Source organism: Pseudorasbora parva, chromosome 10 (assembly GCF_024679245.1).
Source record: "Pseudorasbora parva isolate DD20220531a chromosome 10, ASM2467924v1, whole genome shotgun sequence".
NCBI lineage: Eukaryota > Metazoa > Chordata > Actinopteri > Cypriniformes > Gobionidae > Pseudorasbora > Pseudorasbora parva.
Window position 1 is genome coordinate 48778750 of NC_090181.1, and position 72089 is coordinate 48850838.

Below are 72089 nucleotides of genomic sequence, written 5' to 3' on the forward strand. Positions count from 1 at the left end.
ACAGAGGGGGAGTGTCATTGATCCATCAGATAAGGATGCATTTCCTTGCCACAGGTAGTAGTTTATCTAACAGTTTGTAACCTATTGCATCCAATGCCAGTGTCGGTGCCTGTCTTTTGGATGGGAGCCAGGATCCATGGGAAGACCAGGATCCTTTTTCAATTTTATCTGAAGAATTGTGCCAATTTCGCAAGCAATGAAACACCAGATTCTAGAGATGTACTCACACCTCCAAAAACAGAGAAAGTATGTCCCCAACTCTGTATGGCACTTCATGCACAGGGCAGATATGTTATAAAGTAAGGAAAATCCACAAACCGAGAGCCAGACAGAAAGGCAAAGAACCCCCCAGAACTAATTCACACGGATCTGGCCGGCCCCATGCCAACACAGAGCAAAGAAGGACACAGATCACAAATAACCATTTCAAATTTGGAGAAACCTTTTAAAATATAAATGACACCACCTCAGCAGTTGAGTCAATTTAATTTATTTAAAAGTTTACCAAAATCAGTACACAAGATATAAAAGAGCCTTCTTTAAAAAAGGGGGGAGAGGGGAACAATAGGACAAAAGCATTACAACCTTTAAAAATAACATTAATTTCAGAAGTCTGATGTCCTTATACCTACAGGTGGTCCAACAGTTACAATATAATAATATAATATCACTTAAAAAAATTGCTCAACACAAAATATTCAAACTAGGATTATAGTACTGTTAAATGCTGTATATTTCTTTTAGTTTTCTAAAATCTAAGTATCAAAAGAAAGTGTGTGAGATTTTTCCCAGTGAGTTTATCTCCAGCCCTAATTAAACACACCTGAAGCATCTGATCACGGTCATCACGATCAGTGAAAGAAATACACATGCTAAACCGTTTACCAATCAGTGGCCAATTTCAAACTACAATAGATGTTTTTCAACAGACTTGCGAAACTCAGGAAGGCCAATCTCTAAACCCAACCCCCAGGGTATTAGAGCAAATCAGGGGAAGCGATTAAAATGCCTATTGTGGTTTGAAAACGCCCCACTGATTGGGAAACACCCACTAGTGTTGTGCAGAGACACACACCTGCATGATCTTGTGCTCATCAACTACACATCACTGTTAGTTCAACATCACTGTCTCCACTCGTGTGCTGTTGACTTTCATCAAAGTATCAATGCTGATCCAACATACTCTAAACATTGAAAGGTCAATCTCAACCAAAATGATGATTTGGATCAAAACTCAACATTGTATCAATGTAACTATGCTGTCTGGGTTCAACAAAAACAGCCCAGCTTTATCTAGTATACTATCCTAACACCGAACAAGTCCAAAAGCACAGATTGGTGAAGTTCACAACAAAGACAATCAGTGGAAGAGAAACACTAACAGTTCAAACACACAAAGGATATGAAAACATGAATCCAAAGATCTTCAGCAGTGAAATTGATGCTGATGAAAATATGGAGGATGAACCAGGTCATGGTTTTCAGAGCGGTGTTCCAGAGACTTTGCCTGAACAGGCTGATCCCAATCAGTCAGGTAAAGCTACAGAAACCGTGATCAAAGAGAACCCCCCAAGAACCAGGAAGACGCCAGCTCACCTACAGGATTTTGAAAACTGAGGACACAGAAGACGAAATGCAGACATGCATAGGTTTTTGCTCCAGAGCAGTATGTGATATACCTCAAACTTACCAGGACGCCATAACATCAACAAAATCCAAGCAATAGAAGGATGCCATGGACAAAGAGATGCGATCGTTGGAGGAGAACAAGACATTCACACTCACCAAATATCCGCCCGGAAAACAACCAGTAGGAGGAAGATGGGTTTACGCACTCAAAAGAGACATTGACGGATCTGAAAAATACAAGGCAAGATTTGTGGCAAAAGGGGTACAGTCAGAAACAAGGACTGACTATGATCAAACATTCTCACCCACTGCTGACATGACAAGTGTGAGAATAGTTATGCAGAAAGCGGCACAAGAAAATCTCATCTTGCATTAGATGGGCGTTGAGACAGCTTGCTAGCATGCACAAATAGATCACAAAATCTACATATGCAACAACTGGAAAGTTATGAGCAAAAATCTGAAAGAGGTGCAAATGTAAGATAAAGAAATCTCTCTATAGTCTTAAGCAATCTGGTAGAAACTGGAATGCTGTGTTACATGTATGTTTGACAGAGAATGGTTTTACACAAAACCAGGTTGATAACTGTGTGTATACAAAAGAACAGCCAGATGAGAAAGTAATCCTGATAGTAAGGGTTGATGATTTAATCATAGCTGCTAACAGTGAAAGTGTTCAGGAAAGTGTAAAAGAATGCTCACAGAAAGGTTAAAAATGAAAGACATGGGAAGGTTGAAACATTTCCTGGGGATAGATTTTGAACAAACAGAGGGTCTGGTCAATATGTCAAAGGAAAGATGTGTGAGAAAAATACAAGATCGTTTCGACATGCAGAACTGTAAATCTAGAGAGACTCTATGTGGACCAAAGCTAGATTATACAGAAAATGCTGGAAAAATGAAAGAGCCAAAGAAGTTCAGGGAGGCAGTGGGAAGTTTAATCTACTTGTCCACTTGCAGGAGACCAGATTTATGTTTTGTCGTCAGTAAACTATCTCAATATTTTGTGAATCAACAGAACAGCACTGGAACACAGCAAAACGTGTTCAGGTACCTTAAAGGGATCCCCTGGTGTTGAGACTTGTATGGCTTAATATAACATAAATGATGTCTCTTACTGAATTATGTAGTAGAAAACCCATGAAAGATCTACGTTATTTTAAAAATCGATTTTATATTTGGACCATGGGCGGCGCCATTTTGTTTGCGTTCTAGGTTGATGACGTAGAGTGGTTGAACTCCTCAATCAGCTGGCGTTACCCGTTGCTATTTTTACCACAACGCAACTCGAAAATTGTTTCAGAGTTAAACAAAACCAATGAATTCCTTTGTAATTGTACTTAAAACACACTCAAACATACATGTGCACACAAACTCACCTACACAAGTCACAAACAGATCGGCAGGCGCGCACACACACACCTAGGTCAGCGACAGACTGCTCTGTCTCAATCGCATGCATCATCACCAAAACATCCTGCCTCTCTTCCTCACGTTACTTTATCCCATCGTCCTACCTAGATATTTCCCTCTGCTGGTCACATAGGCATTACAGTTAATCTACTGCATATCAACAGTCTAGATATCAACACAGGGAATAGATTGAGGGTTATGTATGCGCGCACGCAGTGCGTGCGTGTGTGTGTGTGTGTGTGTTCGCGCCGATCTGTTGGGGTGTGTGTGTGTGTGTGTGTGTGTGTGTGTGTGTGTGTGTTCGCGCCGATCTGTTGGGGTGTGTGTGAGTCTGTGTGAGAGAGAGAGTTTGTGTGCACATGTATGTTTGAGTCCGTGAAGTCGGACAGCTGTGTGTAAATCGGCTGTACACTCGTTATTGCGGTGGAACGTGAGACTGAATGACTGCACTCGAACATGTCCACTATGGTGTCGGACAACACTACAAATGGCCGTCCCTTCAAATAATGCCCTATTTAAGGGTATAGGGTCGATTTCAGATTCAGCCCCTGTCGTGGAGACTGAGCAGCCCAACATCTCGATTGAAACAGAGCCTGTCGTGTGCGCGTCCGCCGATCTGTTTGTGACTTGTGTAGGTGAGTTTGTGTGCACATGTATGTTTGAGTGTGTTTTAAGTATAATTACAAAGGAATTCATTGGTTTTGTTTAACTCTGAAACAATTTTCGAGTTGCGTTGTGGTAAAAATAGCTACGGGTAGCGCCAGCTGATTGAGGAGTTCAACCAATCTACGTCATCAACCTAGAACGCAAACAAAATGGCGCCGCCCATGGTCCAAATATAAAATCGATTTTTAAAATAACGTAGATCTTTCATGGGTTTTCTACTACATAATTCAGTAAGAGACATCATTTATGTTACATTAAGCCATACAAGTCTCAACACCAGGGGATCCCTTTAAAGGTACAGCAGAACAGCAATTGTACTTCAGAAGGAATGGCTGACTGGGCATCGGATACAAAAGACAGACGTAGTACCTCAGGATACTGTGTTCATTTAAGTAATGGAATCTTTTTGATCTCATGGAAAACCAGAAAACAACCTACAGTGGCATTGTTTAGCTGCGAAGCACAATACATGTCCTTAGCATCTGCCATGCAGGAATGTATCTACTTAGAGCAGTTGCTTAAGGGTATGGACTCTATATACGCAGGGTTATGGACTATATGTGTATGTATATACATATACGAAAAACAAAGGTGTAATAAAGACAACCAAGGTACCATTGCGCTGGCCAGAAACCCAATCTGTAGGCAAAGGTGCAAGCACATTGATATCAAATACCATTTCATAAGAGAAATTGTAAATGATGGCAAAGTTACCTTGGAATATTGTCCTACAGAGACAATGATAGCTGACATAATGACAGAGCCACTCACCAAGCAGAAGATAAAGAGGTTTACTCAAGACATGTTTGGAACATAAACAGTGTAAAGAATGTGTGTATACACTAAACTTATGTAAAAACTTATTTGTTGTTTTTGATAATACAAAAGGGCTTAGAGCGAGTAGGGGAAAGTATTGTGCCCTTATACATTACATTACGGTATACTAAATTACCTAGAGTTTTTATTTTGAGGTATACGGTTTTGTACATGATGACGTTGTGATTATGTGATGTTCTAAGCTGAAGAAATGTGAACTGATGTTGTTCAAGTGAGAGCTAAAATAAAAGCTGCTAAAGGGATAAACAAGCACTGAGCAACGTTTCTTTTGTTTTCCCACACGCGAGTGAAAGTAAATGGCATACTCGGGTGCTCAACACTTAAGAAGGGAAGATGTGTTCAGAGTTTAGCCGACCGGATACGGCGAATGTTTAATCTGTCAGCTCCGCTTCACCTTCGTTGCTCTGGTTGGTGTAGCGCTATCCTATCGCGTGCAGAGGGAGTTTGACAGACAGCCGTTTATCCGCCCCTCTGATTGAGCCGTCAATGGGGAGTTTCCAGACCAAACATCTTGATGTGGGTCTGGCTTGTCAGGCTAACACTGAATCTAAACAGACCACTTTTGTGATTATTGGCCAAACCTTTCAGAAGTTATGTAAAAATGTAAATTTTTCATATCTCCTGAGCACTAGGTGGCACTGTGGCAAAACTGGCACACTCAGGCCATGGCTGTCATAACACACACTGCATTTGGTCAGAATATCCTGCACTAAAGCATTAGCCTCACGGTCATGTCGACGTGCTCTTTGCCAAAACCGTTTGCGTGTTATTGAAGATCGTTTTGACCATCGGCTTGATTTCCATGGCGTTTTGTCGGCATGGTCAGGATAAAAACATCACACGGATCAATCCAATCATCTTGAGCTCAGGAATCATACGCCCACAATACGTTACCAGTGTCATCAACGGGCCTATCTCCGTTTGAGTATAGTGTAGGATATCAGCCACCTATTTCTCCCGGTCTGGAATCCGAGGTCGCGGTCCCCTCTGCTCACGCCTTTGTCCAGAGGTGTCACCGCACTTGGGCTAGATCCCGTGAGACTGTACTCCAGGTGAGGGAGCGCACCAAGGCTAAAGCCGATCGCCACCGGTCCACGTCTCCCGTTTACATCAGTGGTCAAAAAGTGTGGCTTTCTACCAAGAACATTCCGCTTCGCTCCGTTTCTAATAAACTTGCCCCCAAATTTATTGGCCTGTTTACTGTCACCAAGATCACTGATGCAGGCAGTCTGCATGAACCTACCTCCAGAGTACAGGAGGATTCATCCAGTCTTTCATGTATCCAAAGTTAAACCTGTGTTTCATTCACTTATAATCCGCCAGTCCCGGTTCCTCCCCCGCCGCGACTCATAGATGGGGAACCCACTTATTCGGTCAATCGCATTCTAGGCGGAGGGGACACGGGTTCCAGAACTTGGTGGACTGGGAAGGTTACGGTCCGGAGGAGAGAAGTTGGGTTCCTGCTAGAGACATCCTAGATCACTCCCTTATCGATGATTACAGTCGACAGGTAAGGGAGCCGGGGAACACCAGGAGGCATTCCTAGGAGGAGCGGTACTGTCACGGTTTATAGATGCACTGTTTCCTGCTTGTCTCGTGTCTGTTCTACATTAATATTCATGACTCTTTCAAATAAGACAAAAACAGAGCATTACATCCTAGGGACAATTTATAGGGTTGTAAATGGACCTGTGAAAGTGTATCTGGACAATGTTTGCCCTTAGATAAACCACACACCCTCTATGTAGATATCAGAGAAACATGATTTTCAAAAACGGATTCAAAACTGATTTGGAAAAAAACTTACACACAAAATAACTTATTTTCAATATAAAAAGTCATAGTGCATGATTATATAGCATTATGGCTTTACAATCAAAACATGCTCAATAGTGTGATAAGAGGTACAAAAATATCCAGTCCACAATCATTTATATTGAAAATAAGTAATTTTGTGTGCATGTTGTGTTTTTTTCCAAATCAGTTTTGAAAATCATTTAAGAACTTGACAATTAAAGAGTATTTTGTTTTATTATTATTATTATGGTACTGGATTGGGCTGAAAAGCCTCATAAGTTAATAATCGTATTCATTCCTAAACTATGGTGCATTTCCATACTCAGTAATAAATAATAGACTATATAATCTGGGCAAACCCGGTGGGATGTCAAAGCTGAGACCAAGCCTACGCCCTCGAGAGAGCCGTTTAACACATGCTGTTCCAGCTCATTCTAGGGCACCGCTCATCCACCTCAGTCCTCAGCAAAACTAATACATTTTTAAAACATTTCATAAATTATGTCACTGATTTGAAAATAAAAAGTGCTATTTTCATTATAAAATGTGACTGTGGACTGGATTTATTTTGACCTTTTATCACAGTGTTGGACAAGTCAAAGATCAGAAACAGCGTTGGCTTCGATGCGTGGTCAGTTTTTGTCTCCCTCATTACTCCTCGTGGCTGTGTCTGCCCCATTGACTTCCATTATAAACACATTTTTTGAAAGCAAAGCCCCGACACCATATACTCCTGCATTCTTGATCGTTTCCTGTTGGGAAGAGGTCAATCATTTTATTTTTTACTGTTGATAACCAGGTGGCACCATTAACCCTTTAGATAAGACTTAGCAAAAAAGCTTGCCCACAGTGTACTGTTGAGTTTTTGAACATTTTCAAAGCATTTTCCCAAAATATGTGTCAAAATAGTATAAATATGTGTCCTTTGCTGAAACACGAAGAAAGGTATGGCCAAATGATGACTCAAACATCCCCCATAATGGATGAACACATCCCCAACAGCACACAAGGGTTGAATGGCCTCACAGGGCAGCAAAGCATTCTGGGAATTGTAGTCTTTCATCCCCATGAGACAAAAATACATTTTCTGTCTTTTCTCAGTCTAGAAGGCACCAAATTCAACAATAATTTCACATTTCTACTACATTGATGACCCAGTTTAAACACAGATTCATCTTCCCAGCGCTGAAGTACCGCTTTAATAATGACGGATTTCTGAAGGATCACGATCACTGAAGACTGGAGGAACCATCCTGAACATTCAGCTCTGAGCACACAAATACACAATCAAATACAAATGTGTTTTGATGAGCACGTGCTGTATCCCCGCCCCCGTTGTCAGGGAGACGCGGTGCGCGCTGACGTCACACGCAGCTCACGGTCAGTCAGTCGGTGTGTTTTCTCCGGTGTGTTTTCCCGGTGTTTCTGCGGTAAGATGGAGGTGACGGTGGCGATGGACCCGCTGTTCCTGGCCTGGAGCTGCTGCCGGCGGCGGAAGCTGCAGAGATGCGCCGATATCTGCTCCAGGCTTCTGTCGGAGAGCCCGTTTGACCAGGTCAGTGCAGCTAGCAGCTAGCTCAGAGGATTAGCCCTCATAAGCTCATTACACACGGACAGGACCTCTATTAACAGAGATGGCAAAAGTACTCAAGTAGAAGTACAGATACTTGTGTTAAAAATAGCAATGATTTAACTTCTTTACTTAATTAAAAGTAACAAAGTACCAGGCTTAGAAATTTACTTTAAGTGTAAAAGTAGCCTTGCGAATGACAAACATTTTTTTATGTAAAGCTAACTTTACCTGGACCACACAAAGTGTTGCAAGTGTGCAAACTGAGGAACTTAAGTGGATATGGAAAAAAATATGCCATTGACTACATTTTAAAGGGATGTCAGACTATATTAGGCCTAAAACTTTAAACATGGAGTGCTAATAATAATAAGTCAGGCTCACAATTTTTACAATTGAGTGCAATAAAAGTTAGAAAAAAATACAATTTCAATGTTCATTGTATTCAATTCTTTATTGATATGCAAATAGTCAATAGACATCCAGCAATAGAGAAATGGCAAGTGATGCATGCCCTCATGTCTGTGGATGTGCACGGTCAGGATTTGTCCTGAATCCCTGTAGGAACTAACTGGGAAGACCTTTAAGTGTCTCTGGGACAGAAACTATGACAGCTATTACTGTTTTGCTTTCAACTTGCAAAATCTTTATGGGTCCTACAGAACGATCTTCCTGTCAGCAGTTACAGTTTGACTATAATATATATATATATTTATTAATGGCGGCAGTATAGGTATATTATGTATTAGATATTGCTACAAAAAAAAAGAAGAAGTAAGAATTATGCTCATAGTAGCACCGAAGAAATAAGAAACACGATATATTGACCCGCCATAGAGGTTTTAGATCAGTGTTTCCCAGCCTGTTTTCAGTCATGGCACCCTTTGATTTTTATTTATTTCGTGCCCCCCGTCGCATACGCTACGCTAGCGGTGTAACGGTACAGATCGCTCACGGGTCGGTGCTTATCACGGCTTTAGGTTCACGGTTTCAGTACGGTTCGGTTTGCTATGTTCAGGGACAAAAGGACTACTGTCAAATAAAAATAAAGAAAATAAGAACAGATAACTTAACTACAAGCAGCAGCACAAATAAATAGTATAGAGCAAAGATACTAATAAAATAAACAGTGCTTTCCAGGTGTTTCAGGTGTTTCAGGTGTTTCAGGTGTTTCAGGTGGGTCTAACATTAGACTGACAGGTGACGGCACAGCTACGGCTTCTTCTGATTCAGACAGTTTTATTTCGCTCGCATTAAAAGCATCAAAGCTTCCCACAAATGCACACTGCAAATTATCATTCCGTTACATGCAACACAATACACACAAGGATTTGTAAGCTCACCATTACACAAACATATCCTGTGTAGGGGTGTCCATGGTTAACCGATTGACCGATTAACCGTTAAAAATGGCGTAACCGAGTGAAACATTTTGCTCGGTTAAGTGGCGTCAATGACGTGCCTTTAATTTAGTTGTAATATATTTGTGCACCCCTAGAGACCGCCAGAGCGCTCCCAGACATTTGTAGTATCCACAAGAAGAAGTCATGACCAGCTTTCTAAGCGGGCAATGAAAGCGTGGGAGCACTTTAAAAATGAGAGTGACGGGGCAAAATGCAAGTATTGCAATGCAGTGCTTACCGCATTCTTCAGGCTATAAGTCGCTCCGGAGTATGAGTCGCATCAGTCAAAATATGCGTCATGAAGAGGAAAATAACATACGCCGCACTGGACTATAAGTCTCATTAGGGCAGAAGCAGAGCGGGAGCCGCACGCGCTGGGCATAACGGAGCAGAAGGAAGAAAGTTTGAAGTGAGAAACTTGTGAATGACTAGAGAAAAGCAGACGTTACTTTAACTGTGATGAAGAAAACAAAAAAAGCTGATCGCGGACTGAAAGCAAGATGGCCAGAGCTGAAGGGACGAGTCCACAGATGCTTGAACTCTCTGCCGGGAGAGGCTCCGCCGCGCGAGTCGAACGCTGTGGGAATCGATCTCGGCTGCATATTTTACTGCATGCCCTAATCATGACGGCGCCCTCGCGGCCACTCGCATCGCTCGTGAACTGGAGCGCATCTCATCCTAATTTAACGAAACTCAGCGTACGCCTCGCAGACATGAAATAGATCTTAGGAAACTTGAAATGTCTTTTAACAATTTAAAACGAAAAGAAATAGGCTACTCTCTGATTGTGTAATCCATGATGTGCATTTCTCTCTATAGGCGCGTCCACTACGGAGATGGCGGTCGTCAAATTAATAAGCTAATAATAACCCTGACGCACACTATGGTTAACCGAGTATTAACCGCTAAGGGCCTCGGTTAACGGTTAATGAAAAACTTGAAAACGTGCAGCCCTAATCCTGTGACTATAATTCAAAGCACAATTTAATGCACAGCCATTCGCAATTTGTTCTCTGCTTTGAAAATATATGTGAACACACTGTTGTATAACTTTGATAACTTCTGAGGCTTGATTTGTGGAGTTAAATGTTCCGTTTGGTGGATTAAATAGCCGTGCAGAGCGGTTAAACTCAGTGCGAATGAATCGTCTGTGTGTCGGAGACTCGGGATCTATTGAGGAGAACACAGGCCATGCAAACGCTCATACAAAGCAGAAAAAACACTCGCTTCTGATCCCTAATGCATCTCTCACTTACTGTATGTGATCTCACTGTTAGAAGCGCCGCTGCGTCAGTCAGAGGAAAATGCCTATCAACGCGTGCCGCCACAAATAATTAACCGCGTGCTGTCATGAATTAAGCCACACGTGTTCTTATAGGATAAAGACACGCAGTCTCGTGAATAATTATGAGGCAGTGATGAGTCATCGCCGCACTATAGTACGAGAAAACATCACAACCTATGACGCTGACATGAAGATGAACCAGGAAGTTGAAAATAGAGCAAAAAGTCTTAAAATTAACAAGTTGTCTGCCACATTTAAAACTAGGGCTGCACGATTTGGTGAAAATATATAATTGCGATTATTCTAGGTCAAATTGCGAAAAAAGTGTGTGTATATAACATTTTGTGTTTATATATTAATGTGACTAATAATAATAATTATTATGATTATTATTACTGCTAAAAATATTTTTAAAAATAAGAAATATTACAATAACACTTTCATAATTACAAATAAAAAAAGAGTATGTCATAACAATATAATAATAATACTAATTATTATTATTATTTTTGTATGTTTTTCTGTTTTTTCAGAAAAAAAAAACTGCTGGGTTACCTATTAATATGCAGACAGCCTATGACTAAAAACATTAGAAAGGTCTAAGCCTAAGGAGTAATTGTAAGAAAATTAAATTAAATAAAAGATATATATATGTGTGTGTGTGTGTGTGTGTGTGTGTGTGTGTGTGTGTGTGTGTGTGTGTGTGTGTGTGTGTGTGTGTGTGTGTGTGTGTGTGTGTGTGTGTGTTGTTTATGTGATATCAATTTCTTTTTGATATCTGTCTTTGATATGAAATATGAACCTCTTGTGCATCCACTGTGGGAAAAAAAAAACTCCTGTACATTAAAGAAAAACATGTTTATTAAGTTTTAAAATGTATTAAGTATTATTTTCTTATTATTGATTACCCAAAAGTTTTTAATTCATACTGAAACCCAGAGGGCGCCCTCGAGCGGAAAACGCCACATTTGCCTCAGAGGAGTAATTGACGTTAGTTTTCAGGAAATCCCTGATGTGGAGCTGACGCTGTAAACAGAAGATAGAGACGCTTTGATTAAACATGACGGCAATAAACACGACTGCAGCAAAATATGGAGTATCTGAGTTCTTCAAGCCGTCAAGGGTATTTTCATAATAATAAAGTGTATAATAATGCAGTGCTGATTGACATAGACTGCTATAAAATAACGCCTCGTCTGCCTCACTCTGATGAGAAGCCACATCAGCTCACACACACTCGACTGACGAGATGAAGTGAGGTAAACATGTTATTAAACGTTGTCTTTAGTTGAACAGGTTTATGAACGCTTCACTAGTTTGTGAAGATGTTTGACTCATGTTCTTTTTCAAACGCACGTTATAATCGACTCAAGCTCGCAGTCTTTCAGACGGAGCAGCGTTGATCACAGAGCTGCTTACACACTGGGCATTTATTTATTTAATTTAAATTGCAGCCTTTGAGCTTTCATAATCGCACACAAAGCAAATCACGATTGCGGTTCGATGTCGATTAATCGTGCAGCCCTATTTAAAACGATGCATTGAACAAAGTTTATAAAGAGAGACCGTTTTGCCCGTTTTTCTTTTATTATCGCTTTTGTTGTAGTGTATCACTGAGGAGCCAGCACGCGCATCCATCGACAGAAGCATACATAAAGCATTATTTTCAAGTCACAACCCATATTAAAGAGGCGTTATCAGATGTGAGATGAACTGCGGTGCACCTTTTATACGGCACCCCGTTTGGGAAACACTGTTGTCGATTAAGCAAGACGCAAACAAACGCAGCAGGGCTCGATATAGTCAAGTGTGAAACCAGCACAGACCATCGCTGCTGGGCCATCAAGCCTCAATGATTTCCTGAGAATGAATGCCACCGAATCTGTTGAGTTGTAGTGTTAGACTACGTCAAGCGCAACGTATATTCCCATCCAATTAGATTGAATTCAGTATTGATGATGCAAAACATAATAACGTTAACTCCACTGAAATTATTTGAAAATAAAGTAACGAGACAATTTTGTAAAATGTTGAATCGTGATTTGTGTTTAAATGTAAGGAGTAAAAGTAAAAAGTAGACACAAAAATAAATAGTAAAGTAAAAATATCAGAAAATCTACTTAAGTACAGTAACAGTATTTGTACTTCGTTACTTCCCATCTCTGTTTATTAAACGTGTTAGAATGTGTTTCATTGGTCATGTGCTGCTTTACATCAGTGTTTGATAAACAACTGAGCTGTTCACACTCTTCCGTTACTGTTGGCCAAGGAGTCTGGTGCTGGATCAGTGTCTGAGGTAATGTCTCACCCTTTATTAACTTCAGTGTCCCCTACTATACTCCCAGTGTCCCCTACTATACTCCCAGTGTCCCCTATTATACTCCCAGTGTCCCCTATTATACTCTCAGTGTCCCCTATTATACTCCCAGTGTCCCCTACTATACTCCCAGTGTCCCCTACTATACTCCCAGTGTCCCCTACTATACTCCCAGTGTCCCCTATTATACTCCCAGTGTCCCCTATTATACTCCCAGTGTCCCCTATTATACTCTCAGTGTCCCCTATTATACTCTCAGTGTCCCCTATTATACTCCCAGTGTCCCCTATTATACTCCCAGTGTCCCCTATTATACTCCCAGTGTCCCCTATTATACTCCCAGTGTCCCCTACTATACTCCCAGTGTCCCCTATTATACTCCCAGTGTCCCCTATTATACTCTCAGTGTCCCCTATTATACTCCCAGTGTCCCCTATTATACTCCCAGTGTCCCCTACTATACTCCCAGTGTCCCCTATTATACTCCCAGTGTCCCCTACTATACTCTCAGTGTCCCCTATTATACTCTCAGTGTCCCCTATTATACTCTGTGTCCCCTATTATACTCTGTGTCCCCTACTATACTCCCTATTATACTCTGTGTCCCCTATTATACTCTCAGTGCCCCCCATTATACTCTCAGTATTATACTCTCAGTGTCCCCTACTATACTCTCAGTGTCCCCTACTATACTCTGTGTCCCCTACTATACTCTGTGTCCCCTACTATACTCTGTGTCCCCTACTATACTCTCAGTGTCCCCTATTATACTCTCAGTATTATACTCTGTGTCCCCTACTATACTCTCAGTGTCCCCTATTATACTCTCAGTATTATACTCTGTGTCCCCTACTATACTCTCAATGTCCCCTATTATAATCTCAGTGTCCCCTACTATACTCTCAGTGTCCCCTACTATACTCTCAGTGTCCCCTATTATACTCTCAGTGTCCCCTACTATACTCTCAGTGTCCCCTACTATACTCTGTGTCCCCTTTTATACTCCCAGTGTCCCCTATTATACTCTCAGTGTCCCCTATTATACTATCAGTGTCCCCTACTATACTCCCAGTGTCCCCTACTATACTCCCAGTGTCCCCTATTATACTCTCAGTGTCCCCTATTATACTCTCAGTGTCCCCTATTATACTCTCAGTGTCCTCTATTATACTCTCAGTGTCCCCTATTATACTCTCAGTGTCCCCTATTATACTCTCAGTGTCCCCTACTATACTCCCAGTGTCCCCTATTATACTCTCAGTGTCCCCTATTATACTCTCAGTGTCCCCTACTATACTCTGTGTCCCCTAATATACTCTCTGTGTCCCCTATTATACTCTCAGTGCCCCCTATTATACTCTCAGTATTATACTCTCAGTGTCCCCTACTATACTCTCAGTGTCCCCTACTATACTCTCAGTGTCCCCTATTATACTCTCAGTGTCCCCTATTATACTCTCAGTGTCCCCTATTATACTCTTAGTGTCCCCTATTATACTCTCAGTGTCCCCTATTATACTCTCAGTGTCCCCTATTATACTCTCAGTGTCCCCTACTATACTCTGTGTCCCCTATTATACTCTCTGTGTCCCCTATTATACTCTCAGTGTCCCCTATTATACTCTCAGTGTCCCCTATTATACTATCAGTGTCCCCTTTTATACTATCAGTGTCCCCTATTATACTCTCAGTGTCCCCTACTATACTCTCAGTGTCCCCTACTATACTCTCAGTGTCCCCTACTATACTCTGTGTCCCCTACTATACTCTGTGTCCCCTACTATACTCTCAGTGTCCCCTACTATACTCTCAGTGTCCCCTATTATACTCTGTGTCCCCTACTATGCTCTCAGTGTCCCCTACTATGCTCTCAGTGTCCCCTACTATACTCTCAGTGTCCCCTATTATACTCTCTGTGTCCCCTATTATACTCTGTGTCCCCTATTATACTCTCAGTGTCCCCTATTATACTCTCAGTGCCCCCTATTATACTCTCAGTATTATACTCTCAGTGTCCCCTACTATACTCTGTGTCCCCTATTATACTCTCAGTGTCCCCTATTATACTCTCAGTGTCCCCTATTATACTCTCAGTGTCCCCTACTATACTCTCAGTGTCCCCTATTATACTCTGTGCCCCCTATTATACTCTGTGTCCCCTACTATACTCTCAGTGTCCCCTACTATACTCTCAGTGTCTCCTACTATACTCTCAGTGTCCCCTACTATACTCTCAGTGTCCCCTACTATACTCTCAGTGTCCCCTACTATACTCTCAGTGTCCCCTATTATACTCTCAGTGTCCCCTATTATACTCTCAGTGTCCCCTACTATGCTCTCAGTGTCCCCTACTATGCTCTCAGTGTCCCCTACTATACTCTCTGTGTCCCATATTATACTCTCAGGTCCATTATTCCCTATTATCCGTCCAGTATTCCCTATCATTGGTCCATTATTCCCTATCATTTGTTCAGTATTTCCGATTTGTCATCCATTATACTGGATTTTTTTTCCAGTATTCCCTATTGTACTCCTCCTGCTTTCAGAGAGTGTGTGTAGCTTTGACACACATAAAGATCTGACTGAGACATGCTGATGCTGATGAGGGTTTTGATGCTGATGCTGATGAGGGTTTTGATGCTGATGCTCACACCTCTCCTGATGATGATGAGGGTTGTGATGCTGATGCTGATGCTCACGCCCCTCCTGATGCTGATGAGGGTTGTGATGCTGATGCTCACACCTCTCCTGATGCTGATGAGGGTTGTGATGCTGATGCTGATGCTCACACCTCTCCTGATGCTGATGAGGGTTGTGATGCTGATGCTGATGCTCACACCTCTCCTGATGCTGATGAGAGTTGTGATGCTGATGCTCAAGCCTCTCCTGATGCTGATGAGGGTTCTGATGCTGATGCTCACACCTCTCCTGATGCTGATGAGGGTTGTGATGCTGATGCTGATGCTCACACCTCTCCTGATGCTGATGAGGGTTGTGATGCTGATGCTCACGCCTCTCCTGATGCTGATGAAGGTTGTGATGCTGATGCTGATGCTCACACCTCTCCTGATGCTGATGAGGGTTGTGATGCTGATGCTCACGCCTCTCCTGATGCTGATGAGGGTTCTGATGCTGATGCTCACACCTCTCCTGATGCTGATGAGGGTTGTGATGCTGATGCTGATGCTCACACCTCTCCTGATGCTGATGAGGGTTGTGATGCTGATGCTCACGCCTCTCCTGATGCTGATGAAGGTTGTGATGCTGATGCTGATGCTCACACCTCTCCTGATGCTGATGAGGGTTGTGATGCTGATGCTCACGCCTCTCCTGATGCTGATGAAGGTTGTGATGCTGATGCTCAAGCCTCTCCTGATGCTGATGAGGGTTGTGATGCTGATGCTCACGCCTCTCCTGATGCTGATGAGGGTTCTGATGCTGATGCTCACACCTCTCCTGATGCTGATGAGGGTTGTGATGCTGATGCTGATGCTCACACCTCTCCTGATGCTGATGAGGGTTGTGATGCTGATGCTCACGCCTCTCCTGATGCTGATGAAGGTTGTGATGCTGATGCTGATGCTCACACCTCTCCTGATGCTGATGAGGGTTGTGATGCTGATGCTGATGCTCACGCCTCTCCTGATGCTGATGAGTGTTGTGATGCTGATGCTGATGCTCACACCTCTCCTGATGCTGATGAGGGTTGTGATGCTGATGCTGATGCTCACACCTCTCCTGATGCTGATGAGGGTTGTGATGCTGATGCTCAAGCCTCCTGATGCTGATGAGGGTTGTGATGCTGATGCTCACACCTCTCCTGATGCTGATGAGGGTTGTGATGCTGTTGCTCACACCTCTCCTGTTGCTGATGAGAGTTGTGATGCTGATGCTCACGCCTCTCCTGATGCTGATGAGGGTTGTGATGCTGATGCTGATGCTCACACCTCCTGATGCTGATGAGGGTTGTGATGCTGATGCTGATGCTCACACCTCTCCTGATGCTGATGAGGGTTGTGATGCTGATGCTCAAGCCTCTCCTGATGCTGATGAGGGTTGTGATGCTGATGCTCACACCTCTCCTGATGCTGATGAGGGTTGTGATGCTGATGCTCACACCTCTCCTGATGCTGATGAGGGTTGTGATGCTGATGCTCACACCTCTCCTGATGCTGATGAGAGTTTTGATGCTGATGCTCAAGCCTCTCCTGATGCTGATGAGGGTTGTGATGCTGATGCTCAAGCCTCTCCTGATGCTGATGAGGGTTGTGATGCTGATGCTCACGCCTCTCCTGATGCAGATGAGGGTTGTGATGCTGATGCTCACGCCTCTCCTGATGCTGATGAGGGTTGTAATGCTGATGCTGATGCTCACACCTCTCCTGATGATGATGAGGGTTGTGATGATGATGCTCACGCCTCTCCTGATGCTGATGAGGGTTGTGATGCTGTTGCTCAAGCCTCTTCTGATGCTGATGAGAGTTGTGATGGTGATGCTCAAGCCTCTCCTGATGCTGATGAGGGTTGTGATGCTGATGCTCAAGCCTCTCCTGATGCTGATGCTGATGAGGGTATTGGTGTTTCAGGCGGCCTGGAGCCTGAAGACCCGGGCTCTGACGGAGATGGTGTTCATCGATGAGGTGGAGGTGGATCAGGAGGGCATCGCTGAGATGATGCTGGACGAGAGCTCCATCGCACAGGTGGCACGTGAGTCTGATCAATCACATCCACACACGGTCATGTGTATAGTTCAGCTTTACAGGATTTGCCCTGTAACTCTTTCCCCGGCAATGGTTTTTAAGATTTGGCAGCTGCCCTTCTCACTGTTTAGATATAATTAAGCTCCCAGAATCTGTCAGGAAGCTTCAGTCCATCTCCTATCCTGAAGTCTGTTTTGCAGAGATGGACTAAACATGAACTCCCAAAACTCCCAGTGGTCATGCATTAGCTGCAGTGTCTAGTATTGCATTAGTTTTGTGTCCTTCTCATGGACATTTAATCATTTTAAAATTCATTTTAATCGAGTTAAATCTCTTTTTTGGCTCATTTTATCTGTAAAGCAACAAACTGGTCTGTCCACACCAGACGAGATGCCACAAATCAAACAAAAACCACAGCCAATCAGAACAGTAAGTTGGCGGAGCTCTCGGCACCAAAGATTCACTGGAATATGAGCGCTTAATGATATTCAAAGTCACATGACCTGCTTCTAACATTAAATAAAGCACGTAAACACCACCCGAGATCATCTTTGCCATGTTTGTGTTGTTGTTCCAGCCGAGACGTCACAGAAACCGTTTCTGAAGTGGAATCATCGCGTGTTGCCCCTGCGACTGGTTAGGAAAAAACGCTCATTCCCATGGAAAACATGCTTTAATCATGGTCACGTGTAGTTAGGACACGGTGTCAGACAGACCTGCTCCATCATTCTGGGAAAGCCCTTGTGTCTGTAAGCCCCTGATGCCCATATTTATCTCTTCTTGTTTTGGTTTTGTCAGGTCCGGGGACATCACTGAGACTCCTGGGAACGAGCCAGGGCGGAGCACCCACTCCAGCTGTCAGGTGCCTACATCTGACCTCTGACCTCCGCTGTTTTAACCCTTACATGCATTTCATCAGTGTTTCACCAAACATTCTTACATATTCGGGTCTTTAGCGACCCGGATCTATATTTAACATGCATGGATCTGTACCTGTCAAGATAAAACTGCTAATATTAGAGTAACAATTACAGAAGAATAAAATAAAGCACATTTCGTAACCTTCTGGAGCTTGTAAGGGTTCAGTTTGAGCAGATGTTTTACTATCTATCACTATTTCACACATATTCTCCAAACTCATTATCAACGTCTTCAAAATCCACATTTTGATCACTGACAGCCTCCTCACCAGATCCATCATAAAGTGACAGTGACACTAATATCTGAATGTGTTAAGTGTTTGCTCTCTGCTGTTAATCGCTGAGCCATTTCAAGTTTTGCAGATTATAATTAATAGATTAGATAATATAGTTTAGTTTTCTGTCTGAGGTAACTATGAGTGAAATGTCACTTCATCATTGCGTATAAGACATCGCCACCATGTGGAATTAAGATGGATTGCGCTTATTTCGTCATTATAGATTCATTTATTATTGCGTAGAAAAAAAAAAAAAACGTACACTCTTATACACCCTGGGTCGTTAGCGACCCTATACAATTTTTACAAAAAAACTAGTGGAATAACAGGAATTAAATTATAATTTAATAATTTTTTCTTATTATATTGTTTAAAATGGATTGATTGAGGAATACTAAGAAGGTTGATGTCTAACTTTAAAAAATGAATGAGGAGAAGGGTAGTGGAAGATGTTCTTGATTAGAGTTAGGTTAGACCCGAGGTATGCATTTAAGGGTTAAAGCTGCACCATTGTTTTGGTTCTGGCTCTAGATGAGCCTGATGGTGTGTGTGTGTGTGTGTGTGTGTGTGTGTGTGTGTGTGTGTGTGTGTGTCTATCCACACCGATCATCTTATCAGTGCTGATGTCACTGATGACATCAGCTCCCTCCCTCCAATCAGTGGCTAATGAAAGAAAGGCTGATATCTGAATGGCCTGGCCTTCTGAGTGACATGTTAATAATTTCCTCTGGACGAGCCATGGTCAGTGTTGCTCATTCATTGGGTCTAAAGCTTGACCTTCAACCTGTTAATGAAACACCTTTGGAAAGAAAGATTTATCGCTCATTATTTTTTAAAATTTAGCTAATTTCACAAACAAAAAGTTAGGTTAAGTAGCTTTAAACTGAGCGGTCACAGAACACATCGACTGCCGTTCAGCTCCATCCAGAGCACAATACATCACCCATGCTATAAACTAGCAAAACGTTCACTTGCGTTATTATTTCATATCTTTTAATATTACATGAGTATTTGTTACGGGTGGGACGCTAGGGTTTTTACCACGGCTCTGTGGTCAGGGGGTTCATTTTGATTCGCTGTACATTTTAATGCTTTAGAAACGCCATACATCAGCATAAAATACACAGCCTGATCATCTATCCTTTACAGTAGGTAAGTTATTCTCCAGGTCATGTAAGGAATGAGGCAGTTTGATTTTATGAATGCACACATTCATGAAACATTCGTAAATATATGAGCAAATATATGAGTAATTTACACGTAAAATGGACCTTTACGGAAACCCTGCTGCAGATTCACAAACACTTCGTATACCACGGATTCGTTAGTTAAACGTGTGTATATTAATGACTTCCAAACATCCGTAAATAAGAAGTGCATGCGCACTCATTCTTAATTTGCATAATATCCGCCCATTAGTTACAAATGCAAATGACATGGCCAGGAGCGCTGTGGACTCTTCTGGAATTGTTTCTCAGGTTTGAATCCAGTATTTTGCGTAAATGCTTAATATAGTAAGATTCCGGTGCCTGAGAACGCATCTGGTGATATAGACTAGTGTCTGTGAATATTAAACAGCAAAAACACTATTTAAATATGAATTCTGCGTGTCTCTGTGAATGAATGGCGGTTTAATTTACCTCACACACACTGATTTGCGCATGACGGTTGTGAATGTAAGAATGAACGTTATCTCCAGAGCCTGAGTCACATACATGCTGACTTCATGAGCATTTTACCGTTTAATTTGAGAAAAACTACCGTCATAAACACACAGAAACACAAAGGTCACGGCAACCTGTCACAATAAAAGTCTGGTTTAACTGGACACATATATTGCTGTTGTACTCGTCTCAATGTAATAATAATTCTAACACTAATGTAATAATAATAAATTATCAACATTTCATCTTTTAAGTAATAAATAAAAAAAATTCTTCCACGTTTTAATTTTAACAGTATTAGCTCAGTTATAAAGCGCAGCACTTTGTTTGACAAAGAGTTAAATTAAACTGAAAGATACATTAAATTAATGTTTTATGTCTTCATTTGATTACCAGAAGATACACAACAGAATTTGTAGGAAATCTTTTTTATAGAAATTAAATTTTAAAAAAAAATGGTTGTTTTTATATATTCAATTAATTAAGTAACTAGTAGCTTACAATTTACTGGTTAATATTACAGTGAACAAACATCACAGTCAGTGGCAGACAGAGACCTAGGCAGCTCTGGCATAATGTCAATAACACTTCTATAAATGACTTACAGTTTCTGCACAGTTATCGATGTAAACAGCCCCTAAAGTACCGAAAAAAGGGTACCGCTGGGTACTGGTACTGATTAAAAATGAACCCTACCTGTGATCAAACTTATTTACACATTCTAGTGTTTGCGAGCAGAGATATTCACACTGTTTCACAAAACTCACCATGTGCTTGGACAATATTAACATATGCACTGCAAAAAAATATTTTCTTACTTAGCATTTTTGTCTTGTTTCTAGTCCAAATTCTTAAAACAAGAAGTATTTACTAGACAAACAAAAGTAATTGTCTTGTTTTGAAAAACAAAACAGAAGAAAAACTCAAAATTAAGAGAGTTTTTACTTAAAATAAGCAAAATAATCTGCCAATGGGGTAAGCAAAATAATCTTAAAACAACATTGTTTACTCGTCTAGTAAATGTTTTTGAATGTAATTTTTTTTTAGATATTTAGACTAGAAACAAGACAAAGATACTAAGTAAGAACTGCATTTTTTGCAGTGTGAGCGCGTTATGTTCCCTTATTTTCTGTAATTGGTGTTAAATGTACCAGCAGAAGCCCTGTGTGTATCTCAGATGTGTATCTTATTATTATCCCTGTGTACACCGATTGAACTGCAGGATTTGTCCCGGTATTGATTGCTTCATTAAATGTGTGGCAGACACAATGCGGCTCGAATGGATGAAGTTTAGATGAAGAGATGCGAGGGCTGAGGAACACACACCTCACTGCGGAGATATTGAATGTTTAGCTGTATAGGGATGGCTCAATACCACAATTTTGGCTTCGGTACGGTACCACTATCTAATACCCAAGGACCAATATTAAATTGATACCACACGGTCTGATATTAGCGCGAGTATCGCCTGAGAATGAGTTCAATTATGCATGTTTTGAGTTTATAAAGTGAGAAATTACCACAAATGTTTAATAGTAAATTAATCAACAAAGATTATCACATCAAACGTCATTTGAACGTCACTTTCTTTTGAGAAATATTTTCAGCAAATCTCTCTCAATGAGCAAATAGCTTCTGGCTTAACACACTTAACATACTTAGTACATACTTTACTTAGGAAACTTAGTACATATTAAGTTTCCTTGAACAATCAAATGCATAAAATGATGAACAAATGTCCGTCTTTAGTGAGTATTCACATAAACACAGTCAGTTATGTCTAACGCAATGTCTAACGCTATGGTATACCGCGCATCCCTAATGCTGTGTGTGTGATCCGGTGTTTTCCCTGATCCCCACTCAGGCCGATGGCTCAGTCGGGCCGTCCCATCACAGGGTTTGTGAGACCCAGCACTCTCTCTGGAAGGCCGGAGACGATGGAGCAGGCGATCCGCACGCCCCGCACCGCCAGCACCGCCCGGCCCGTCACCAGCGCCTCTGGGAGATTCGTGCGGCTGGGGACGGTATGCTTTAGCCTTAAAGGGATTGTTCCCCCAAAAATAACAAATGTGATGTTTATCTGCTGATCCAACATGTAGGTGTGTTTGTTTCTTCAGTAGAACACAAATGAAGATTTTTAACTCAACCGTTGCTGTGTGTGGGTCATATAATGCACGCTTCAGCCTTAGTGGACCGTCACACTCAGCAGTTTCCTCATCCTGTCCTTCTGTCGCAGGCCTCCATGCTGACCAATCCGGATGGACCCTTCATTAACCTCTCTAGGCTAAACCTGGCAAAGTACGCCAAGAGACCCAACATGTCCAAGGTAATTTAACTGGAAAATCATGTGGAAGAAGTACCACATAATCTGTGACCGTATTATGACTAGCAGTAAAGAGATAGCACACCTATTAATTCCTCCTGTGGTTGGCTTGGGTCTTGAGTGAGGAAATGACATTGGTGTCAATGAAGGCCTTTCTGAGCCATCGGATTTCAACACTAATATCTTCATCTGTGTGTGAAGATGAGCGGAGGTCTGACGGCTGGCCAACCACAGGAGGAATTAATCACACAATTTACACTACTGGCTGAACTAACCCTTTGAGTCTTTGTCCTGACTCGCTGAAATCATAATATAAACATAATGTTGTTTATTCTCTCTCTCTCTTAAACACAAGACCTTGTTTGAGTACATCTTTCATCATGAGAATGACGTGAAAAATGTAAGTATGTGTGGTAAGATTTTATGTCGATGGCTGTTCGGTGTGTGTGAGGCACTGATGTGTGTGTGCCCCCACAGGCGCTGGAACTGGCAGCGTTGGCCACTGAGCATGCTCACTTCAGAGACTGGTGGTGGAAAGTGCAGCTGGGGAAGTGCTATTACAGGTCAGAACCGCTGGCCTCAGGCTTTCTCATTGTGTCCTGCATTACAGGCTCATCACACACACACACACACACACACACACACACCGTTTCACCGTCTCGTGTTAATCTGGAGTATCTGTGGCAGTGGTTCCCAACCTGTGGGCCGCGAGATGACTTGAGATGTATTTGAATATATTGATATAATTCATAAATTGTATTATTGATACGATTACTGGTCCGTGAGTACTGGTGTGTGTTTGTGAGTACTGGTGTGTGTGTTAGCGAGTACTGGTGTGTGTGTGTGAGTACTGGTGTGTGTTTGTGAGTACTGGTGTGTGTTTGTGAGTACTGGTGTGTGTTTGTGAGTACTGGTGAGTGTTTGTGAGTACTGGTGTGTGTTTGTGAGTACTGGTGTGTGTTAGTGACTGCTGGTGTGTGTTTGTGAGTACTGGTGTGTGTTTGTGAGTACTGGTGTGTGTTTGTGAGTACTGGTGTGTGTTAGCGACTGCTGGTGTGTGTTTGTGAGTGCTGGTGTGTGTTTGTGAGTGCTGGTGTGTGTTTGTGAGTACTGGTGTGTGTTTGTGAGTACTGGTGTGTGTTAGCGAGTACTGTGTGTGTTTGTGAGTACTGGTGTGTGTTAGTGAGTGCTGGTGTGTGTTTGTGAGTACTGGTGTTTGTTTGAGTGCTGGTGTGTGTTTGTGAGTACTGGTGTGTGTTTGTGAGTGCTGGTGTGTGTTTGTGAGTACTGGTGTGTGTTTGTGAGTACTGGTGTCTTTTTGTGAGTGCTGGTGTGTGTTTGTGAGTACTGGTGTGTGTTTGTGAGTTCTGGTGTGTGTTAGCGAGTACTGGTGTGTGTTTGTGAGTACTGGTATGTTTTTGTGAGTACTGGTGTGTGTTTGTGAGTGCTGGTGTGTGTTTGTGAGTGCTGGTGTGTGTTTGTGAGTGCTGGTGTGTGTTTGTGAGTACTGGTGTGTGTTTGTGAGTACTGGTGTGTGTTTGTGAGTACTGGTGTGTGTTAGCGAGTACTGGTGTGTGTTAGCGAGTACTGGTGTGTGTTAGCGAGTACTGGTGTGTGTTAGCTAGTGCTGGTGTGTGTTTGTGAGTACTGGTGTGTGTTTGCGAGTGCTGGTGTGTGTTAGCGAGTAGTGTGTGTGTTTGTGAGTACTGGTGTGTGTTAGCGAGTACTGGTGTGTGTTTGTGAGTACTGGTGTGTGTTTGTGAGTACTGCTGTGTTATATTGAGTACTGGTGTGTGTTTGTGAGTACTGGTGTGTGTTAGTGAGTACTGGTGTGTGATATTGAGTGCTGGTGTATGTTTGTGAATACTGGTGTGTGTTATTGAGTACTGGTGTGTGTACTGGTGTGTGTTAGCGAGTACTGGTGTGTGTTTGTGAGTACTGGTGTGTGTTAGTGAGTACTGGTGTGTGTTATTGAGTACTTACTTAGCATTTTTTGTGAGTACTGGTGTGTGTTTGTGAGTGCTGGTGTGTGTTTGCGAGTGCTGGTGTGTGTTTGTGAGTACTGGTGTGTGTTTGTGAGTACTGGTGTGTGTTAGCGAGTACTGTGTGTGTTTATGAGTACTTGTGTGTGTTAGCGAGTACTGGTGTGTGTTAGTGAGTGCTGGTGTGTGTTTGTGAGTACTGGTGTTTGTTTGAGTGCTGGTGTGTGTTTGTGAGTTCTGGTGTGTGTTTGTGAGTGCTGGTGTGTGTTTGTGAGTACTGGTGTGTGTTTGTGAGTACTGGTGTGTGTTAGCGAGTACTGTGTGTGTTTGTGAGTACTGGTGTGTGTTAGCGAGTACTGGTGTGTGTTAGCGAGTACTGGTGTGTGTTAGTGAGTGCTGGTGTGTGTTTGTGAGTACTGGTGTTTGTTTGAGTGCTAATGTGTGTTTGTGAGTACTGATGTGTGTTTGTGAGTACTGGTGTCTGTTTGTGAGTACTAGTGTCTGTTTGTGAGTACTGGTGTGTGTTAGCGAGTGCTTGTGTGTGTTTGTGAGTACTGGTGTGTGTTATTGAGTACTGGTGTGTGTTTGTGAGTACTGGTGTGTGTTTGTGAGTACTGGTGTGTGTTTGTGAGTACTGGTGTCTGTTTGTGAGTACTGGTGTGTGTTTGTGAGTACTGGTGTGTGTTTGTGAGTACTGGTGTGTGTTTGTGAGTACTGGTGTGTGTTTGTGAGTTCTGGTGTGTGTTAGCGAGTACTGGTGTGTGTTTGTGAGTACTGGTATGTGTTTGTGAGTACTGGTGTGTGTTTGTGAGGACTGCTGTGTTATATTGAGTACTGGTGTGTGTTTGTGAGTACTGGTGTGTGTTATTGAGTACTGGTGTGTGTTAGTGAGTGCTGGTGTATGTTTGTGAGTACTGGTGTGTGTTATTAAGTACTGGTGTGTGTACTGGTGTGTGTTAGCGATTACTGGTGTGTGTTAGCGAGTACTGGTGTGTGTTTGTGAGTACTGGTGTGTGTTAGTGAGTACTGGTGTGTGTTATTGAGTACTTACTTAGCATTTTTTGTGAGTACTGGTGTGTGTTTGTGAGGGCTGGTGTGTGTTTGTGAGTACTGGTGTGTGTTTGTGAGTTCTGGTGTGTGTTAGCGAGTACTGGTGTGTGTTTGTGAGTACTGGTATGTTTTTGTGAGTACTGGTGTGTGTTTGTGAGTGCTGGTGTGTGTTTGTGAGTGCTGGTGTGTGTTTGTGAGTACTGGTGTGTGTTTGTGAGTACTGGTGTGTGTTTGTGAGTGCTGGTGTGTGTTTGTGAGTACTGGTGTGTGTTTGTGAGTACTGGTGTGTGTTTGTGAGTACTGGTGTGTGTTAGCGAGTACTGTGTGTGTTTGTAAATACTGGTGTGTGTTAGCGAGTACTGGTGTTTGTTAGTGAGTGCTGGTGTGTGTTTGTGAGTACTGGTGTTTGTTTGAGTGCTAATGTGTGTTTGTGAGTACTGGTGTCTGTTTGTGAGTACTAGTGTCTGTTTGTGAGTACTGGTGTGTGTTAGCGAGTGCTGGTGTGTGTTTGTGAGTACTGGTGTGTGTTATTGAGTACTGGTATGTGTTTGTGAGTACTGGTGTGTGTTTGTGAGGACTGCTGTGTTATATTGAGTACTGGTGTGTGTTTGTGAGTACTGGTGTGTGTTATTGAGTACTGGTGTGTGTTAGTGAGTGCTGGTGTATGTTTGTGAGTACTGGTGTGTGTTATTAAGTACTGGTGTGTGTACTGGTGTGTGTTAGCGATTACTGGTGTGTGTTAGCGAGTACTGGTGTGTGTTTGTGAGTACTGGTGTGTGTTAGTGAGTACTGGTGTGTGTTATTGAGTACTTACTTAGCATTTTTTGTGAGTACTGGTGTGTGTTTGTGAGGGCTGGTGTGTGTTTGTGAGTACTGGTGTGTGTTTGTGAGTTCTGGTGTGTGTTAGCGAGTACTGGTGTGTGTTTGTGAGTACTGGTATGTTTTTGTGAGTACTGGTGTGTGTTTGTGAGTGCTGGTGTGTGTTTGTGAGTGCTGGTGTGTGTTTGTGAGTGCTGGTGTGTGTTTGTGAGTACTGGTGTGTGTTTGTGAGTACTGGTGTGTGTTTGTGAGTGCTGGTGTGTGTTTGTGAGTACTGGTGTGTGTTTGTGAGTACTGGTGTGTGTTAGCGAGTACTGTGTGTGTTTGTAAATACTGGTGTGTGTTAGCGAGTACTGGTGTTTGTTAGTGAGTGCTGGTGTGTGTTTGTGAGTACTGGTGTTTGTTTGAGTGCTAATGTGTGTTTGTGAGTACTGATGTGTGTTTGTGAGTACTGGTGTCTGTTTGTGAGTACTAGTGTCTGTTTGTGAGTACTGGTGTGTGTTAGCGAGTGCTGGTGTGTGTTTGTGAGTACTGGTGTGTGTTATTGAGTACTGGTGTGTGTTTGTGAGTACTGGTGTCTGTTTGTGAGTACTGGTGTGTGTTTTGTGAGTACTGGTGTGTGTTTGTGAGTTCTGGTGTGTGTTAGCGAGTACTGGTGTGTGTTTGTGAGTACTGGTATGTGTTTGTGAGTACTGGTGTGTGTTTGTGAGGACTGCTGTGTTATATTGAGTACTGGTGTGTGTTTGTGAGTACTGGTGTGTGTTATTGAGTACTGGTGTGTGTTAGTGAGTGCTAGTGTATGTTTGTGAGTACTGGTGTGTGTTATTAAGTACTGGTGTGTGTACTGGTGTGTGTTAGCGATTACTGGTGTGTGTTAGCGAGTACTGGTGTGTGTTTATGAGTACTGGTGTGTGTTAGTGAGTACTGGTGTGTGTTATTAAGTACTGGTGTGTGTACTGGTGTGTGTTAGCGATTACTGGTGTGTGTTTGTGAGTACTGGTGAGTGTTTGTGAGTACTGGTGTGTTTGTTTGCAGGCTGGGTTTGCACCGTGAAGCAGAGAAGCAGTTTCGATCAGCTCTCACTCAGCAGGAGTTTGTTGACACCTACCTCTACCTGGCTAAGGTACGGTTAGTCTAGATCAGTGCCTTCCAGCTTCTGTGAGTTCTTCCCTGAGGCTGTTTGTGCTTCGCAGGTGTACCAGCGTCTGGACCAGCCCATCACGGCTCTCAATGTGTTCAAGCAAGGCCTGGATCACTTCCCCGCCGAGGTCACGCTGCTCACGGGCATCGCACGCATCCATGAGGTACGGCTGTGTGTGTGTGTGTGTGTGTGTGTGTGTGTGTTCACATCACTCAGTGAATCGCACGCATCCATGAGGTACGGCTGTCTGTACACTGCAAAAAATGCTCTTCTTTTTTATTATTTTTGTCTCGTTTTCAGTCTAAATATCTAAATATTCTTAAATCAAGATGCATTTACTAGATCAGTAAAACGACATAAGATATTTATTTTTTTGTTTTCTGGGGAAAAAATATCTAAATGAAGAGAGTTTTTGCTTAAAACAGGCAAAATGATCTACCAATGGGGTGAGAAAAATAATCATATTTCTGTTTGGGACGGAAACAAGAAACTAGATTTCAATCAGAAATCAGATTATTTTTCTCACCCCATTGGCAGATCATTTTGCCTGTTTTAAGCAAAAACTCTCTTCATTTAGATTTTATTTTCAACAAAACAAGCAAAAAATATCTTATGCGTTTTACTGATCTAGTAAATGCGTCTTGATTTAAGAATTGTTAGATATTTAGACTGGAAACGAGACAAAATGACTAAGAAGAGCATTTTTTGCAGTGTGTGTGTGTGTGTGTGTGTGTGTGTGTGTGTGTGTGTGTGTGTGTGTGTGTGTGTGTGTGTGTGTTCACATCACTCAGTGTCTGTGGATTCATGTGTGTGTCCGTCTCCTGCAGGAAATGAACAACATGACCTCGGCCACAGAATATTATAAGGAGGTGTTGAAGCAGGACAACACGCATGTGGAAGCCATCGCCTGTATCGGCAGCAATCACTTCTACACGGACCAGCCAGAGATCGCCCTGCGCTTCTACAGGTCACACTCCTGCACTTAACCCCAGCAAACACCACTGAGATCAGAGGCATTGAGACATGTGGCGTCTGTGCTCTGATGGCTGTCCTCACACACACCTGATCAGGGCTGGGTACAGATACAGACGTCATGATCTGAATCAATGCACCCTTTGCACATTTACAGGTTTCTCAAAGTCGTCATGTAAGGGCTAATGTCCACCCAGCCGGTTGTTATCGCAGAATAAACCCCTCCAGAGTGATCAGGACCCCGAGGCGAAGCGGAGCGTCACTCTGAAGGGGTTTATTCTGAGATAACAACCGGCTGGGTGGACATTATCCCGCTTATTACACGCCTACTAGTCTCAAATAAATCACACACTAAATATTGTCTCGAGATTAAATATTTTATTAGCTCTTACGCAAAGTTTCCGCGAAGAAAAACAGTTCCAGACTGCTTTAAGCCTTTATCTATTGCTGCTAAATGTTGAGAATGAATGCTGAAAGGGTTAGTTCAGCCAAAGATGAAACCAAGCCTCTGATTTACTCACCCTCAGGTCATTATAGGTGTTTATGACATTCTTCTGTCAGACAAATACAATCAGAGTTATATTTAAAAAGTCCAGGCTAACGTTAATCCCAGCAGTAGTTGGAGCTGTTTCTGAAGTCCATTAAATGCAGCTGTCCGTCAAATAACGTGCTCCACACGACTCCGATGGGTTAATAGAGCCTTCTGATTCCAATCGATGCGTTTGTGTCAGAAAAATATCCATATTTAAAACGTTATGAAGGAAACCCGCCTTGAAGTCTTCCATTGTAACCCACGGCTGTTTAAGCCACAAGATGGCGCCAGCGTTAAGCACAGAAGTAGAACCGGTCAAGATAACTCGCAGTACCCGGATGAGCGGTGTGTGTTATCTGGAAATAACATACCGCTGGAATGCACGATTGACCAATCAGAATCAAGCATTTCACAGAGCCGTGTCATAAAGTAGGGTTAACTTTTATAGCGGTGAATTAGAGAATACATTTATTCATGTAAAAAATATTTTATGTCATTTTACTGATCTAGTAAATTCATCTTGATTTAAGAATTTTTAGATATTTGGAAAAAATAACTAAATAAGAAGAGCATTTTTGCAGTGCATAGACCTGTATTAGAAACTACCACACAGCAGCGGTAAGTAGTTTTTTGTAATTTGATGCAAACGTAATATAATACATTACATGTGTTATAAATGTACAAACAATAAAAAAATGTTGCAGAATGTACGATATTGATGAGCGTTAAAACGCATCATCACAGTCTGTGAGAAGGAGAATATCCAGATGTCGTCAGATTTACATCACGTAAACTCAAGGACTGTTATTGCCACAGACGTCAGTACTGAACAAACTATACAAGTATTGTTTGGCTAGTGCTTCTGTGCCTTTAAATGTCTGAAATCTAAAATGTGTAATTGTGATTAATCGCACACTTGTTGTGAAGTTGAGCATACGCAATTAATCTCATTACACACCTTAATGTCCTCATGATTTGCTATATATATATATCCAGCAATGTGAACATCAGATTGAAGAGAGGTTCTCACAGAGCTGTATTTTCTGCAGCTTCAGGGATCATTGGAGACTCCAAGAGTCCATATAATTATGTTATGTAATAAATCTATTAACACCCATGAAAACAAACACAAAAAACATTACAGAAAAAAACGACAGAATTCAGTGTACAGTGTGTGTACAGAGCAACAACAACAAGACTTTTTTAAATTTTAGCCGAGTCAAGCTGCAATACCGAACAGAACCACACGGAGACGCCCAAAACTCCCAAATCAACCGCTTTGACTGCATTAACACATGACTCACACATACTCCGTCTGCAGTGCGTGTGCGGTGCGTGTTGCGTTGCGTGTGCGTTGCAGGAGCCACACACCCTGTAGAGCTTTCACATATAGCCTGCGTTTGCAGTCCGCAACTGATCCGCTGTTGCACACCACAAACACAGCATTGATTCATTATTTTTTATTTAAAATTCAATAGTTTTTACTGAACATGCCTCGTCAGAATTCCAATTCTCTTTGTTTACTCTTTAATAGAAGTCAGGTTACGTAGCCTACTACATTTAAACATTTTAATAAATTCATTTATTCATATTTATATACTTTAGATTTAGCTCACACAAGTGGCAAAACATTTAAACACAGGTTATAGCCTTAAATCACAAACATTTTAAATTAGAAACTTACAATAGTCTATTCAAAAACAGCCGACTCTCGTCTTTTCTTTCGTTTTTACACCCTTTTAAAAGAAATCCTGCAGGTCAAAAAGAACTTTGCTTTTCACCTCCAAGAAAGTACGAGTGCTCTCCATTATGGCACTTTTTGTTTTACCTAAATGCCAGGTAAGGTGTTGTTTTGTTGCTTTACTTGAGAAAAAAAGCCACGTGTTGACTTTGAAACAAGAGTATATTTTAAATGATATGCATCTGTGGTGAAATCACTAGATTTTCGCGTCGGTACATGTTTATTTTAATGCGAACCATCTTCTGTCACTTTAATGCAGCAGCGCAGCGCAGCGCAGCAAAAAATAGACTCGGTACGGAAACGATCCGTGCACTGCTGCAGACGCAGCGCTCCTGAACGGACTGACGGACCGCATCCGCGTGCAGTGTGAAAGCTGTCATCCGTTAACATGGGGACGGGAAAAATACGCACCGCACACACACTGCAGACGGAGTGTGTGTGAAACAGGCGTAACATTATCCTTCCCGAGTGTGTGGAAACAATGTAAATACATGGAGATGTGTCAGTACATGAACGCAGTGTGTGATCAGTGATCGAGGGAACACACACACACACACACACACACACACACGGTTTGTTGTTGATTCTGCATTCATGTAGTGTAAGTTGTGATCGATAGTGGATAATAATGTGTAGTGGATAATTTGAGTGTGTATGTTGTCACATGATCATGTCACTATGGGGCATGTTGTCACATTTCCCTTCCATTCTTTCGGGGTAAACGTAGATAAAAGTACACACTTCATTAATGAAACACATTGTACTTGATTAATGTGGTCAAAACAAATACTCTGAAGTGTATTTACACAAACTGAAGTCAAGAAGTGTTGTGCCCTGCTCTCCTCTTATGATATATTTTAGGAGCATAAAATAAGAAAATAAATGCCATGCTTTAAACAAAGCATTACAAGAGCATAAACACTAATCATGCTCGGCTGTGTTCATATTCAACATGTGGGAAATAATACCTGCAATACTGTAAACAGCTAAATATATTAACTTCTGCATGCTTTGCTGAGATCTGTCTGAATGACACGTTGAGGAGTGGCGAGTAAAGCGTGTTAATGAAGTGATTAATGGAGTGTGTGTGTGACAGTAGAGCATGCTGATGATTAATGTGTGTGTGTGTGTGTGCCTCCTCAGGCGCCTGCTCCAGATGGGTGTGTTTAACTGCCCGCTCTACAATAACCTGGGCCTGTGCTGCTTCTATGCGCAGCAGTATGACATGAGCCTGTCCTCCTTCGAGAGGGCTCTGGGCCTGGCATCCAGCGACGAGGAGCAGGCCGACGTCTGGTACAACCTGGGACACGTGGCAGTGGTGAGTGCTCCCTCATTAGTGTGCTCCCTCATTAGAGTGCTCCCTCATTAGAGCGCTCCCTCATTAGAGTGCTCCCTCATTAGAGCGCTCCCTCATTAGTGTGCTCCCTCATTAGAGCGCTCCCTCATTAGTGTGCTCCCTCATTAGAGTTCTCCCTCATTAGAGTGCTCCCTCATTAGTGTGCTCCCTCATTAGAGTGCTCCCTCATTAGTGCTCCCTCATTAGAGCGCTCCCTCATTAGAGTGCTCCCTCATTAGAGTTCTCCCTCATTAGAGTGCTCCCTCATTAGTGTGCTCCCTCATTAGTGTGCTCCCTCATTAGTGTGCTCCCTCATTAGAGTGCTCCCTCATTAGTGTGCTCCCTCATTAGTGTGCTCCCTAATTAGAGTTCTCCCTCATTAGTGCGCTCCCTCATTAGTGCGCTCCCTCATTAGTGCGCTCCCTCATTAGTGTGCTCCCTCATTAGTGTGCTCCCTCATTAGAGTTCTCCCTCATTAGAGTGCTCCCTCATTAGTGCGCTCCCTCATTAGTGTGCTTCCTCATTAGTGCGCTCCCTCATTAGTGCGCTCCCTCATTAGTGCGCTCCCTCATTAGAGTGCTCCCTCATTAGAGTTCTCCCTCATTAGAGTGCTCCCTCATTAGAGTTCTCCCTCATTAGAGTGCTCCCTCATTAGTGTGCTCCCTCATTAGAGTGCTCCCTCATTAGTGCTCCCTCATTAGAGCGCTCCCTCATTAGAGTGCTCCCTCATTAGAGTTCTCCCTCATTAGAGTGCTCCCTCATTAGTGTGCTCCCTCATTAGTGTGCTCCCTCATTAGTGTGCTCCCTCATTAGAGTGCTCCCTCATTAGTGTGCTCCCTCATTAGTGTGCTCCCTAATTAGAGTTCTCCCTCATTAGAGCGCTCCCTCATTAGTGTGCTCCCTCATTAGAGTTCTCCCTCATTAGAGTGCTCCCTCATTAGTGTGCTCCCTCATTAGAGTGCTCCCTCATTAGTGCTCCCTCATTAGAGCGCTCCCTCATTAGAGTGCTCCCTCATTAGAGTGCTCCCTCATTAGAGTGCTCCCTCATTAGTGTGCTCCCTCATTAGTGTGCTCCCTCATTAGTGTGCTCCCTCATTAGAGTGCTCCCTCATTAGTGTGCTCCCTCATTAGTGTGCTCCCTAATTAGAGTTCTCCCTCATTAGTGCGCTCCCTCATTAGTGCGCTCCCTCATTAGTGCGCTCCCTCATTAGTGTGCTCCCTCATTAGTGTGCTCCCTCATTAGAGTTCTCCCTCATTAGAGTGCTCCCTCATTAGTGCGCTCCCTCATTAGTGTGCTTCCTCATTAGTGCGCTCCCTCATTAGTGCGCTCCCTCATTAGTGCGCTCCCTCATTAGAGTGCTCCCTCATTAGAGTTCTCCCTCATTAGAGTGCTCCCTCATTAGTGCGCTCCCTCATTAGTGCGCTCCCTCATTAGAGTGCTCCCTCATTAGAGTTCTCCCTCATTAGAGTGCTCCCTCATTAGTGTGCTCCCTCATTAGTGTGCTCCCTCATTAGAGTGCTCCCTCATTAGTGTGCTCCCTCATTAGTGCTCCCTCATTAGAGCGCTCCCTCATTAGAGCGCTCCCTCATTAGAGCGCTCCCTCATTAGAGTGCTCCCTCATTAGAGTTCTCCCTCATTAGAGTGCTCCCTCATTAGTGTGCTCCCTCATTAGTGTGCTCCCTCATTAGAGTGCTCCCTCATTAGTGTGCTCCCTCATTAGTGTGCTCCCTCATTAGAGTGCTCCCTCATTAGTGTGCTCCCTCATTAGAGTGCTCCCTCATTAGTGTGCTCCCTCATTAGAGTTCTCCCTCATTAGAGTGCTCCCTCATTAGTGTGCTCCCTCATTAGAGTGCTCCCTCATTAGAGTGCTCCCTCATTAGAGTGCTCCCTCATTAGAGTTCTCCCTCATTAGAGTGCTCCCTCATTAGTGTGCTCCCTCATTAGTGTGCTCCCTAATTAGAGTTCTCCCTCATTAGTGCGCTCCCTCATTAGTGCGCTCCCTCATTAGTGCGCTCCCTCATTAGTGTGCTCCCTCATTAGTGTGCTCCCTCATTAGAGTTCTCCCTCATTAGAGTGCTCCCTCATTAGTGCGCTCCCTCATTAGTGTGCTTCCTCATTAGTGCGCTCCCTCATTAGTGCGCTCCCTCATTAGTGCGCTCCCTCATTAGAGTGCTCCCTCATTAGAGTTCTCCCTCATTAGAGTGCTCCCTCATTAGTGCGCTCCCTCATTAGTGCGCTCCCTCATTAGTGCGCTCCCTCATTAGAGTTCTCCCTCATTAGAGTGCTCCCTCATTAGAGTGCTCCCTCATTAGAGTGCTCCCTCATTAGAGTTCTCCCTCATTAGAGTGCTCCCTCATTAGTATGCTCCCTCATTAGTGTGCTCCCTAATTAGAGTTCTCCCTCATTAGTGCGCTCCCTCATTAGTGCGCTCCCTCATTAGTGTGCTCCCTCATTAGTGTGCTCCCTCATTAGAGTTCTCCCTCATTAGAGTGCTCCCTCATTAGTGCGCTCCCTCATTAGTGTGCTTCCTCATTAGTGCGCTCCCTCATTAGTGCGCTCCCTCATTAGTGCGCTCCCTCATTAGAGTGCTCCCTCATTAGAGTGCTCCCTCATTAGAGTGCTCCCTCATTAGTGCGCTCCCTCATTAGAGCGCTCCCTCATTAGAGTGCTCCCTCATTAGAGTGCTCACTCATTAGTGTGCTCCCCCATTAGAGAGCTCCCTCATTAGAGTGCTCCCTCATTAGTGTGCTCCCTCATTAGAGAGCTCCCTCATTAGAGTGCTCCCTCATTAGAGTGCTCCCTCATTAGTGTGCTCCCTCATTAGAGAGCTCCCTCATTAGAGAGCTCCCTCATTAGAGTGCTCCCTCATTAGAGTGCTCCCTCATTAGTGTGCTCCCTCATTAGTGCTCCCTCATTAGAGAGCTCCCTCATTAGAGTGCTCCCTCATTAGTGTGCTCCCTCATTAGAGTGCTCCCTCATTAGAGAGCTCCTTCATTAGAATGCTCCCTCATTAGTGTGCTCCCTCATTAGAGTGCTCCCTCATTAGAGAGCTCCCTCATTAGAATGCTCCCTCATTAGTGTGCTCCCTCATTAGTGTGCTCCCTCATTAGAGTGCTCCCTCATTAGAGAGCTCCTTCATTAGAATGCTCCCTCATTAGTGTGCTCCCTCATTAGTGCGCTCCCTCATTAGAGTGCTCCCTCATTAGAGTTCTCCCTCATTAGTGCGCTCCCTCATTAGTGCGCTCCCTCATTAGTGTGCTCCCTCATTAGTGCGCTCCCTCATTAGAGTGCTCCCTCATTAGAGTTCTCCCTCATTAGTGCGCTCCCTCATTAGTGCGCTCCCTCATTAGAGTGCTCCCTCATTAGAGTTCTCCCTCATTAGTGTGCTCCCTCATTAGAGTGCTCCCTCATTAGAGTGCTCCCTCATTAGAGTGCTCCCTCATTAGTGTGCTCCCTCATTAGAGAGCTCCCTCATTAGAGAGCTCCCTCATTAGAGTGCTCCCTCATTCGTGTGCTCCCTCATTAGAGTGCTCCCTCATTAGTGCGCTCCCTCATTAGAGTGCTCCCTCATTAGAGAGCTCCTTCATTAGAATGCTCCCTCATTAGTGTGCTCCCTCATTAGTGCGCTCCCTCATTAGAGTGCTCCCTCATTAGTGCGCTCCCTCATTAGTGCGCTCCCTCATTAGTGCGCTCCCTCATTTGAGTTCTCCCTCATTAGTGTGCTCCCTCATTAGAGTGCTCCCTCATTAGAGTGCTCCCTCATTAGAGAGCTCCCTCATTAGAGTGCTCCCTCATTAGTGCGCTCCCTCATTAGAGTGCTCCCTCATTAGAGTGCTCCCTCATTAGAGTGCTCCCTCATTAGAGTGCTCCCTCATTAGAGCGCTCCCTCATTAGAGTGCTCCCTCATTAGAGTTCTCCCTCATTAGAGTGCTCCCTCATTAGTGTGCTCCCTCATTAGTGTGCTCCCTAATTAGAGTTCTCCCTCATTAGTGCGCTCCCTCATTAGTGTGCTCCCTCATTAGTGTGCTCCCTCATTAGAGTTCTCCCTCATTAGAGTGCTCCCTCATTAGTGCGCTCCCTCATTAGTGCGCTCCCTCATTAGTGCGCTCCCTCATTAGTGCGCTCCCTCATTAGAGTGCTCCCTCATTAGAGTTCTCCCTCATTAGAGTGCTCCCTCATTAGTGCGCTCCCTCATTAGTGCGCTCCCTCATTAGTGCGCTCCCTCATTAGTGCGCTCCCTCATTAGATTTCTCCCTCATTAGAGTGCTCCCTCATTAGAGCGCTCCCTCATTAGAGTGCTCCCTCATTAGAGTTCTCCCTCATTAGAGTGCTCCCTCATTAGTGTGCTCCCTCATTAGTGTGCTCCCTAATTAGAGTTCTCCCTCATTAGTGTGCTCCCTCATTAGTGCGCTCCCTCATTAGTGTGCTCCCTCATTAGTGTGCTCCCTCATTAGAGTTCTCCCTCATTAGAGTGCTCCCTCATTAGTGCGCTCCCTCATTAGTGTGCTTCCTCATTAGTGCGCTCCCTCATTAGTGCGCTCCCTCATTAGTGCGCTCCCTCATTAGAGTGCTCCCTCATTAGAGTTCTCCCTCATTAGAGTGCTCCCTCATTAGTGCGCTCCCTCATTAGTGCGCTCCCTCATTAGTGCGCTCCCTCATTAGAGTGCTCCCTCATTAGAGTTCTCCCTCATTAGAGTGCTCCCTCATTAGTGCGCTCCCTCATTAGTGCGCTCCCTCATTAGTGCGCTCCCTCATTAGTGCGCTCCCTCATTAGAGTGCTCCCTCATTAGAGTTCTCCCTCATTAGTGCGCTCCCTCATTAGTGCGCTCCCTCATTAGAGTGCTCCCTCATTAGAGTTCTCCCTCATTAGTGTGCTCCCTCATTAGAGTGCTCCCTCATTAGAGTGCTCCCTCATTAGTGTGCTCCCTCATTAGAGAGCTCCCTCATTAGAGTGCTCCCTCATTAGTGTGCTCCCTCATTAGAGAGCTCCCTCATTAGAGTGCTCCCTCATTAGAGAGCTCCCTCATTAGAGAGCTCCCTCATTAGAGAGCTCCCTCATTAGAGAGCTCCCTCATTAGAGTGCTCCCTCATTAGAGTGCTCCCTCATTAGTGTGCTCCCTCATTAGTGCTCCCTCATTAGAGAGCTCCCTCATTAGAGTGCTCCCTCATTAGTGTGCTCCCTCATTAGAGTGCTCCCTCATTAGAGAGCTCCTTCATTAGAATGCTCCCTCATTAGTGTGCTCCCTCATTAGAGTGCTCCCTCATTAGAGAGCTCCCTCATTAGAATGCTCCCTCATTAGTGTGCTCCCTCATTAGTGTGCTCCCTCATTAGAGTGCTCCCTCATTAGAGAGCTCCTTCATTAGAATGCTCCCTCATTAGTGTGCTCCCTCATTAGTGCGCTCCCTCATTAGAGTGCTCCCTCATTAGAGTTCTCCCTCATTAGTGCGCTCCCTCATTAGTGCGCTCCCTCATTAGAGTGCTCCCTCATTAGAGTTCTCCCTCATTAGAGTGCTCCCTCATTAGAGAGCTCCCTCATTAGAGAGCTCCCTCATTAGAGTGCTCCCTCATTAGTGTGCTCCCTCATTAGAGAGCTCCCTCATTAGAGTGCTCCCTCATTAGTGCGCTCCCTCATTAGTGCGCTCCCTCATTAGTGCGCTCCCTCATTAGTGCGTTCCCTCATTAGTGCGTTCCCTCATTAGTGCGTTCCCTCATTAGTGCGCTCCCTCATTAGTGCGCTCCCTCATTAGTGCGTTCCCTCATTAGTGCGTTCCCTCATTAGTGCGCTCCCTCATTAGTGCGCTCCCTCATTAGTGTGCTCCCTCATTAGAGAGCTCCCTCATTAGAGAGCTCCCTCATTAGAGTGCTCCCTCATTAGAGTGCTCCCTCATTAGTGTGCTCCCTCATTAGAGAGCTCCCTCATTAGAGTGCTCCCTCATTAGAGTGCTCCCTCATTAGTGTGCTCCCTCATTAGAGAGCTCCCTCATTAGAGTGCTCCCTCATTAGAGTGCTCCCTCATTAGTGTGCTCCCTCATTAGTGCTCCCTCATTAGAGAGCTCCCTCATTAGTGTGCTCCCTCATTAGAGTGCTCCCTCATTAGAGTGCTCCCTCATTAGAGTGCTCCCTCATTAGTGCGCTCCCTCATTAGTGCGCTCCCTCATTAGAGCGCTCCCTCATTAGTGTGCTCCCTCATTAGAGAGCTCCCTCATTAGTGTTCTCCCTCATTAGAGTGCTCCCTCATTAGAGAGCTCCCTCATTAGAGAGCTCCCTCATTAGAGTGCTCCCTCATTAGTGTGCTCCCTCATTAGAGAGCTCCCTCATTAGAGAGCTCCCTCATTAGAGAGCTCCCTCATTAGAGTGCTCCCTCATTAGTGTGCTCCCTCATTAGAGTGCTCCCTCATTAGTGCGCTCCCTCATTAGTGCGTTCCCTCATTAGTGCGCTCCCTCATTAGTGCGCTCCCTCATTAGTGCGTTCCCTCATTAGTGCGTTCCCTCATTAGTGCGCTCCCTCATTAGTGTGCTCCCTCATTAGTGCGTTCCCTCATTAGTGCGCTCCCTCATTAGTGTTCTCCCTCATTAGTGCGCTCCCTCATTAGTGCGTTCCCTCATTAGTGCGTTCCCTCATTAGTGCGTTCCCTCATTAGTGCGTTCCCTCATTAGTGCGCTCCCTCATTAGTGCGCTCCCTCATTAGTGTTCTCCCTCATTAGAGTGCTCCCTCATTAGTGTTCTCCCTCATTAGTGTTCTCCCTCATTAGTGCGTTCCCTCATTAGTGCGCTCCCTCATTAGTGCGCTCCCTCATTAGTGTTCTCCCTCATTAGTGCGCTCCCTCATTAGTGTTCTCCCTCATTAGTGTTCTCCCTCATTAGTGCGTTCCCTCATTAGTGCATTCCCTCATTAGTGCTCTCCCTCATTAGTGCGCTCCCTCATTAGTGTTCTCCCTCATTAGTGTTCTCCCTCATTAGTGCGTTCCCTCATTAGTGCATTCCCTCATTAGTGCTCTCCCTCATTAGTGCGCTCCCTCATTAGTGTTCTCCCTCATTGGTGCGTTCCCTCATTAGTGCGCTCCCTCATTAGTGCGCTCCCTCATTAGTGTTCTCCCTCATTAGTGCGCTCCCTCATTAGTGCGATCCCTCATTAGTGTTCTCCCTCATTAGTGCGTTCCCTCATTAGTGCGCTCCCTCATTAGTGCGCTCCCTCATTAGTGTTCTCCCTCATTAGTGCATTCCCTCATTAGTGTTCTCCTTCATTAGAGTGCTCCCTCATTAGTGTTCTCCCTCATTAGTGCGTTCCCTCATTAGTGCACTCCCTCATTAGTGCGTTCCCTCATTAGTGTTCTCCCTCATTAGTGCGCTCCCTCATTAGTGTTCTCCCTCATTAGTGCGCTCCCTCATTAGTGTTCTCCCTCATTAGTGCGCTCCCTCATTAGTGTTCTCCCTCATTAGTGCGTTCCCTCATTAGTGCATTCCCTCATTAGTGCGCTCCCTCATTAGTGCGCTCCCTCATTAGTGTTCTCCCTCATTAGTGCGTTCCCTCATTAGTGCGCTCCCTCATTAGTGCGCTCCCTCATTAGTGCTCTCCCTCATTAGTGCGCTCCCTCATTAGTGTTCTCCCTCATTAGTGTGCTCCCTCATTAGTGCGCTCCCTCATTAGTGTTCTCCCTCATTAGTGTTCTCCCTCATTAGTGCGTTCCCTCATTAGTGCATTCCCTCATTAGTGCGCTCCCTCATTAGTGCGCTCCCTCATTAGTGCGTTCCCTCATTAGTGCGCTCCTTCATTAGTGCGCTCCCTCATTAGTGTTCTCCGTCATTAGTGTTCTTTCTCATTAGTGTTCTCCCTCATTAGTGCGCTCCCTCATTAGTGTTCTCCCTCATTAGTGTGCTCCCTCTTTAGTGCGCTCCCTCATTAGTGCGCTCCCTCATTAGTGCGCTCCCTCATTAGTGTTCTCCCTCATTAGTGTTCTCCCTCATTAGTGTGCTCCCTCATTAGTGTTCTCCCTCATTAGTGTTCTCCCTCATTAGTGTTCTCCCTCATTAGTGCGTTCCCTCATTAGTGCATTCCCTCATTAGTGCGCTCCCTCATTAGTGCGCTCCCTCATTAGTGTTCTCCCTCATTAGTGCGTTCCCTCATTAGTGCGCTCCTTCATTAGTGCGCTCCCTCATTAGTGTTCTCCCTCATTAGTGTTCTCCCTCATTAGTGTTCTCCCTCATTAGTGCGCTCCCTCATTAGTGTTCTCCCTCATTAGTGTGCTCCCTCTTTAGTGCGCTCCCTCATTAGTGCGCTCCCTCATTAGTGTTCTCCCTCATTAGTGTTCTCCCTCATTAGTGTTCTCCCTCATTAGTGTTCTCCCTCATTAGTGCGCTCCCTCATTAGTGCGCTCCCTCATTAGTGTTCTCCCTCATTAGTGTGCTCCCTCTTTAGTGCGCTCCCTCATTAGTGCGCTCCCTCATTAGTGCGCTCCCTCATTAGTGTTCTCCCTCATTAGTGTTCTCCCTCATTAGTGTTCTCCCTCATTAGTGTTCTCCCTCATTAGTGTGCTCCCTCATTAGTGCGCTCCCTCATTAGTGCGCTCCCTCATTAGTGTTCTCCCTCATTAGTGTTCTCCCTCATTAGTGTTCTCCCTCATTAGTGCTCTCCCTCATTAGTGCGCTCCCTCATTAGTGCGCTCCCTCATTAGTGATCTCCCTCATTAGTGTGCTCCCTCTTTAGTGCGCTCCCTCATTAGTGCGCTCCCAGAAGTCTATGTCTTTGCTGAAATGTGTAAATGTATCTGAAACTTATTGTTGTCATTGTAAATAATAATTTTCCCATATGGCCACGCAGGAGCATCAGAGAGGGTTAATTACGTTCAACGGATAGACACTGTATTCTTTTTTTAAATTATTTATTTCAACAAATTACAACCAAAATCATGGAAGCTTGTGAATAGTTTTGAAGTGGCGGTGGGCAAGGCAGAATCACACTCACAAATCTAACGATGATGAAACCAAACAAAATACAGAAGTTTTGAAAGCACAGGGATTATTTTGCGGTGTGATAATCATACGGCGATTCTCAATGCAGAATAAATGGCCAACACTTGAGACATTTTTCACAATTACGAGTCGATAGAAAATCCAAACAGCCCAAAGTCTCAGCACGAAAGGCAGCGCGATATAAACACACCAGACCAGAACTCGACCCGCCGTAGCTTCATTCTCTATATTAACCGGCGCAGTTCTAGTGAGTAATATTAATGAACTACTCTAGGGTTAGGGTTGGTTATTGTGCATCATCATCTGTTGGTAGTACAGGGGCTGGTCATGTAATTAGAATATCATCTAAATGTTGATTTATTTCTCTAATTCCATTCAAAAAGTGAAACGTGTTTATTCATTACACATAGACTAATAAAGCTAAGGAAAATCACAGATGCAATATATCAGAAAATCAGAATATTACTAAAGACCAAATATTGGTCAGCTGACAGTAAGAGCATGTCCAGCTCTCAGTGCTCAGCTGTGGCTCCTTTATCCTGAATTACTGCAGCGATGCGGCGTGGCGTGGTGTCGATCAGTCTGTGGCTCTGCTCATGAGAACCCAGTTTGCTCTGATAGGCCTTCAGCTCTTTTGCATTGTTGGCTCTGGCGTATCGCATCTTCCTCTTCACAATACCCCAGAGATGTTCTATAGGGTTAAGGTCAGGCGAGTTGGCTGGCCAATTAAGAACAGGTAACCCATGGTCCTTAAACCAGGCACTGGCTGCTTTGGCACTGTGTGCAGGTGCCCAGTCCTGTTGGAAAATGAAATCTGCAGCTCCATAAAGTTGGTCAGCAGCAGGAAGCATGAAGCGCTCTAAAACTTCCTGCTATACGGCTGTGTTGACCTTGGACCTCAGAAAACACAGTGGACCAACACCAGCAGATGCCATGGCACCCCAAACCATCACTGACTGTGGAAACTTTACACTGGACCTCAAGCAGCGTGGATTGTGTGCCTCTCCTATCTTCCTCCAGACTCTGGGACCCTTATTTCCAAAGGAACATAACTCTGGGCCACTCAGCAGTCCTTTCTGTCTTTAGCCCAGGCGAGACGCTTTCGATGCAGTCTGTTGTTCAAGAGATGCTTAACACAAGCACTGCGAAGCTGAAACCCATGTCTTGCATACGTCCGTGTGCAGCGGTTCTTAAAGCTCTGACTCCAGCTGCAGTCCACTCTTTGTGAATCTCCCCCATATTTTTGAATGGGTTTTGTTTCACAATCCTCTCCAGGGTGCGTTTATCCCTATTGCTTGTACACTTTTTTTCTACCACATCTTTTCCTTCCCTTTCCTCTCCATTAATGTGCTTGGACACAGAGCTCTGTGAACAGCCGGCCTCTTTTGCAATGACCTTTTGTGTCTTGCCCTCCTTGTGCAGGGTGTCAATGGTCGTCTTTTGGGCAGCTGTCGAGTCAGCAGTCTTCCCCATGATCACGTAGCCGACAGAACTAGAGGCCTGCAGGTGTTTTGAGTTCATTAGCTGATCAGAGTGTGACACCAGCTGTCTTCAATATTCAACCTTTTCACAATATTCTCATTTTCTGAGATACTGAATTTGGGATTTTCCTAAGTTGTCAGTTTGTATCAAAAAGAAATAAACATTTGAAATATATCAGTCTGTGTGTAATGAATTAATATAATATACAAGTTTCACTTTTTCAATGGAATTAGGGAAATAAATCAACTTTCTGATGATATTCTACTTATATGACCAGCACCTGAAGAGGACACGTAGAATCGTGTAACTACATCACCTTAAATAAAGGGTTTACCAAACGTGTTTAACAGAACGGCAGTGAGTTGTGAGTTATTGATGTGTGTGTGTGTGTGTGTGTGTGTGTGTGTGTGTTCAGGGCATCGGGGACCTGACTCTGGCTCACCAGTGCTTCAAACTGACCTTAGCCTTCAACAACAACCACGGAGAAGCTTACAACAACCTGGCAGTGCTGGAGCTGAGGAGAGGACGAGTCCAGCAGGTGTGTGTGTGTGTGTGGGCATGTTTTTGTGACATATGAGGACTCAAATGTGTATAATGCCATGGGTATGACACAGGTATTACAGGAGAGGGTGAAATATGAGGACATTACCCATGGCCCCACTTTACAAAAGGCTTATAAATCACACAGGAGGAGGGTTTTTTTTTATTTATTTTATTATTTTTTAAATGCAGAATGTTTCCTGTGATGGGTAGGTTTAGGGGCAGTGTGTGTGTGTGTGTGTGTGTGTGTGTGTCCTGACTCATGAAGGCTGTTGTTCTGTCACAGGCTAAAGCGCTCCTGCAGACATCTGCATCACTGTCCCCTCACATGTATGAGCCACACTTTAACTTCGCCACACTCTCTGATAAGGTACGTGTGTGTGTGTGTGTGTGTGTGTGTGTGTGTGTGTGTGTGTGTGTGTGTGTGTGTGTGTGTGTGTGTGTGTGTGTGTGTGTGTGTGTCATTGCTGTATGGCCAGTGTCCGCTGGTGTGTGTTTTATCTGTATCTAGACTTTACTCATGTAATGGAGATAAAGCCATGTCAGGAATCTGTGTTCAGCTGAATGTGTGTGTTTGATGAGTGTTGTGTGTTGAAGGTTGGTGATCTTCAGAGCAGTTTCACGGCCGCTCAGAGGTCAGAGGTCGCGTTCCCGGAGCACGTGGACACTCAGCAGATCCTGAAGAACCTGCGGCAGCATTTCGCCACTCTGTGAGGTCACCCGCACCGACGGCCATATATATACACACACATGTATGTGTAACATTTAAAAAAATAAAACCGTCATAAAAATTAAAAATGGCTTTGTTTTTATTATTGCTCTAATGAGGCAATCCTATAACACACACTGCAAAAAATGCTCTTCTTTCTTAGTAATTCCGTTTTGTTTCCAGTCTAAATATCTACATTTTATTAAATCCAGATGCATTTACTAAAAAAATAATCTTAAATAAAAATAATCTGATTTCTGTTTGAAATCTTGTTTCTTGTTTCCGTCCCAAACAGAAATAAGATCTCACCCCATTGGCAGATTATTTATCTTATTATAAGCAAAAACTCTCTTAATTTTGAGTTATTTTTCCCAAAACAAGACGATTACTTTTGCTTGTCTAGTAAATACTTCTTGTTTTAAGAATGTTTTGATATTTTGACTAGAAACAAGACAGAAATACTGAGTGAGAAGAGCATGTTTTGCAGTGCACCTGCTCAGAAGCTTCTGGGAACTCCGGAAGATCTGGATTTATTGCTCAAAGTGTGTTTCAATCCACAAACAATACAATAATCAATATATTATTTATTCTGGACCTCACTCGATCTCCCGCTGGCAGTATTCTCAGAATATGAACTTACTACCATATCATTATACATGTATTATACATCCCTCCTCCACTGGCCTGTGTCATTTACAGAAATCATTATACACACATTCTTCTGCGGTCCTTTAAGTCCCTCAATGGTCTCATCACGCCGATCTCCTGTGTGTGACGTCTCGTTCTCTCTTACACTCGGATATCTCTGTCCATTCTCCCAATACTGTGCTTCATGATTGTGTTCTTATGTTTGTTCTGTCTACATGATGTTCTGGTTGTTTGTTATGGATATAAATGTTTGCTCTGTTGGATATTACTGTTACATTAGCTCTGGTTCTGGACTGGGCAGATGTCCATATAACCGGCCCTTGAGCTCAGGAAAGATAAATTAAACATATTATAGCTTAATCTAGCCAATGTGTTGGGAGCACTCCATAACAGACAATAGCTGGTCTGAGGTCCTTAGCTCAGTTTACAACGATAAGCTTGTAAAAATGTTTTTAATTCCAGTGGTACTGGTGGATTTTCGCAGCAAATTCAATAATATCTTTGCGTCATTACTTCACATATGTTCACATAAAGGAGGAGTCCCGGCTAGCGGGCTATATCGCATGTGAGGATGTCGAATGGAGTTGGAGAGTTAGAGCCTTTTCTCACATCACTTCATATAATAAAACTTAAATAAATTTGATGATGGATCCAGAAAGGGTCAAACGACAATCACCAGTGACAACTGGAGATTCATCCTCTGTGAAATGCAAAAGTCTTTGGACTTCGGAGTGGCTACAGAGAAGAGACTTCAACCAGCCGATGTGAAATCAAGGATAAAAGGGGCTTTTAAAGGTGTTTGGCAGCTTTTTTTCTTTTCTGTTGGGCAGGTCAGACATATCAATGGTTCAATTAGGCTATGTAACAGTACCACACTTGAGTTTTCTTTGTTGTGCCTCTCTTGTTTTGCTATGGGCATTATATCAAATATTTTGTGACCGTATCCACACCGGTGCGGTGACTGACAGCACTTCTGTGCTGTGCCGACCGAGGCACAACTAACGTTAAGTTGATAATTCCGTGAATAACAGCAATTGCAGATTTCGAGCAGAGATGGCTACAAAGAGAAAAAAAACTACGGACTGCAGCTTTTAAGCAAAAACTAATTTCTTATAAATCAAGAAAAAATATCTTGTCCTTTTACTTATGTTGTAAATTTGTCTTGATTTTAGAATTTATAGCCATTTAGACTAAACAAGACAAATATAGAAGAGCATTTTTGGCAGTGTACTATTTGTAATGTTTTTGGAAGCAGTCTCATGCTAAAGAAAACTATTATTGTGACACTGAACACAATTCAGGATTCAGTAAATACAAATAACTGAATAATTGGTAATGATTAACACTACAAGTAAAATATTAGGGATTTGTAACGACATAATGCAATGCAATTTTGATTTCAAAGGAGTATAGGGTGAATTCAGTTTGATTGGGACACTTTTTCTCCAGTCATTTCAGTGACAAACAATTCTGAATTCTGAATCATCTGATTTTGTAAACTATCCGATACACACAATACTCAAATATTATTTCGAGCTTCGGTTCATTTATAAAACGTGTGCAATGCATGATCGTGCCAGCGTTATAGCTAGTGTCTGCTATATTTGCTTATTAAAGAAGAAGTAAATGTATTAAAAACTTTGATTAAAAAATAAGATACAATTTATACAAAATGATGTTCACTTTAAAGAAAGGCTTTCTACAAAAACAAAACTTAATGAAGTGGTCAAAATAATTTCTGTCAAACTCCATGTCTTCTGATATATTGCACATCAAATGATGTGTTCTTTATCACTCGTGGTGTTCACTTTTCACAATCAACATTTATTAAATAAAAAAAATACCACTGGGCAATAATATTTAAACATCAATATGAAACAAAATGGGTTTTACTGGTACTATATACAGCCTAATAAGGCCTTAGACTTTCTATTATGTAACAGAACAGAAATGGAGAAAAAGACAGGCACACTTGGTTTATACTTGGTAAAACATTTGATTGAGTTACTGTTATCATAGTGTAACAGTGTTTGCTGTTACCCTTGTATTTTATACATATATTCATCTTTAGGGGACGCTTGAGCACTAAAACCCCTTGTATATAATCTGGGAGTAGAGAAAAAGAAGTCAGTTTGTTTGGAAGAGGGAAGAATGCTATTACCCTTGCACCTCCAGCGACACGCATTGGCGTACTGATTGAGAAACATTGTTTCCTGTTTAATCATATGAACTCTTTAAAGGTTAACATATATATATATATATATTAGGGGTTTAACGATACGCGTATTCGTATTGAACCGTTCGGTACGAGGCTTTCGGTTCGGTACGCGGTACGCATTATGTACCAAATGGTTCTTGGACTAATTAATTAGATTTGTAAAATAAAAAAAGTGTGTGAAATATAATAATATGCGTTCAACAAGGTCGCCCAATAACCAAAACGACGTAACAGGCAATGCCCCTGACACCGCCGAAGAGAAAGAAGAAAAAAAACACCAAATATGTTTTAGGCTGCTCAGTCAGGTGTTCGCTTACTCAGTAGGCTACGCGCTGAATGCTCGTGGCAAAATGGCTATTGCGTTTAACAAACCAGAAATAGAAGATCCTCCAATAACCAACAGGCATGGTGTTTGGGTGAACTTTGGATTCTTTGTAAGCTATGATGGTGTTGGCAAGAGCGATGGATTAAAAAACAACGGTATGTCGCATTTGCTGATGGTACAGCAGCGGGAATAATTCATGTCATGTCAATCAAAGCCGACAACAAGACGATAAAAAGAAGAAACAGCCACAAACTATCCCCGCAGCATTTAGACAGACATTTCCAACTTATTCAAATGGCAAAAGACATCACTGCGGCGAGTGGTCCATTTATAGCCGCGGATATGAGACCTAACGCCCGTTTCACACATACTCCGTCTGCAGTGTGTGTGCGGTGCGTATTTTTCCCGTCCCCATGTTAACGGATGACAGCGTTCACACTGCACGCGGATGCGGTCCGTCAGTCCGTTCAGGAGCGTTGCGTCTGCAGCAGTGCACGGATCGTTTCCGTACCGAGTCTATTTTTTGCTGCGCTGCGCTGCGCTGCTGCATTAAAGTGACAGAAGATGGTTCGCATTAAAATAAACATGTACCGACGCGAAAATCTAGTTATTTCACCACAGATGCATATCATTTAAAATATACTCTTGTTTCAAAGTCAACACGTGGCTTTTTTTCTCAAGTAAAGCAACAAAACAACACCTTACCTGGCATTTAGGTAAAACAAAAAGTGCCATAATGGAGAGCACTCGTACTTTCTTGGAGGTGAAAAGCAAAGTTCTTTTTGACCTGCAGGATTTCTTTTAAAAGGGTGTAAAAACGAAAGAAAAGACGAGAGTCGGCTGTTTTTGAATAGACTATTGTAAGTTTCTAATTTAAAATGTTTGTGATTTAAGGCTATAACCTGTGTTTAAATGTTTTGCCACTTGTGTGAGCTAAATCTAAAGTATATAAATATGAATAAATGAATTTATTAAAATGTTTAAATGTAGTAGGCTACGTAACCTGACTTCTATTAAAGAGTAAACAAAGAGAATTGGAATTCTGACGAGGCATGTTCAGTAAAAACTTTTGGATTTTAAATAAAAAATAATGAATCAATGCTGTGTTTGTGGTGTGCAACAGCGGATCAGTTGCGGACTGCAAACGCAGGCTATATGTGAAAGCTCTACAGGGTGTGGGGCTCCTGCAACACGCACCGCAGACGCTAATGTAAAGAGCTAATGTTTTATTCCTGTAACTACATAGAAGATGGGTAAAGTATAGCTCCATCATTGTTCAATGTAAAAAAAGAAAAATCATACTTTGTTAGGATCTATTTCAACGGACGGCGGAGGCCTGCGGGTGGCCCGTGCACAGTGGCCGGTGCGCCTCATCCCCCTTCTATCTGGAGAAGCCCAGGTGGCCGCCCAACAACTACTGGTGGCGAACCTCCTGGTCTATGATGATCTGAAGAGGGCCATTATCCAGCGGGTCGGCCGGTCGCCCGAACAACATCGTCAACGTTTCTGTTCCCTGGACTGGGGCGAGGCCGGCCGGCCTTTCGCGATGGCCCAGCAGCTCCGGGACTCCTGCCGCAAGTGGCTATTGGCCGGCGGAAGCGACGTGGACCATATTATCGATCTGGTGGTGCTGGAGCAGTTCATCACTCGGCTCCCCAAGCAAACCGCCGAGTGGGTCCAGTGCCACCAGCCCACGCCGCTGGAGACAGCCATCAACCTGGCGGAGGACCACATGGTGGCGTGCCCTGGGGTCGGCGAACCCCCTCTAACATCTACCTCTCTCTCTCCCCCCTATACTTCTCTCTCTCTCACAACTGTCTCTCTCGCCCTGTCCCTCTCCCTAGGTCCCGCCCACCGGGCCCCCCTCGTATTCCCCCCCGAGGCCGGGGCGGGATGGGCCCGGGGCAGTTCGGGAATTCGAGGGCCCCGCCCAGGGGGACGCACTGTTTCGTCTTATCTCCCGGGTGGGGGTTCCGAAAGAAATCCTCACCGACCAAGGCACAGCGTTTATGTCACGTACGTTACGCGAACTGTATGGGTTATTGGGCATTAAATCCATTCGAACAAGCGTCTATCACCCACAAACAGATGGCTTGGTCGAGCGGTTTAATCGCACACTTAAATCCATGATCCGTAAGTTCGTTCAGGAAGACGCCAAAAATTGGGACAAGTGGTTAGAACCCCTCTTATTCGCCGTGCGGGAGGTTCCGCAAGCCTCCACAGGGTTTTCCCCCTTCGAGCTTCTCTACGGACGCCAGCCTCGGGGGGTGCTGGATGTCCTACGAGAGACTTGGGAGGAGGGACCTTCTTTGGCTAAAAACGAAATTCAGTATGTGCTGGACTTGCGAACAAAACTCCACACACTGGGGCGGCTATCCAGAGAGAATTTGTTGCAAGCCCAGGACCGCCAGAGCCAGTCGTATAACGGGTACTAAACTACGCAAATTCACACCGGGAGAGAAAGTGCTTGTATTACTCCCTACGTCAAGCTCAAAGTTAATGTCAAAGTGGCAGGGGCCGTTTGAGGTCGCACGACAAATTGGGGATCTTGATTATGAGGTGATACGGTCCGATAGGAACGGGGCTCGTCAAATATACCACCTCAATCTCCTTAAAAAATGGAATGAGGTGGAATCAGTGTTGTTGGCCACGGTGATCGGGGGAGAGGATGATCTCGGGCCAGAGGCGAGCATCAAAGCACAATCAGTCGCGCTGGCCCCTGGGGGAGATCACCTCTCACCGTACCAACTCACTGATTTATCGAAATTACAGGCGGAGTTTGCCGACGTTCTCTCGCCCCTACCGGGACGTACCGACCTGATTCAGCACCATATCGAGACCGAGCCGGGCGTGGTAGTTCGTAGCCGGCCATATAGATTACCTGAACACAAGAAAAAAGTGGTTCAGGAAGAATTGGGCGCCATGCTTGATATGGGAGTAATAGAAGAGTCCAACAGTGACTGGACGAGCCCGATAGTTTTGGTTCCTAAAACCGACGGCTCGGTCAGGTTCTGCGTGGACTATCGCAAGGTGAATGCTGTGTCGAAATTCGACGCCTATCCAATGCCGCGGGTTGACGAGTTGCTTGATCGGCTGGGCACGGCTTGATTTTATTCGACATTGGACTTAACGAAGGGCTATTGGCAGATCCCCTTGTCTCCATTGTCCAAAGAAAAAACAGCTTTCACCATGCCGTTTGGATTGCACCAATTTGTCACACTTCCATTCGGGTTGTTCGGGGCTCCCGCCACCTTTCAGCGACTCATGGACAGGATTTTGCGTCCCCATGCCGCATATGCTGCTGCTTATCTGGATGATATCGTGATTTACAGTCACGATTGGCAGCGGCATATGCGGCATGTCAGGGCGGTCCTGAGGTCGCTGAGAGGAGCGGGGCTCACAGCCAACCCGAAGAAGTGTGCAATTGGGCGGGTGGAAGTAAGGTATCTGGGCTTGACACTTGGGCCATGGACAGGTGCGTCCCCAAATTGATAAGACCGCAGCAATTGCGACCTGCCCGAGGCCCAAGACCAAAAAGGAGGTGAGGCAGTTCCTGGGGCTGGCGGGATATTATAGGCGGTTTATACCCAATTATTCGGACCTCACCAGCCCTCTGACTGACCTCACTAGAAAGGGGCTACCAGATACGGTCCAGTGGACGGAGCCGTGCCAGCAGGCCTTCACCCAAGTTAAGGCTGCTCTGTGTGGCGGGCCGCTTTTACACTCCCCTGACTTTTCTCTCCCTTTTTTGTTGCAGACTGACGCGTCGGACAGAGGGTTGGGCGCAGTACTGACCCAGGAGGTGGAGGGGGGAGAGCGGCCGGTGCATTAGCCGCAAGCATTCTAAGAGAGAGGCTAAGTACAGCACCATAGAAAAGGAATGCCTTGCCATCAGGTGGGCCGTTCTCACCCTCCGCTACTACCTCCTGGGGAGGGAGTTCACCCTTTGTTCGGACCACGCTCCACGGGGGGGGGGGGGGGGGGGGGGGGGGGGTCTGAGACTTGGGGGGGGGGGTCTGAGTCGGGGGGGGGGGGGGTCTGAGTCGGGGGGGGGGGGGGGGGGGGGTCTGAGTCGGGCGGTGGGGGTATGTGGCAAGGGGGGCGTGGTTCAGCGAGGTCTGCAGCGGTAAGTGAGTGGGTTGGACGCAGATTGATAACACCTGTCTCTTATTCCAGTAATGGGCGTGGTGAGAGCTTAAAACGCTGGCAGAAACGGAAGCATGAGAGAGAGAGACGGACTGCTGACGCACCCCCTGAGACTCTGAGACTGAACCGGAAGCCGGAAGTACCGCGACCCGGAAGTGAAACGATTATTAAGTGAATGACAAAGAGAGTCACACTGAAGTGTGCAAGTGACTATTTTGAGTGTAATAAAAGCCGTCAGCAGTCCAAAGCCGACCCCTTTGTCCTCTTCCTTCCTCAACGAACTGTATTACAATCATTATTTAGTCAGAATGAGTCTGAGCACAGGAGTGTGAGGGACATGGAGAGGAGATAATTTTGAACACAGGAATATGTAGCATAAGTTTTCCAATTATGCACATGTGAAGTATTGTGTAGCATGATGTTGTTTTCCTACCAAAGCATATGACACATGTCACAAGATCTCTACAAGACATATTTTGAACAATAAACAACACGTTTCTCTATGCTTATGTTCTAGGGTATATTATGCTGCGTGAAAGCACGAGGAATAGCGCAAACAACCTGTTTATCTAGTAATACAATTGATTTCTCTGTCTGAGCAACCTATATAATCCAAACTGGGTGTCCAGGAGGACAGAGGCAGCCGGAATGAAGACCATCTCCTAGGAAAATTGTCTTTCTCTCCTATGTCTGATATAAAATTATATTAAAAAAAAGCACCTCGAGGACCATCTCAATGACGACAACATTTTTGAAAAGTTCCAATCTGGCTTCCGTTCCGTTCTGGCCACAGCAAGGAAATAGCCGTAGTGAGGGTTACAATTGACCTGCTAATGACAGCTGATGCCGGGTCACCATCACTCCTTGTCCTACTGGATCTTTCTGCCGCGTTCGACACGGGATATGGGATACTTCTCAAATGAATGTCTCATTCTATTGGACTTGATAACACTGTCTTGCAAAGACATACCTCACAGACAGATCTGGATTTGTGGCCATGGGTAGCTCTAGGTCCCTTTCACATGCGGTTTGTTGCGGAGTACCTCAGGGCTCAGTTCTAGGGCCTCTCTTATTTAATCTCTACATGCTTCACTCTGTAAAGTCATCAGTCGCTTGGGAATTTAATTTCACCGCTACGCTGATGATACACAATTATATCTGAAAATTGACACTCACTCATCATTATCGTCATCGTTGTCATCATTATCAACACTTTCTGCCTGTCTGGAAGAGATAAGGACGTGGATGAACTACAACTTTCTCCAGCTGAACATCTCTAAGACAAAAGCCATCCTCACTGGTTCCCCTCATCAGATCAGTTCATCCACCATAACCTGTATTACATTTTCTGGCCAGAACATTCCTTCATTCATTCCATCATCCATAGTCACCAATTTCGGTGTTAGGTTTGATCCACGCTTAACCTTTGAGACCCACATTAAATATCTTTGCAAAACATCTTTTTGTCATCTTAGGAATGTAGCCAGTCTCCGTCCCTCACTCCTCCTTCATGATGTTCAAAAACTCGTTCATGCATTTGTCTCCTCGAGACTGGATTATGCTGCGTTCACACCGCACGCGAATGACGCGAATAAATCGCGCTATTCGCGCGAAGTTGGACGCGTGAACATTTTGAATCCATTCGCTTCATTCGCGCGTCAAATTCGCTTCATTTGCGCGTGACATTCACTACACAACAGACGCGAATTCGCGTCATGGGAGGGGTTTCTGCTGGTCATTTTGACTGGGTCACTTGACTTCTTTTCTGTAAAAAATACTACTGTTAATGTGTGACAAAACGTAGTTTGAAGACTTTTTCAGGCGATAACTGTTGTTTAATGCTCAAATCTGTGTTTTTTTTATACAAAAAGTGCTTATTTGAACATTTTAGCTTTCGTTTTTTGGAGTTGTGAGATCCACGCGATCAGCGGCGCCAAGCGCTCATTGAGATCATCAAGAGCAGCCTTTCCTCGGCCCGTCCTTCACACATTTGCCGCTGGCTCTGGTGTCTCTGTGGTGTCTCGATTTTCTTGTGAAATGGCTGACATCGATTTTGTTGAGAGGGTAGCTGCGCTTTATTTACTTTGGAAGGCTGAAAAGCGACGTAGACTCGTTCGGCGCCGTGTCTGGGTCCATCAGATCCTTCAGAGACGCACTCAGCTCGGTGAATTTCATCAACTTCTCCAAGAGCTGCGCCTGGATGATGGCCGCTTTCAGCGGTACTTTCGACTGAGCCGATCGCAGTTTGATGACCTGTTGTCCCGAGTCGGTGGGAGGATTTCCCTCCAGGATACCAACTACAGGCGCTGCATTCCACCTGCACGATGATCTTGTCCTCCATTGTTGTTCAGATTTCTGCCGCCGCTTGTAAACACGTCACTACTGGAGCAAGTTCCTGATTGGTTAACGCAGCGCGAATATCCGCCAAAGTTCAGATTTTTCAACTTGGGCGATTCGCGTGATTCGTGCGAATCACGCGTTAAAAACGCTCAATTCGCTTGATCCGCGCCGCGCCATTCGCGCCGCCTCATTCGCGCAAATCGCGCCGCAGAATGCCTATTCACGTCTCTGCATTGACTTAACATGTAAATCACTCGCGCGAATCGCGTCATTCGCGTGCGGTGTGAACGCAGCATTATTGTAACGTTCTTCTCTTTGGGATTCTTAGCAAGAGCATCCAGAATCTCCAGAACATAAAAACCATGCTGCTAGAATCCTGATGAGAGTGCATAAATATGAACACATCACACCAATTCTTCAGTCTCTACATTGGCTTCCTATTTCTGCTTGGATCGAGTATAAAGTTTCCCTCCTCACACATCAGTGCATCCATGGCAATGCTCCCACCTACCTTAAATAACTCATTACTCCACAGATCTCAACACGTTCTCTTCTCTCCACAAACACTCATCGGCTCAATCCCCCTTGGATTACACCACTGGGAATGCCCTCCCTGAACATCTGAGGGCTCCACAAATGACTGATGTTTTTAAAACAGGACTAAATACATACCTGTTTAGAAAGTCTTTCAATGTTTAAATTGCTTTGTGTTAAAGGGGGGGTGAAACACTCAGTTTCAGTCAGTGTCATGTCAATCTTGAGTACCTATAGAGTAGCATTGCATCCTGCATATCTCCGAAAAGTCTTTATTTTTTTAATAATTATATAAGAAAGATGCGCTGTTCCGAGTCTTTCCGAAAAAAGCCGAGCGGGTGGGGGCGTGTCGTGTGAGCGGAGCTAAATAATGACGTGTGCAGCAGCGCGCTGTGTGTTGAGTCGAGTGCGTCATCCCTAACAGCGGGAAAAAAAACTTTATTCAAAATAAAAATATGGCTTTTAATCAGATACAGCCATACATCTATGATCCGGAATCAGACCCAGAGGCTGCAGTTGAACAGGAGCAGCAGCAAAAACGACTAGAGCAGGACGTCTCTATGTGCTACAAGTTATACACTAACTATATAATATGCTTAGCGGCTTGTGTTATTTACATATTTATACTTGAATTATATCGTCATATTTTTGTCTTTGAAGGTGTACATGTGGGAAGTGCAGTTGTGCACGTGTGTTTGTGTGTTTACGCGTGGTTTGTGTAGACAGTAAGCGGACTAAAAAAAACCCAGACATTTGAAGCAGTCTCACTTACCCTTCTAACGTTGGGACTGCTCCATCCTTCAGCATTAGGCGATTGGGAAAATCCGGCGTCGAGCTGGGCCTTGTTTATGAAACAGTCGGCACCGAAATGCAGCGAACAGATATAAACATTCGCGCAACTCAGTTGCTGATCCGGAAAAGCAAATTACATCCACTGTTGCCTTAACGCGGGGTTTTGGCGAATCTGTGCAGGACTGTCTTGGTCTGGCAACCAAAAACGCACTTTTTTGGTGACATTGTTATGTGCACATTACCTGTGCAGCGCAGCCTACAAGCCAGCGCTTTGATGGGCGTAGGCTGTTGCTTTCGCTCTCTCCCTCTCTCTCTCTCACGCGCTTCCGGTAGAATTGTCCGTAAGGCCCATACAAGGAAATTCCGCCCCCATTAACGTCAAAGGGGACGCATGATCTCAAAAAACTTGCCGAAACTTATGACTAACCGGAAGTAGTATTTTTGACAAAGAAATACTCCCATCAAACGTCCACCTTAACTTTTGAAACTTTGTCTATGTTTAGTATGGGATTCCAAGTCTTTAACAGTGTAAAAAGATCAGTATGCATGAAACAGCATTTCACCCCCCCTTTAACATTTTTGTGTTGATTTTAACTTAATTTTTAATTGCTCTAACAGCTTTATTTATTTATTTTTCCTCCCTTTGTGGCACTTTGAGATTGTCTTTAAAATGTAAAGAGATTTATTAATAAAATGTATAATAATAATAATTATTATTATCTTTGTGTTTATATTTCTTTGACTTGCTGTACTGGTATTATTTAAATTTTTATTTTCATGTAAATGTATTGCTGTGATTATTTTTCTGGTGTCCCTTAAACATTTACTTTATATAAATGTATAAGAATTGCATTTGGTCGATATTGTTTGTGACAATACTCTGGGAAACATGCTAAGAAATAGTTTAGCAACTACTTAAGATAATAGTTGATTTGCCCCCTATACTGTTCAGATATACAGTATTGTTCAAAATAATAGCAGTACAATGTGACTAACCAGAATAATCAAGGTTTTTCGTATATTTTTTTATTGCTACGTGGCAAACAAGTTACCAGTAGGTTCAGTAGATTCTCAGAAAACAAATGAGACCCAGCATTCATGATATGCACGTTCTTAAGGCTGTGCAATTGGGCAATTAGTTGAATTAGTTGAAAGGGGTGTGTTCAAAAAAATAGCAGTGTGGCATTCAATCACTGAGGTCATCAATTTTGTGAAGAAACAGGTGTGAATCAGGTGGCCCCTATTTAAGGATGAAGCCAACACTTGTTGAACATGCATTTGAAAGCTGAGGAAAATGGGTCGTTCAAGACATTGTTCAGAAGAACAGCGTACTTTGATTAAAAAGTTGATTAGAGAGGGGAAAACCTATAAAGAGGTGCCAAAAATGATAGGCTGTTCAGCTAAAATGATCTCCAATGCCTTAAAATGGAGAGCAAAACCAGAGAGACGTGGAAGAAAACGGAAGACAACCATCAAAATGGATAGAAGAATAACCAGAATGGCAAAGGCTCAGCCAATGATCACCTCCAGGATGATCAAAGACAGTCTGGAGTTACCTGTTAGTACTGTGACAGTTAGAAGACGTCTGTGTGAAGTTAATCTATTTTCAAGAATCCCCCGCAAAGTCCCTCTGTTAAAAAAAAGGCATGTGCAGAAGAGGTTACAATTTGCCAAAGAACACATCAACTGGCCTAAAGAGAAATGGAGGAACATTTTGTGGACTGATGAGAGTAAAATTGTTCTTTTTGGGTCCAAGGGCCACAGGCAGTTTGTGAGACGACCCCCAAACTCTGAATTCAAGCCACAGTACACAGTGAAGACAGTGAAGCATGGAGGTGCAAGCATCATGATATGGGCATGTTTCTCCTACTATGGTGTTGGGCCTATTTATCGCATACCAGGGATCATGGATCAGTTTGCATATGTTAAAATACTTGAAGAGGTCATGTTGCCCTATGCTGAAGAGGACATGCCCTTGAAACGGTTGTTTCAACAAGACAATGACCCAAAACACACTAGTAAACGGGCAAAGTCTTGGTTCCAAACCAACAAAATTAATGTTATGGAGTGGCCAGCCCAATCTCCAGACCTTAATCCAATTGATAACTTGTGGGGTGATATCAAAAATGCTGTTTCTGAAGCAAAACCAAGAAATGTGAATGAATTGTGGAATGTTGTTAAAGAATCATGGAGTGGAATAACAGCTGAGAGGTGCCACAAGTTGGTTGACTCCATGCCACACAGATGTCAAGCAGTTTTAAAAAACTGTGGTCATACAACTAAATATTAGTTTAGTGATTCACAGGATTGCTAAATCCCAGGAAAAAAAAATGTTTGTACAAAATAGTTTTAAGTTTGTACAGTCAAAGGTAGACACTGCTATTTTTTTGAACACACCCCTTTCAACTAATTGCCCAATTGCACAGCCTTAAGAGCGTGCATATCATGCATGCTGGGTCTTGTTTGTTTTCTGACAATCTACTGAACCTACTGGTAACTTGTTTGCCACGTAGCAATAAAAAATATACTAAAAACCTTGATTATTCTGGTTAGTCACATTGTACTGCTATTATTTTGAACAAGACTGTATATAACTCTGGGATGTTACAGTGGACCGTGGTTATAATAGCAGGGACACAACATACATCACTGATAGCTGGTATCAGTTGTTTTTGGTTCACCTACAATAAATGGAGGAGGATGTGGGCCCTGTCGTGGTGAATGATGTATCGTACCACAAAGAACGTTTAATACTTGGTGTTTTAGTGCACTGAAAATTTATCTAATTCCTGTTTTTTTTTTATTTCTCTGTCATTTTATCTGACCAACAACTCAAAGCAATAGTCATTTAAATATGATTAAGGTTCACCATGCAGTCGTGTTATAATTATTACATTATTTTGCGTCCTCCACATAGCATTTTTTTACTATGATAATGTAGTGAATGTGACGTACATAATTCATCCTTGTTATTAAATATGGTTCTATATACTGCTGAGTATTAACACAGTACTTTATCCTAAATAACTGTTCAGGGATCATGGTCCCTTTAAATTGTTCTGATGCATGTTGGTTAACACCCTCTAGAGCAGGGCTATTCAAATCTTACCCTGGAGGGCCAATGCAGTGCAGAATTTAGCTCCAACCTTAATTAAACACACCTGAACATGCTAACCAATGTCTCCAGGATCATTAGAAAATCACAGGTGAGTGTGTTTGATCAGGGTTGGAGCGAAACTCTGCAGTGCATTGGCCCTCCAGGGTAAGATTTAAATAGCCCTGCTCTAGAGGAAGTGTTATTATGATTTTGTTTTGTTATTTAACAAGACACTCGTGTGTTCAACATGAGAAGTTGTTGCTTGTTCTTCACAGCAATTTCCACACTGGTGACCCGACTTTAGTCTGCTGAACGTGTCCAGAGAAACGATATTACCATGACCGTGAACGCTGTCACTCTTAAACTCATCGAATTCTGGGAAACGCCAGCTTCGGCATGGTTTGCTCAGATCAAAGCGCAATTTGCGTTGCGTAAAATCACCACGGATACAACTAAATACTACTATGTTATGTCAGCTGTCAGAAATAAAACAGCATCCAGAGTGGTGAGCCTTCTTACAAATCCTCCAGCAACTAACAAATATGCAGCACTCAAAGCCCACTTTTCGAAAACATTTGAACTGTCAGACGCTGAGAGAGCCAACAGGCTTTTCTCCCTTCAAGGACTGGGTGACAGCAAACTGTCCAAGCTCACGGATCGTATGCTGGAACTTTGGTGAGCACAGACCCGATTTTCTTTTCACTCATCTTTTTCTGCGTCAGCTGCCTTTCGAAGTGAGAGCTGCTCTGATACGTTTTTCCTGGCGAGTCAGGGACATTGTGAATCCACATTTTTTCCTGCGCAAATCACTTCGGCAACACGAGATGACTCCACACTCATTGCTGCCACCATTTCTCGTCGACAACAGTTTTCTGCTTTCTGTTTCTACCATGCAAAATTTGGAGCCAAGGCCAACAAATGTCACCCACTATGCAGTTTTGTCGGGTTGGGAAATGCTAGGGCTGGCGCTCAGTAGTGGGCATGAGCGTCGGCCACGTAGGCTGGCTGCTTTTCATCCGCAATAGCTTCTCTGGACAGTGTTTTCAGTGTGACATGGGAGCACAGAGGAGCGTCCTGTCTGCATCCGCTGTAGACATGGTGACCGACAACCACGGGCCCCCTTTGGAAGCTGCCAATGGTAGCCTGATCCGCACATATGGCACAAGGTACGTCGAATTGTGTTTTGGAGGACAGCATTTCGGCTGGGACTTTGTCACAGCTAAGGCTGCTTTTCCCCTCCTTGGGTCTGATTTTTTGCGTGTGCATGGACTATTGATGGACGTTAAGAACAGCCATTTGATTGATGCTGTCACATTTAGCTCTTATACGTGCACGCTCAGCAGGGCTGACTCTATGCAACTGTCTAGCATGCTTTCAGTTACTGATGTATTCCACCATCTACTTGCCAGTTTCCCAGCCCTCACTTGGCCCCCTTTCTCTGCATCATCCATGAAACACGGTGTGGAGCACCATCTCACCACCACTGACCCACCCATCTACGCTCGCGCTTGACGCCTCGACCCGACCAAGCTTGCCATTGCAAAGGATGAGTTTGCAAACGTGGAGCGCCTGGTTATAGTCCGCCGGTCCGACAGCCCGTGAGCCTCACCCCTTCACATCATCCCTAAACTTGCCGGTGGATGGCGCCCGTGTGGCACCTACAGGCGGCTTAACAAAGCAACGGCACCTGACCTGACCCACCTGACCTGACCCAGTCCTCAACATACAGAATTTTGGTTACACTTTATTTTGATAGTCCACTTTAGACATTCTACTAACTATAAGTAACTTTGCAACTACATGTCCACTCACTCTCATTAGAGTATTAGTAGACTGTCAGTAGACTGGTAGGTTACGGTTAGATGTTAGGGTTCGGGTTTGTAGAATAAGTTGAATTGTAGTTGCCAATGTACTTAGAGTCAGTAGAATGTCTGTTGGGGACCAACAAAATAAAGTTTTAGTAAATATTAATCAGACAGTCTACTGATACTCTAATGAGAGTTAGTTGACATGTAGTTGCAAAGTTACTTATAGTTAGTAGAATGTCTAAAGTGGACTATCAAAATAAAGTGTTACCAGATTTTTTTAGCAAACCTGGCTGTTATGGTGATATTTTCCAAGGTGGACCTCGTCCGGGGATATCTTCAGGTGCCGATGCATCCATGGGACGTTTCCAAAATGGCAGTGATCACGCCGTTTGGTCTTTTTGAGTTCCTGCACATGCCTTTTGGCCTATAAAACACTGCCCAATCTTTTCAACGCCTCATGGACTCTGATCCTGCCTTTCCTTTTCATGTACTTGGATGACATCCTAATAGCTAGCACATCTAAGTCTAGCATCTGGCGCACGTCCGAACCCTTTTTGTGTGCCTTAGCCAACATGGCCTAATTGTCAACCCGGCCAAGTGCCAGTTCGGTCTCTCCACGATTGATTTCCTTGGACACAGAGTCAACAAGAAAGGGGCAGCCCCTCTTCCATCAATGGTGGAGGCAGTAACTGTTCCCACACCCACTCATGGTCAAATCTCTGCAGGAATTCTTCGGCATGGTAAATTTTTACCATCGCTTCATCCCTCGAGCCTCTCAGTTCATGTAGCCCTTACACGAGGCCTTGAACGGTAAACCCAAGCACGCCGTGGACTGGACTGAGAGCAGAATCAAGGCTTTTGCTGTCACTAGGGCAGCCCTAGCGAACACCACAATGCTGGCGCATCCCTCTCCTACAGCCCCCATCGCCTAGCACCTTGGATGCCTCAGACTACGCTGTCGGTGCCATCAACGAGCAGTGGTTAAGCGTGGCCTGGCAACCACTGGCTTTCTTTAGCCATCAGCTGCGCCCCTGCGAGCAGAAATATAGCACTTTTGACCATGAGTCTCTACCTTGCCATCAGACACTTTCGTTCCCTGCTGGAAGGCTGACATATCACTGCTTTTGTGAACCACAAGCTGCTAACTTTCGCCATTAACAAGGTGGCAGAGACGTGGTCCACTCGTCAGCAGTGCCATCTTTCCTACATTTTGGTGATCACCACTGACTTGCAGCATGTTGCTGGTAAGAACAACCATGTGGCAGACTGCCTATCACATGCTGTGGCAGGAGCAGTCCATCTCGGTTTGGATTATAACAGCATGGCCATTGACTCAGACCACAAACTCAGGTGTACAACTCCCGAGGACCTCAGCCACGCAGCTGCAGATCGAGGAAGCTGTTTTTGGTGATGCTGGCAATATCCACCTCCATGTGTCTCCACAGGGAGTTTGTGGCTGGTCGTCCCAGCTTTTTATTGCCATCCATGGTCTCTCCCGCCTAGGTTCAAAAGCATCACAGAGACTGGTTGCAGCAAAGTTTGTTTGGCACGACCTTAAGAAGGATGTTAAAAAATGGGCTAATGTAGTCTCCCTGAAAAGGGTAACATAGATATTTTAATTAACAGACACAGAACACTTGTTGCGTTTTCCTCGATCTCTGTATTATGAGTGGGGGAAGGGAACCTGTGTGGCTGTAACTAACTCTCTATGCTCACCCCGCCCTCTGGTGGAATCTTACGGTACTTGTCCTAAAACAGACCACTTCAGAAGCTAAAGACAGGTCAATCATGCAACAATAATAATAACAGTAATAATAACGTATCTCTTAACCATGCCCAATAATAACGTATCTCTTAACCATGCCCACTACATTACTCCCCCCCAAAATAAGATGTTGTCCTCAACATCAATACCTCAGTAAAGAGTAACTGTTTTCTCAAGCATACTCGTGGTTACAGACTGGAACTCTTTTTGTACATTCAGTTTTGTTTCTGCAGGGCAATTCAACATATAATGCATATTAGTTACAGACTGGAACTCTTTTGGTACATTCAGTTTTGTTTCTGCTTACCAGTATCCGTACAGTATATAAGTTCCAGTTCGTCTGGCTCATTCAGTAACAGATTTGTCTCAAACTAGACAGTATATTGGATGTCAGTAACACCTACTGTGGAGTCCCAGACTGTGCGGTGCAAGTCAAATAATAACGTACTCCCGCTATCAAGTCATTCCATAAGTGCATGCAGGCTGATGATAGTAAGGTTGCAACTGATATGCCCATGCTTGAGGCATGGTATGGAACGGTAGTGCAGTAAGGCCGTAACAAGAGGGGGACCCAATTTTATCATACCTAAAGATCTTTGGTGGTCTACGTTCTCGCTGTAGTCGCTTAGGCATGGGCTCTGTCTCACTTCCATCACAACTTCCAGGGAACCCTGGTACTTCCTCAACCGTGTCAGTTTCAACAAAATCCTCCCCTACCACAGGTGAGTTACTCGCTGGTGTATCCTGACTGAGACAATTATCATTCCTCTCGAGCTCAGTTGTTTCTGCAGCATGTCTTTCAAATTGAAAGGTTTCTTTACGTTCAACCACTTCCTGTGGTAGCTGGATATCCATGACATAATAGTCATCCTCATCATCCTCTTCTACCCCTCCATTCAACTCTCTCCTGACTTTAGCTGGTCTGACATCTTTTCTTTTTGGTTTTACAGGTGGGAGCCCTTCAGTTTCCAACGGTAAGTGATCACTTGGCAATAACAGGTTTCTGTGCATGACTCTTGATCTCCCTTTTCCATGTTCAGGTCTCAGTTCATAGATAGGAACATTGTTCCCCACTTGTTTAACAACAACATGAATTGAGTCCTCCCAATGATTTCTCAGTTTCCCCGTTCCTCCTCGTGGAGTCAAATTTCGAACCAGCACACGGTCACCAGGACTCAGTACGGTGCTCCTTACTTTGCCCTCATAGTTTCTCTTATTTCTTTGGGCAGCTTTGTGAGCATTTTCCCTTGCGATAGTGTATGCTTCTTGCATCCCACGTTTCCATTGTTCCACATAATTCTGGTGACCACCTCCATCTGCATCACTCAGAAGATTGAACAACATGTCAATTGGTAATCTCGGGGAGCTGCCATACAAAAGGTAGAATGGGGAAAACCCTGTCACTTCGGTGCGTGTACAGTTGTAAGCAAATATGAGCTTGTTTAGAGAATTCTTCCAATTGGTCTTGTCTTTGTCTGTAAGGGTCTTGAGCATCTGTAGCAAGGTTCGATTAAAACGCTCTACCTGGCCGTTCCCCTGTGGGTGGTAAGGGGTTGTTCTCGAGCCAGCCACACCGCAGTATCTGCTGAGTTGTGAAAAGAGCTGATTTTCGAACTCACCTCCTTGGTCGTGATGAATGCGCATTGGAAAACCAAACTTGAGGGCGTAATCATTGAATATTTTGTCTGCTACAACCTTGCCCGATTTTGAGGTGGTTGGGAATGCCTGCGCAAAGCGCGTAAAGTGATCCACAATCACCAAAATATATTCATAGCCACCTTTACATTTGTCAAGGTGGAGGAAGTCAACAGACACAAGTTAAAATGGGTGGGTTGAGGTGATGCTTACAAGAGGTGTTCTAGTTTCACGGTTGGGTTTCTTTTGTTTTAAACACATACAGCTCATCACATGCTGTTCTGTTTCACGCTGCATGTATGGCCAAAAGAAACGGTCTCGAATTAAGGATAATGTTCGGTCAATTCCCTGATGTCCCATTTGGTCGTGCAGCCCTTTCAACACTGTGATTTTGTGTTTGTCAGGTATTACCAGCTGTTTTCTGTGTGCGGTTTTTCTCCATAGCACTCCATGTTCATCCACTTCCAGCTTGTCCAGTTCCCTGGCCAAACAACGACTCTGTGGACTGAAGTCCTTCAGCCCACCAGGTGACAGTTTTTCTCCCGACAACTTACACTGCAAAACAGGTCCAATGTGTGGGTCATCTTCCTGATCTTGTCGAATCTGTGATGGAGCTAGTGAGGCCATGACAGTGCTCTGAGACTCAAATATATCTTCAACAGAGATGGGCATTGCCCACGCCGCAGTCTTCTCTGACTGTAGCCCTACTGACTGCACAGCAGCTCCTACTGCATCATATGAGATTTCCTCTGTGAAGTCATCCAGCAGTGTCTCAGCGTCTAATGGCATCCTAGATAAGACATCAGCGTCCGTATTTTCCTTGCCTGGACGGTACTTGATAGTAAAATTAAAGTCAGCTAATTCTGCAACCCATCTACTTCCTGTGGCATTTAACTTAGCGGTGGAGAGGACATATGTTAATGGATTATTGTCACTGTAGGCTGTGAAAAAAGGTGCATAATAAAGGTAGTCGCGGAACCTCTCAGTTATCGCCCATTTAAGTGCAAGAAATTCCAATTTACCTGAGTGCAAGTAATAGTTTTTTTCCGATTTCGACAATGCGCTTGACCCATACGCAATTACACGGAGCTTCCCATCTTGTTGCTGATATAATACAGCTCCAAGTCCCTTGTTAGAAGCGTCCGTGTGTAGCACGAATGGTTTAGAAAAGTCTGGGAATGCAAGAACTGGGGGTTGAACCAGGCAATCTACCAGTTTTTCAAGGATCTGTTGATGGGCCTCAGTCCATTCAATGTGTGTTTGTGATGGAACTACATTTACGTTTCTTTTTCTATTGGCTGTCCTTCTTTTTGGGTGCAGTTTTTGGGAACCTTCCTCCTCAGTTTCCACGGCAGGCCCTTTAGTTAAATCATACAGGGGACCGGCAATGCGGGAAAAGTCTTTCACATAGTGACGGTAATAACTTAATAACCCCATCACCTGTCTCAACTCACCCACTGTGCTTGGTCTCTTCTCTTTCAGAATCCTGATGGCTGCAGTGTCAGCGGGGTCCATTTTGTTTCCTTCGGCAGATACTATTCTTCCAAGGTAGCGAATCTCTGTTCTGAAGAGCTCACATTTGCTAGGTTTTAATTTGATCCCGTACTGCCTCAGTCTCTGTAGCACTTTTCTGACAGCTTCGACATGGCTCTCGAATGTTTTACTAAATACAAGAGTGTCATCCAGGTATGGAACACAGATCTTGTCACGAAGGCCCTCTAGGCACTCCTCCATACAGCGCTGAAAAGCAGCTGGCGCATTCATGAGCCCGAAGGGTATCCTAGCCCACTCATACAATCCCCAGGGGGTCACGAAAGCTGTCAAGTGCTTGCTGTCCTCCGCCATGAAACCCTGGTGATAGGCTTTACCTTGGTCTAATAGTGAGAACATAGTGTTACCTCCAAGGCCATCCATCACATCCTGGACTCTAGGGATTGGCTGTCTGTCAGGGTGTGTCTTGCGATTTAACTCCCTATAATCAATGCACAGGCGGAGAGAACCACATTTTTTCCTGACACACACTACTGGGGAAGCATACGCAGAATGGGACTTCTCGATCCACCCTTGTGCAACTAAGTCAAGCAAGTAATCTTTCATTTCCTCATATAGGGGCTTGGGGACTGACATGTAAGTTCGGGCCACTGGTACTTCGTCTTTTAAGGAAAGCTTGAGCTTCAACTTTTCAATACAGCCTATATCACTATCACACCGAGAAAAACAGTCTGACTCTTCCCGCAGCATCTCACACACTATCTGTCTCTTGTCGTCGTCTAGGTGACTGAGATCAATTGGGGGGTCCCAGGGGTCTGCAGCCGCTTCTTGGTTTTTAGCATTATCAATCCTGATATTGCTTACTTCGACAGGTGAGTTTGCGTGCGAAGCTGGACTAAGTGGACACACCGACACAACTGGCTGCACAGTGCCGATAGCGGTTTTACCTGTCAACATAATATCATGGGCGGTTGGATTTTGCACAATGAGGGTGATGTGTGGGGTTACTCCTTTTTTTACCCAAACTAGGGTATCACAAAACTCAAGGCCCTCTGGCCACTGGCCATTCTCTTCAGGCTCAAAAACTAACATTGTGTCCTCTTTCAGTGGCTTAGTATACACTCTGCACTCTCCTTGCATAATACTATGGCTTGGTACTTTCACTCCATGACAAGCTGTCCTTACAAGATATTCACTGGTCCGCTCAACACTCACTGCCTTGATAAACGCTCTGGCCATTTTTTTCTGCAAGTTAGGGAAAGCCTTTGTGACCGTTTTAATTAGTTTTTCATCTTCAGTGTCTCCTTCCTTTGCTTGACTGGTGGTCACAACATGCTCAATCACATTAAAGCCAATAATAGGGCGAGGCTGTCTATTTCCCTTCATGACGAGCATAGGAACATGAAATTCTACAGCTTCTTCTTGTGATGCAAATAATATTTTCTACCTGAGGTCCATTGCTCTAATTAAAAAGTTCTGCGGGGTTTCCTTATTGTTCTGCACCTCGGTGGTAAGCTGTTTATAAAGCTCTGTTGCGCTTCATTCTTGATAGTGTGAACGGAGAATCCTCCTAAGCGTAGGGAGGGATAGATCACTTTTACCTTCAAGGTAGCTCCGCAGTTGCAGACCTGGTACAATGGCCCTGATAACAGCATCCACTATTTCTGTCTCTGAATAGCCTCTGCTAAGTCCATTCTCGATTTGACGCGCTAAACTGGAAAACGTGAGTCGATCCTTTTGGCCTGGTTCACCAATCTGGCCTGAGATTTTATAGTCTTTCCGCCAGGTGAGGCTATTTACCTGGTTTGTTGGTGGGTTTCTTGATAACATTTCACCATCACCTCTGCTTTTCACTTCCCTTGTTGTCAATTCTTGCATTTCAATTTCCTTTTGGTAGACTGCCAGTCTTAAACTCTCTAATTCTCTCATTAATTTGGCTTGTTCATCATCTATTTTAATCTCTCTCTCTTTGGCGTCTATTCGGAAAACAGGCAAGCATTTGATAAGGTCCAATAAGCTCAACAGTTCTGCCATGCCCTCATCTTCGAGTTCAGTTAATTCGTCACGTTCGACATGCTGGCTGATGTATGAAACAAGAGAACTTCGGCTTTTACGGGCAATCTTTTCCCTGTCAACGCCTGATATTTTCAAAAAGTCACTTACTTTCATCAACTGTTCAATAGTGAGCTGAAATAACAATCCTTTAATCTCAAATTGCAAGTTCTCAATCTCTGACTCCATTTTTGGCAGATGAGTAATGGGTTGGGCTACGGGTTTATGTTTTGCCTCGCCTCCCTATTGTTACTTCCCTAGTGAATAAAGCACCTCAGGATGCGCCTCGGGCCGGACAGGCTCCCACTACTTCCGTAACCAACACACTGCACTGTCTACCACCTGGGTCGGTTTTGTAGAATGGTTGATGTGTGGTCACTTCCTATGGCACAGGACACGAACCTCACTTCGACCATCCCAGCGGTGCCTCCAAATGTAGTCTCCCTGAAAAGGGTAACATAGATATTTTAATAAACAGACACAGAACACTTGTTGCGTTTCCCTCGATCTCTGTATTATGAGTGGGGGAAGGGAACCTGTGTGGCTGTAACTAACTCTCTATGCTCACCCCGCCCTCTGGTGGAATCTTACGGTACTTGTCCTACAACAGACCACTTCAGAAGCTAAAGACAGGTCAATCATGCAACAATAATAATAACAGTAATAATAACGTATCTCTTAACCATGCCCAATAATAACGTATCTCTTAACTATGCCCACTACACTAACACTTGTGTTGAGTGCTAACGGGACAAAGTGCACCGCCACACTAAAGCCCCATAAGAGTTGGTCCCAGTTCCAGAAAGACATTTTGACCATGTAAATGTAGACCTTGGCGGTCCTCTGCTCTCATCTCATGGTTTCACACAACTGTTAACTATGGTTGATAGGACCACCCGCTGGCCTGAGGCTGTGCCACTGACGTCAGTGGCGTCTATGACTTGTGCATTCATTGGCACCTGGGTTGCCCGTTTTGGTACACCTTCAGACATTCAGTTCACATCTGAGCTTTGGCATGCTGTCACTCAGAGCCTGGTAGTTAAACTCCAATGCACTACCGCATATCACCCTGCAGTCTAACGGACTGTGTGAATGCTTTCATAGGTTGATGACGGCTGCTCTGCGTGTAAGCCTCAAAGATAGTAACTGGGTTGACAAGCTTCCGTGGGTGATGCTAGGCATCAGGACTGCACCTAAGGAGAACCTTCAGTCCTTATCTGAGGAGCTTGTTTATGGACAGCCGCTGCGGGTGCCTGAGAATTTTGTTCCTAGCACCACAGTTCCTTGGTCTGCTAACCTCCAGCAGTCTACTTTACTGGATAATGCAAGGCTTTTCTCTCCGGTCCCTACTTCCTGTCCTGGCAGGGCAACCTCAGTCACGCATTCTCGCTGGACTTCAGGCAGCTGGCTATGTTTTCATTCACCATGATGCTCACAGCGGTCTGCTATGCCTGCTCTATGAGGGCCCATTCCAGGTTCTGGAGACCTGGAACAAACATTTTGTGGTGGACCAGGGCGGTAAACCGGAGAGACTCTCAACTGACTGCCTTAAACACGCTCACTTGGATGTGGACAGGCCTATTGACCAGGCTCAGACCCCTCGATGTGGACGGCCTCCTGCTTTGCCCCAGCCCCTTGCTTCTCCCCCTCCCAAGCTCCATACACCCTATGCCCCACCTCCGGATGCAGAAGGGTACTCCTAGCCCCCGGTACAGCGCAGCCGTTGTGGCCAGTTGATACGCCCACCTCCCTGTTGACTTTCTGTTTTTTTTTATTCTGAAGGAACGTGTGTAGTGAATGTAACATACATAATTCACCCTTGTTTTTAAATGTGGTTCTACATACTGCTAAGTATTAACACAATACTTTATCCTTAATAACTGTTCAGGGATCGTGGTCCCTTTAAGATGTTCTGATGCGTGTTGACATCACGTTGGTTAACACCCTTTTGAGGAAGTGTTATGATTTGTTATTAACCGTAACACTCGTGTGCTCAATGTGAGTTTTTGCTTGTTCTTCACAGCAATTTCCACTATATTCAGATATTAATACTCAACTGTAGCTAATAGATGCCCGAGGTGAATTATGTATGTTACATTCACTACACACGTTGCTTCAGAATAAAAAAAAAAAAAACAGAAAGTCGACGGGTTATCCAAGTAGTGACTGGAGCGATCAAAGGAACCATAACTGATTTAATGAGCTATTTGCAGTTTTGCAGTACTGACCATGTGCACTTAGACCTGCATGGCTTAATCTTTGAGACAAACATATGCTACTGGCAGGATCAACCAGGTAGCCCCCTTTCTGACCGGGACCAAGATGTCAGCGCATGTCTTTTTACTGGTTTTCGGCACGCCATTCCCTGGTCCGGTTCTCGGGTGCGCATTTGGACACGTCCTCTCCTCGACAAAACCCGTACGGACTGTCAATATGAAGGGAGCATGTTACTGGCTGTTAAAGCTGTCAGTCAAACGCGCCAATGGTTTTAGTTGGATAAAGCCAGTCAATGTCTAGCCAATGCCTAGCCAGCATAGATTTGATTGATGGACATAGTAATGAATCAAAAGACATTATTTTGTGCATTGTTTGTAAGATATGAAAGACTGTTTTTACACTTGTAAATTCTGTAAATAGTTGCTTTAGTTTTTCAGGGACTGTAAATGCATTACAATTAGCAGTATATTGCAGGTTTACAGTGCAGTCACATGCATATGCATATTTCCCCTTTGTGGCAAGCAGCGGGGCGAGGGACCGCGAGAGCGGGCCGGTGACGAGTGGTAATGAGTACCAGCTGCACGACACACCGATCTCGTCTCACGGCCAAGTGACGGGAGCATAAAAGGAGGAGCAAAGGCAACGGAAGACGAGAGAGGACCAGGCCTGGATTTTATGTTATGTTTTGTTTACATTTTATTATGTGTGTATGGGCAGTCGTCCGTGAGGGGCTGCCCGCGTTTTATTATGTGTGTTTGTGTGTGGGCAGTCGTCCGTGACGTTTACTTTCGTTTTGTTTATTTATTTTGAATTAAAGTTGTTGAACGTTCGCCGGTTCCCGCCTCCTTCCTTCCCATCAATGAACATCGTTACACCCTTGTTTTACTCTTTTCCTCTAATATTTTGAGTTATTATGACTCTTGTGTAACAATATTTCAAGTGTCTAGAAGACCAGATTTATGAATTTAGACCAAAGGGTTTAAGAGCAGCGGATCTTTTTATTTGGGTATGTAATTTTCCGAAAATTCAAAAAAAGGGCCGCAGGTTAAGAGGTTAAGTTATGCTTACTTATTCACAAAAATAGTTCCATTTAAAAAATATTAGTTAAAATTACTCAAAAGGAAGACCATGTTACACCAACTTGAAATAATGAAGTTAATATAACTTTTTCTTAAAACTTGAGTATACACTACTTCTATTTAATTAATTTGAACATTCGGGTTTACACTGCAGATATAATACAGATGAACAAATGATAAAGCTCAGGCTGCTGAATATTCAATCACTTTCCCGAAAAAGCTGTTAATAATAAGTGCAGATAATAATCTAGATATGCTTTGTTTAGGGATGCATGATATATCGGCAACATATCGTTATCGGCTGATAACTGATACATTTTTGAAGTAATCGGTATCAATCCAAAAACAAAATTTGATTGATATATTCAAACTGATATATAATGTAGGATTTCCTTCAGCTGAGACACAGACGTAATGTCTGCCATGTTTTGAATTGCTTCAAATATAATTGGAATCACTTCGAAAAGGAAAATACAGTTATGTGCAACATATGCAGCGCAAGTCTAACATATAACTTACATAAACTTATAATGAGAACAGCAATAAAAGAATGTTGTGTTTGTTGAGGGAAGAGCGTGTCCACGGAGTTAACATTCATGACAAGCACAGTCAAGTTTGCTTGTGCATTCACAGCTTTTTGTGCCATTGTAAGTTGCAATATAATGTTTATTCTGTGTATATATGATTAATCTCATTTACGTTTGGTTGAGTTATTGAACGATTCAGTAAAGTGCTTCAATGTACCGGTCTTTAGCTTCATGCGAGTGCATGCTACAATCCATGTTACAATCCAATCCATCTGTCATCTCTCCCACTCTCCCCGTATTCCCTGTACCTGGTCTTTGTAATTTCCACTCCCTTTATATTGGACTCGCTTCCCAGCTCTCCTTGAATATTGTTAATGTTGGTTATGCTTGTTATGTTTGCTTGTTGTTTGGTTGCCATTTTGTTCCTGTGATAAATAAACCCGTCTATTGCTAAAGTCCGATTCTGCCTTATTCCTGCTGGCAACCTACACGTGTGGCAGCGCAATTCAAAAAGAAATTCACATCATTAATAACTTCTGGGACTTTAATATATACATAATAACACTGTAACGAGAACACTTTTGTAATAAAATGTGAATTCTCTGGGTTTAGTTGTGTTTCAGCGCGTTGTTATGGGAAGAGCACATCCACAACATATTCTTGCCAGCAGTCAACTTTACTTGTGCATTTGTGTCATTATAGCATATATAAATTGTAATATTATGTTTATGTAGTATAAACATCTGCTTAATCTTATATAGGATGTGTTTCGTTGAGTAAATAACCTGCAGCACTTCATTATAACTGTTACTTGTGATCATCTTTCATCAGATCATCTCTCAAATGGGAAGACAAGAGTTATAGGCCTTCTGACTACATATCGTGGCTATTATTTGCAAATATAAGTTGTAATATTATATTCATTTTGAATAAATATCTGATTGTTTAGGAATGTTACAGAGGTTCAAACTAAGTTATTGTACTGTACATGTTTGATTTATGTTAAAGTGTTTGGGGCATGGCTTTTAATGGTGACCCTTTTGTTTTTGTAATCAGGCTCTCAAAGTTTATCAAAATTTGTATTTGTATTTATTCCCTGGAGGACTATGTTAAGGACTTTTTATATTTTATTGAGGATTTGCCCTGGGATGAGATCCATTTTTAGAGTCTTTTTTGGTTTGGTTTGGATTCTGACCTCGCTGTACTCATGCCCTCTGTAGAACACTCTTCGACCCTTTTATCGAGTTTATGGATTTATTTTTCTTTTTGAATGGCTCCTTGCTTACTGTGGGAATGGTGGAACAGGAGCCTCACAGTCCCACAGCAGCCCACGTCC

At 43.9% G+C, this 72089-nt stretch overlaps 1 protein-coding gene across 2 annotated transcripts; it reads left to right on the plus strand.

The window, feature by feature from the left end:
* The first annotated feature begins 7690 nt into the window (after positions 1-7690).
* On the plus strand, positions 7691-44168 carry ttc8 (tetratricopeptide repeat domain 8). Of its 2 annotated transcripts, XM_067454758.1 has the most exons (14): positions 7691-7897; positions 17504-17624; positions 18416-18479; positions 22344-22503; positions 22716-22805; positions 23158-23202; positions 23280-23365; positions 27689-27776; positions 27847-27957; positions 28622-28761; positions 32183-32357; positions 43246-43368; positions 43657-43740; positions 43968-44168. In XM_067454758.1, the coding sequence occupies exons 1-14, from the start codon at positions 7778-7780 to the stop codon at positions 44082-44084; spliced, it is 1524 nt and encodes a 507-aa protein (XP_067310859.1). In that variant the 5' UTR covers positions 7691-7777; the 3' UTR covers positions 44085-44168. The 2 variants fall into 2 exon arrangements, with proteins under 2 accessions (XP_067310859.1, XP_067310860.1); XM_067454759.1 differs by lacking the exon at positions 17504-17624 and having other exon boundaries at positions 7825-7897.
* The last annotated feature ends 27921 nt before the right edge of the window (positions 44169-72089 follow it).

What these genes read in the sequence shown, in the direction of transcription:
- ttc8 (XM_067454758.1), top strand. Translation starts at nt 7,778, where the DNA reads ATGGAGGTGACGGTGGCGATGGACCCGCTGTTCCTGGCCTGGAGCTGC. An exon ending in CTCCATCGCACAGGTGGCAC is followed by an intron (nt 17,625 to 18,415) that starts GTGAGTCTGATC and finishes TGGTTTTGTCAG; the next exon opens with GTCCGGGGACATCACTGAGA. An exon ending in CCTACCTCTACCTGGCTAAG is followed by an intron (nt 27,777 to 27,846) that starts GTACGGTTAGTC and finishes TGTGCTTCGCAG; the next exon opens with GTGTACCAGCGTCTGGACCA.